Source organism: Gracilinanus agilis, chromosome 5 (assembly GCF_016433145.1).
Source record: "Gracilinanus agilis isolate LMUSP501 chromosome 5, AgileGrace, whole genome shotgun sequence".
Taxonomy (NCBI): domain Eukaryota; kingdom Metazoa; phylum Chordata; class Mammalia; order Didelphimorphia; family Didelphidae; genus Gracilinanus; species Gracilinanus agilis.
Genome location: NC_058134.1, coordinates 183001516 through 183073604, shown reverse-complemented (window position 1 = coordinate 183073604; position 72089 = coordinate 183001516). Strand labels below are relative to the sequence as shown.

Here is a 72089-nt window from a genome sequence, read left to right as displayed (position 1 = left end):
CTTCCCTTTCTGCCCCCTCCTTTGTTGTTCCCCTCTTTTTGTTTTTTTTAAAAAGACCAAATGAATTCCCTCCCCCTTCTTCTCCCCTCCCTTTTTTGGCCTCCCCACTCCCCTGCTCCTTTTGGTTTATCCCTTCTGACTTTCTCAGTAGGGTTAGATAGAGTTTTTTATCCGGATGGATAATAAAGCTACTCTTCCTTCTCCAGGTTGATTACACTGAGAGTAAGGTTTGATTATGCTCTCTTCCTCTCCTTCTTATGATATTATTCATCCCCTCCCCTTCCCATGCCCTCTTTGTGTGTAATAGCATATCTTATTTTTCTTATTTACTCGGATTTTTCTTGGTGTCCCCTACTATTCCCCCCCTCTTTCCCACCCCACATGTCTTCTTAGACCATTTAGTATCCTGTCCTCTCCCTATGAATTATTCTTCTGGTTGCTATAATAGTGAATCTTATAATAGTGTATAGAGTTCACTACAGAGAATTATACATAGCATTTCTCCACCTAGTAATACAGATAATTAGATCTTATTTATGCCCTTAAAGAGTCAAGCTTAAAAGACTATGAGTTTTCTTTCTTTTCCCTCTGTTTCTTATTTACCTTTTCATCTTTCTCTTGATATTTGTGGTTGAGTGTCAAACTTTCCATTTAGTCCTGGTCTCTTTTGTGCAAAAACTTGGGATTCTTCAATTTTGTTGAATACCCATACTTTCCCCTGAAAGTATATGGTTAGTTTCGCTGGGTAGTTGATTCGTGGCTGAAGGCCCAGCTCTCTTGCCTTTCTGAATATTGTATTCCAAGCCTTGCGGTCTTTTAGCGTTGAGGCTGCCAGATCCTGTGTGATCCTTATTGGTGCTCCTTGATATTTGAATTGTCTCTTTCTGGCTTCTTGTAAGATTTTTTCTTTAACTTGAAAGCTCTTCAATTTCGCTATTATATTTCTGGGTGTTGACTTTTCTGGGTCCAGTGTAGAGGGTGTTTTATGGATCCTTTCAATGTCTATATTGCCCTCTTGTTGTAGAACTTCAGGGCAATTTTGCTGAATAATTTCTTTAAGTATGGAGTCCAAGTTTCTATTAATTTCTGCCTTTTCTGGAATACCATTGATTCTCAAGTTGTCTCTTCTAGACTGGTTTTCTTGGTCTGTCACTCTCTCATTGAGATATTTCATGTTTCCTTCTATTTTATCAGTCTTTTGACTTTGTTTTATTTGTTCTTATTGTCTTGAGAGATCATTGGTTTCTAAATGTTCGATTCTAGCCTTTAAGGACTGGTTTTCGGCTTTAATGTTTTGGTTTTCAGCTCTAATGTTTTGGTTTTTGGCTATAATTTTTTGGTTTTCCTTTTCAATCTGATCATTTTTGGTCTTCAGTTGTCTTGTCTCACTTTCCAATTGCGAAATTCTGCCTTTTAAACTGTTATTTTCTTGCCAGATTTCTTCCATTTTCCTCAGCATTTCATTTTTAAACTCTTCCATAGCTTGTGACCAGCTTTCATTTTTTTGGGGAGGTTTGGATTTTTGTTTTCCCTCCTCTGTTGTCTGGATTTTCTCTGTGTAGAAGTTGTCGAGTGTTCCAGAGTTTCTCTTAGTCTTTTTCTTCTGGACTTCCTTATTGCTGGCCATTATTAGCCCTGCCCCTTTTCAGCTTTGTCTTTGGGCTCTGGTCTCCTTGTCCTCGGGGTCAGTCCTCCTGGTAGTTCCCGGTCTGCCCCACTGCCTGAGGTTCGTTCAGCAGTCTTTGGGGCTGCTTCCACAGCCACACTCTGGTCTGTACCGGGTCCTCACTGGAGGACCAAGCCTGGGCTGGAGATCGTTATTCAAGCCTAGGGCACTGCCTTCACCCCAGCAGAAGGTAGTGAAAGTCTGTGGGCTGGAGATCTTTATTCCCACCTGAGGCGATGCCTTCAGTGCTAGGGAAAGGCTGTGTTTTAGAGGCCTTTGTCCCGGCCTGAGGCGGTGCCTTCACCAACTTGGACGCTGGCTCGGGGAAAGTTAGTGCGAGCCCCCAGCCACCTGGGGTCCCTCTTCTTGCAGCACACAGGTACAAGCCCCGGGGCTGCCAGTGATTATCTGGTTGCCCCAGTCCTGTTTTCCCACTTGTGCGTTGCCGTTGTGCGAGGTGTGTGGTGTGGGGGTTGGGGGAGGGGCTTCCTCCTCTTGCGTTTTAGTGAGAGCTGTTTCACCCCTTTATAGCTTGGAAATGCCCTGATTCTGCGTACCTTCAATGCTGCGCCCTGTTGTGGTGTTCCTTTGTTCATCTGGACTCGTTTTTATTTCCCCTTGAGGAGTCCTGTATGCTTCGGTCAGGAGAGATCGAGCAGCTGCTCCTTACACTGCCGCCATCTTAACCGGACGCATAGTTTTTAATTTTTGAGCATGTGTTTATAATTTTCCTCAGGTATCTGAACTATGCCAATAACTAAACAGAAACTGGGAACTTCATTTACTAATTTGACTATGGACAGACATTTAGCTTTTGATGATTCTATAGAAATTTTTGTTAATGGAAGGACTGATTGTCAACAGATACTTGTCTTCTTGTCTTTCAGTTATGGGAAAGGGAAAGAAGGGGCAGAGAATAATACTGAATGCACGAATGTAAGTGGAACTAGTGAAAATTTTACATATATGTATTTTTCTGAAGCTGTTTCATTTGCAAGTTGACATATACACACAGTCACTGTCCCCCATATGCCATCATCACTTCTCTTCTCCCACCCAAGTAAAGACCAGTGCAAAGACATTGAGGGGATATATTGAGACCTTTTTGAAAGCCTTTCTCTAATTCACCTCTTTCCTACCCATCAGTGACGCAGCAATATGAGAAGCATGGAGAACAAGGAATAGGATATTAGCTGAAATTGAAGAAAGGACAGTTGAAAAATACAAAGTATAGTTTTATGAAGAAATAAAAGATTAGAGGAAGAATAGAATATCAATAGAAAGAGAAAGAGGAAATGAGAAGATTGAGAAATGAGGCATTGAAAGTTGCTATAGAATTTGAGACTGGAAAAATAAACTAAATAAAGTCTCTCTTTTAGTGCTTAGTTTATTGCTTCAGTTTTCACACACACACACACACACACACACACATACACACACACGCACCTTGAAAAAATAAAGTTTTTTAAGAGTTCCATTAGTATTGAGAAGCTGTTTTTTCTTGGCTAGAGAACTTTGAAAAAAAAAAGATAGCCATAAACAGATACTTCTTGGTAAAGAACAGAATTATTTCTTAAAATCTACAAATCATATGTGTGTAATTGTACTTTTAAATCTAAGTTTGCAAATGATTTTTTTAGAGTCCAATAACCTCTGACTGCAAGAATCCTACAAATAAGCCTAAGAGAATATAGATACCCAAGCTGTTTTTGTTTTCAAAGATGGCTGTTGACTCAGTGACCAAAATACATCACTATCCAGCACAATGAGGTCCAAGTAGATGGCACACACCTTGGTTGAGGGTCCTTGTATTCCTCATTTGGGCAATTCAAATAATCTCCTTATTGGTTTCTTTACTTTTAATGCAGTTTAAACACTGCTGCCAGAGTAATCTTTCTAAAGCATGGATCTAATTGTATTACCTTTTTTTTTTTAATCAAAAACCTTCACTCACTTGTTCCCCAGTGCATAAAGCATGAAATCAAAATTCCTTAAGCATGGTTTCAAGATGTGACTCCAACCTCTTTCCATCCTTATTTATCACTATTACCCTATACATATATATTGTAACCAGTTTAGAGCACTTAAAAAAATGGAAAAAACAAAAAAAAAATGGAATTAAACTCAGTTTTTATTTTTCCACTTCCATGACCTTCCCTATGCAGGTAAGAGAGTTTGTTGTACTGATGGCTAAATCAACTAATTTGTGGCACAGTATCTTGTTCTGTGTCATTTGTTTCCAGTTTCAGGTATGTGAAAGAGAATTTAAACACACTTTGTTTATTTTAAATTGATCAATCAAGAACCTGGAGTCCCCAGCCTTTCACATTTAATCATTAACACTTAGTTAGCAAGAAACTTTTACTAGAAAAGGAAGTTCATACCCTAAAAGACCACAAGCACTGCCCATCCCATCAGTGATAGGCAAATTGGGAGACTGTGGTTGATTCCTGAGATGTGACCAGGAGAGCTGACGGGTGGAGAAAACTGTGTAGAAGCAGAAACTTCTGGGAACCCGGGGTAGTTCTTTTTGCAGTCTTTTGCCTCATGAACTCTGGTGAGGTTCTTTTGTGGCTTCAGATTTTGGCTTCCTGATTTGGACTTTGGATTCTGGTGAAGATTCAGCTTTCTGGGTTGGAAACTTGGGCTGAAGAGGGGGGATGCTTACTCGGGTGAGACTCTTGGATCCTTGGCATAAGAGACTGCCCTCTGCAGCTTAGCCTCTTTGAGGTTGGTCTTTGGTTGTTGAAATGCCTGGCTGGAGACACTCTCATTGGCTGGTGAGATGTGCATTTGGATTCCCATTTGTGGTCTGGAGGCACTTGGACCTGGACTTAGGGTATTTTTAGCTAGATAATATTTTCTAACTCTTTCCTACATTTCCTTCTCTTACTATCACTTTTTTGCTCTAATAAAGCTAATAAAGCTACTAAAAGTCTCTTGAATTAATATTTAATTATTATAAATGGTGACCACAGGTACTGATAGCATTTCTCACCAGACCTGGGAGTTTGAGCCATGACAACCTGGGAGGCAGGATTCCAAGTGGGATGTTGCAGCCAGCCAGCCTGGCACAAAAGCCCTGAGAAGTCAGGGCACTGGGACTCAAAACCAACATGGGTTTTGGACTTGGATTTTGAGAAAAAATTCAATAGGAACTCCTAATCCCCTTTTTCTTCTTCAATATTTGAGGTCATTAGCAGCAAAGCAGAAGGGAGATGAAGACCCATATTTAAGAAGTTTGCATGTTTCTGATTATACCTTTGAAGTAATTATTTCTTTTCATTTAGCTCCATCTGAAATTCCCCTGCCTAACTCCCCAGTTAAAGAAGCCTTCCCTGATCATCCTAACCAAAAGGAAGTTCACCCTTCTTTTTATTTGACAATTTACCTCTTCTGCCACAATGATCACATTCTGCCTTATGTTAAAGTTATTATGTTCTTGTCTTCCTTATTACTAGACTGGAATATAATGAATAAAGTATGTGGAGGGAATATTATAAAATATATTTGGAAAGGAAAGGAAGTGCCAGATGATGGATGACCTTGAATGCTAAGCAAAGGTATGTGAGCTTTATTTACTAGGCAAGGAACTACTCATGTTTTTGAGCAAAGGAATATGTCCAGAGCTATGCAGAAGAAAGACTTCTTTGGCAAAAACAGGAATGAAAATCAGAGGGAGAGAGAGGATAAATGAGAAAATCTGTTAGAAGACTACTTTAACTTTTGAACAGACAGAGTAGGTCTAATATATTTGAAAGAGCACTATGTTTAGAGTTAGGAGATACTTGATTCAAAGCCTGTCTCTGATGCTTAAATTTTAATTTAATCTCAATGAGCTACAGTTTCTTCATATGCCAAACTGGGAAACTAATATCCAATGTATTTATTTCACAGAGTTGTTCTGAGAATCAAATTAGATAATTTATATAAAAAGCCTTCATAAGCTTTCAAGTATGGCACAATTGTCAGCAAAGACATAGTAGGTATTTAATAAATGCTTGATTGATTTATTGATTACTGAAGGACGCACTTGAAAGTTCTAGGAGGGGATAAGATTGTCAAAGGGTAGAATGTAAAATAACGAAATAAAAAGGATCAAGAACCAATTCTTGAGGAACACAAACATTTGGGTGCTGGGAACCAGGTGAGATATGAGATAGTTAGCAGGGTGCCTTTTTTCCTCAACAGGGATGTTTTCCCAAAAAAAGCAACAAAGCCGGTCTCCAGGACTTAATTAGCACCAACTTCCTGGTCACCTAAAGGCATAAAAAAATCCCACCTGAGTGGAGCTGGGGCCCTTTAACTTGATAAATATCTGACAATTACTTGAACCATCATTCTCTATTGATAAGATGAATTTGTTGGGGGGCATCTTAGAAATGCCACTCTGCTGTGTCTTTTTTTGCATATATTTGCTGCAAGAAGCAAACTCTTATTCATGTGGTGAGATAAACTCATTGAGTTCTGGAGAAGGCTTCCTAGGAAGAAGTGCACAGTTGTTGCCCATCTTGCAGAAGTTGAACTGCCAGCACAATAAAGCTATTGGAGGATGGATAAACAAGTTGTGGCATGTGATTATGATGGAACACAATTGTGCCATAAGAAATGATGAACAAGTTAATTTTTTAAAAACATGGAAAGACCTACATGAAGTTGTGAAACAAGCAGAACCAAGAAATTATATAGCAACAGAAATATTATTTGTTGAATGACTTGTATATAATCATTTCCAGAGAAAGAACTGATAAATAGAAACAAATGAGACAGTTTTATATATACTCATATTTTTTGCCAAATGATGCCTTCTTTAGTGGAGGAAAAGGAAGGATAGAGTTACCTGGGCATCCTAATGTAACAAATGAACAAATAAATAAATTTAGATAAAAAATAAAACTGAAAGTGAACTTTCTTAACATATTTAGTGACTAGAGAGTGAGATTTTTAGCTTATAGGACCTGTGCAGTAGAAGAGGAGAAGTTAATGGAGCTGGTTGCTATGGAAGAGAAGGAATCTTTCCTGATGGAGCAGAACTAGGAACCTATTGCATTGTCTCTGATCCAGAGTTCTAGTTTCAGAGGTTCCAGTTCCATTGTTTCTTGCTGAGATGGGAGCCACAAGACAGGAAAATGAAAGCAGAAGTGAGGAAGAGAATTGAAAATTCACAGTAGTGGTAAAAAAGTCCCAGAACTATATTTTGCTCTAGGGAGGAGATTGATTCCCATCGTCTATGGGAGTAGGGTCGAGTGGTTGGGAAAGTCTTCTCTCTCAAAAAATTGGGCAGGTTGTAGGAGAGGTTCAAACAGAAATATGATGAATCATTGAAGCAATAAGTGACTCCTGAGGGCATGGACTAATGTAGCCAAATGCTGAGCTGCTCTTTGCAGCTGAGTTCCATAGGCTTTGGGATCTCTGAGAGGTTTTGTTACTAATTCAATTAAATTGATTAAAGCCTCAATAAGGGAAGCTTTCCCCCTCTCTTCTTTTTTGGGTATAGCCTCCCATCAGAAGTGGCTTCAGACTTTAGTTCTGGGTCTACCCTACCAGACATCTATAGTGGTGTGGATTGATGAACCAGTGAAATTTGAGGGAGGAGGTTGGAATAATTGTGGTTTGGACAAATACTACTATCAGTGTGAAAAGGTGTGCTGAAAATAAGGGAGGAGTTACAAAGCCTGCTGCCCTTCTAGATGAGTAGAAGGCACAAACATCTCTCGAAGGGAACTATTGGTATGGTTCTTGAACATGTACTGATGGCCAGTCAGTTCATGGAGGTGCTAGTAGAACTACTCAGTGACAACCCCATTTTCCTAGTCCTTTCCCTTCTATGTTAGAGTTGTTACTTGGATAGAAAGTAAAGGTTTATAAAACAAATGAACAAACAAAAAACTGCTCAGGGAAATTCAGCACCAGGGTTATAAGGACCTTTCAGTTCTTCCTAGACCTAAAGCATCTTCTAAAGTTCCTGCCCCACAGGATCATTCAGGGGAGGTTACAGAGAGTAGTGAGTTCTCACTAGTCAGTACCTTCAAGGGCACCACACAATTTTTGAGAAGTAATTGCTCACCTCTTATGAGATTTTACTTATTTTAACCTTAAAAATTTTTTCACTTTGAATTGTGAACTTATTATCACCAAACAAACACCAACATTTCAATATACCAAACAAAAAGAAAGAGATTTAAGAAACCATGTTTTATAGTTTTTAAAGACATTTTACTTATAGGTATAGATATGCCTATACCTATGCAAAAATGTATATCTATTTATAGATATCTCTCTCTATTATTTTAGAGATATATCTATTTACATTTATTATGTTACCATCATAGATATATTAAAGTTATCTTCTTATAGATGCACATACATACCTTTATAATTTACCTGTATTTAACAAAACTATTTACTTTAATTTGATCTTATCCTTTTCCATCTTCTCCCTCAGAATCCACACACTCTTCTAAGAGAGCCCCTCCTTTATTCTATCCCCTTGTCCTTCTATTTCTCTGTAAGTTAAAATGACTTAAAAAAAGATATTTTACTTTACCAACTATATTGTAATAACGATTTTCCATATATATATTTTGAAATTACAAGATGCAAATTGTCTCCCTTTCTCCCTTCCTTTCCTCTTTTAGGAAATGGTAAGCAATTTGATCTGGATTACACATGTATTATAAGATGACTTTTTATTTCCCTCCTTAACCCAATTCTAATGAGTATAAGATTCTATAGCACAACTAGCCTTCTATTCCCTCCTCCTTTTTGCTGTGACAGTTCTATTCATATTTGTTTTGTATGAGATAATTGCTGTTTTACCTTTTCCTACCCAATTTTATTTTTTAGGACTATCCTACCATACTCAACTCAACCTCAAACCTTCTTTGTATGCTCTTTCAAACTACTGTAATAAGGATATAATTTTTAAGTTACAGGTAACAGTTTCCCATATAAGTAAACAATTTGACCTTATTACATCTCTTATAGTTGGTCTTTTATGTTTACAGTCTTATGTTTCTCCTGATTCTTATAGGTCAATATTTTTGGTGGGGTTTTGTTCTTTTCCTGAAGAATACCAAAAGTCTTTTGGTTCATTAAATATCCATTTTTCCCTTGCTGGATTATACTCAGCTTTCTTGGGTAGATTATTCTTGACTGCAAACCCAATTCCTTTGCTCTTCAACATATCATGTTCCATGTCCTTTGGTCTTTTAATGTAAAGGCTGCTAAATTTTGTGTTCTTTTGACTTCAGTTCCATAATATTTAAACTGTTTATTTCCAGTTATTTCTAATATTTTCTCCTTCACCTGGGAACTTTGAAACTTAGTGATAATGCTCCTGTGAGTTTTTATCTTGGAATTTCTTTCAGGTAGTGATTGATGTTTTTTTTTTTTTCAATTTTCATTTTATTCTCTAGTTCCTAAGTATCAGGGCTATTTTTCTTAATAATTTCTTAAAAGTCTAGTGTCAAGGCTCTCTTTTGTGATCATAACTTTCAGATAGTTGAACAATTCTTATATTGTCTTTTCCTCAATCTGTTTTCCAGATCAATTGTTTTTGTAATAAGATATTTCATATTCTCTTCTATTTTTTGTTTTTTATTTTGTTTTATATCTTAGTGTTATATGAAGCTATTAGTGACCCCTTGCCCAATTCTAGTTTTTAAAGTGTTCTTTTCTTTCATAAGTTTTTAGATATTTTCAAATTGCTTAAATTTCTTTTCATAATTTTCTTGCATTACTTTTATTTTTCCTAATTTTTCTTGACTTCTCTTATTAGATTTTTAAAGTCCTTTAAAGCTCTCCCCAGAATTCCATTTTGAGTTTGTGAACATTTTACACTTTTCATTGAAGCTTTAGAAATAGCTATTTTGACCTCACTGTTTTCTTTTGAGTTTGAACCCTGATTTTCTCTTTTACCACAGTACCTACCTATAGTTAGGTTCTTTCTCTTTTGCTTACTAATTTAAAATTTTTCAATTTTAACTTTTTATCAGCCTATTTCTTGGTTAACTTTATAGTAAGGTTGGACTCTGTTTCCAGGGTGTGGGAGATAATATCTCAGACTTCAGGTTTTTCATACTATTATTTTCAGAGCTCTGTCTTAGGACTTTGACTTCTTGGTTCTTCCAATTTTTAAAAAAAATTAATGGCTCCCCCAACTATATGTAAAAACAATTTCTAGCATTAAAAAAAAAGAATTCTGAGTCTTGAATTTTTTCTCTCTCTTTATTTCTTTAGATAATAAATAATCTGATATACATTTTACATGCGCAATCATATAAAACATTTCCACAGATAAATCCTTTTGTGGCATGAATCAAATAAAATTAAAAAAGTGGAAGAAGGTTTGATTTGATTGGGATTCCGATTTCATCAGTTCTTTCTCTGGAAGCAAATGGCATTAAAAAAAATCCTAAGTCCTTTGGGATTGTTTTGGATATTTAATTTGAGAATAGATGTTATTAATAATTATTCATTGTACAATATTCCTGGTCACTATTTACAATGTTTTCTTGGTTCTGCTTACTTTACTCTGCTTTAGTTTGTGTTAATCTTTCCAGGTTTTTCTGAACTCCTCCTGCTTTTTATTTCTTATAGCATGGTATTCCACAATAATCATATACTATAAGCTAGTCATTTCCCAGTTGATGGGTATCCTCTCACTTTCCAATTCTTTACTTTCATAAAAAGAGCTGTTTTAAATGTTTTTGTTCATATAGGTCCTTCCCCTTTTTATTTTTTAATCTCTTTGGAATTTAATCCTAGTAATGGTATTCTTAGGTCAAACAGTACATTGCAACATACTGTTTTATAGCCCTTTAGGCAGAAATATGTAGCTAAATAACACTTCCTGCTTTCTCTGATTTCACTATAACAGGGTATAGGTCCAATTTGTTCTCCAGAATGATTGAATCAGTTCACAACTCTCCTGCCAGTGCATTAGTGTCTCAATTTTCTCACATTCCCTCCATTTTCCTTTTCTATCATAATCGCCAATCTGATAGGTGCTGAGTGGTACCTCAGAGTTGTTTTAGTGTACATTTCTCAATTTAACAGTGAGTTAGAGCATTTTTCTTTGCATGATCATAGAGATTTTTGTCCGTGAACTGTCCGTTTATATTCTTTGACCATTTTTCAACTGGGAAATGACTTGTATTCTTATATATTTAACTCATTTCTCTATGTATTTGATAAATTATTAGAGACATGTGTAAAATTTTTTGTGCCATGATTACTATTTTCCCTCTGTTTAGTTTATGATTGTTGCCTCTTCCAATTTGCCCTCTTTTCTATCACCTCCCTTTCCCTCTCTTACTTTCATAGGGTAAAATAGATTTCTGTATCATATTTATTGTTTGTTCTTCTTTCATTGAGCCAATTCCTAGGACAGTAAGATTCATATGCTTCTCTCCCTACCTTTTCCATCTTCCCTTCCACTCTTTCATACCTCAATAATTTACCTCATTCTATTATTCCCTTCTCCCAGTGCATTCCTCTTTCTCATGCCTTAATTTTTTTTAAGATGTCATCCCATCATATTGAACTCACACACTTGCCTTCTCTTTAAGTATACTCCTTCTAACTTCCCTAATAATGATAAAGTTCTTAGGAGTTACAGGAATTATTACAAGAATCATCTCCTCAGATTCTCCCAATTTCATGTTCCCGGGACTCTCTCTAGCCACATAAAATTCCTTAGCTGTTGCCTTGCCTAAGTCCACTATCATAAGCAGCCATTCCATCAACTTGCTCATTTCCCAAGTCTAACTTTTTCACAACCACAGCTATAGAGACAGTCTATACCTTGATCTTGTTGAATTACATGTGTTCCACTTTTACTTTCATGTTCATGAATTCTGAAATCCCTTTATCAGATCATGATCTGTTGTCATCTTACCTCTCCCTCTGCCTTGGAACTCTAAACCTTATTATTTGTCCTCATGACAACTTCCAATCCTTTCACCCATCAATTATTTCCCAGGCCATGAACCCTATATTGGCCATGTTCTTTTCCATCTTCTTGATTCCTTGATAAACCAGTTCAACTCTCTACAGTCCTCTTCTCTTGTATCCATTTACCCAACTGTTTAGATCTTTGCCCTGCCAAATCTAGGATTACTCCCACTACCCAATGTCTTTGCTTTCTCCTTATATGCTACTGAATTAATCTGGAGAAAAACACAAAATAGTGCTCTGTACACCACAAATTTACATTACATAATCTCAACTGGGCCCTAACTATGGCAAGGCGGTCCTTTTATACCTCTCTAATAATTTCATTATACCACTTCATCTGCTTTTCATCCCTCCTTGAATCCCCCATGCTTTCCCCTTCCTTCTATTACCTTTTCATCTGAGAACATTTCTTGATACTTCACTGAAAAAATTAAGGTAATTTGATGGGAGTTTCTTCTCTCCTCATTCACAGCATTCAGATACCTCCCTTGCCATCATCCTCTGCCTTCACTCTTGTCTCACATAAGAATTTGTCTTTATTCTTTCCAAGACAAACCCCTCTATTCAAACAAGTGATCCCATTTCATCCTATATTTTCCAGCTGATTGTTCCCTTTATCATCTCACTGTCTCACTAATCTGTTTATATCTACTTTCTGCTTCCCTACTGCCTACAAACATGATCATATCTTCCCATCCTCAAAAGCCACCAGGATTCATTCATCCCCACTAGCTATTCATCTTATATCTCATTTTTTGAAGAATCTTATAACCCTATTAAATATAATTTTCATAGTTTCAGTCCATTGCTCCTGTCACTCTTTTATCCAAGGTTAAGAAGGTACCTTTAGCTTTATGATGCTTATAAAAATAGCTGTGTGAAATGCTTATAAAACATCTAAATGACTAATTAAAAATATTGAATTGGACAGAGTCTACAATAAACTACTATAGAGTTCCCTTCAGGCCAGTAATATAAATTTTTAATCAACACTTTTTGGATAATTATTCAATTAGCTAAAATTATAGTTACTATATTCTAGTTGACATTTTTTCTACTTTATTAGTAAGAATATCATGACTTTGCTAAATACCTTGATGAACTCCAGGTACATTATAGCTCTTCAGCTTGTAAAGTGAGGGTTAATTTGGAATAGTCACCTATAAAATTATGTTGCAGATAAAATGAAGATAGAGTTGATCTCCAAATGCTAAATGGTTAGACCAGAATGCCAAATTAGTTGATAAAGTTATAAATTGTAATTACAAAGCTACTAAAACATGTTGGAATAATCTGTCTGTTTGGGGCTGCTTTTGGCAACTGGCCATTAGGCTGCATGGCCATAGTTGTGATTCATTATAGCACTTTTTATGTTTCTACTTTGCTAAGAACAGATATGGCAAAAGAGGCAGCAGGAAATGAAAAAATGGGAAATAGTGTCTAAATATGTGAGAGGATGATGTCAACAATATCTATATAACATTTTAGCTTCTCAAAATAGTTTCATGACTTAGAATTTTAAGATAATGAAATTAAGATCTATAAAGGTCTTTGACCATCTTTAGGATAAGTGGCTAGTTTTTGGTAGAGTTGAAATGAGAACCCCTTTTTAAGTATGAGAATACTTTTAGAATGATATTCTTTTCCATATGTTCAACTTGTTGTTCAGTTGTTTCAGGCATGTATGATTATTTGTGATTTCTTGGCAAGGATACTAGAGTGGTTCCTTTTCTAGTTCATGCTACTGATGAAGAAACTGAGGCAAATAGGGTTATGTGACTTATCCAGGTTTACACAGCTACTAAGTTTCTGAAGACAGATTTGACCTTGGGAAGATGGGGTTTTCTGACTTTAGACCTGGAACTCCTCATTATTAGAAACTTTACACTGTGAAAAAACCATCATGGGAAGTTCCAGCATTAGTTGCTTTGGGGTCCTAAAGGAAGAGTCCTCAAGGAGTACAGGGTCCTTCAATGATCCAAAGTCATATACCTTGGTTCACTAAGTAATAAGTGTGGATCCAGAACATGTGCTCAAAAGATAAAAATACTTACTGAATACTTCTTGTATGTAAGGCAGGACACCTAGGTGGCACAAATGGATAGAGTCCTGGCCTAAAGTCAGGAATTCATCTTCCTAAGTTCAAATCTGGCTTGAGGCACTAACTAGCAATGTGATCCTGAGCAAGTCATTTTGCCTTAGTTTGTTTGCCTTAGTTTCCTCATCTTTGTAAAATGAGCTGGAGAAGGAAATGGAAAACTCTTTCAGGACACTTGTCAAGAATACTCCAAATGCAGTCATGAAGAATCCTATATGACTGAACAACAAAAGTATATAAAGCTCCTCATGAAAGACCTACTCTAAAGCTTCATTATATCATTGGATGTGGATTTGGGAGTAACGGTAAGCAGATGCTGCCTTTCCCTCTCCTTTTCTTGGCTAATTGGGTTTATTAAAAGAAGCTAGCAGAGAGTGACAGAATTCTAGCTTTCTGATAAAGTGCTAGGAAAAAAAACCACCTTTTTTATCATCTTAGAATCAATACTACATATTAGTTCCAAGGCAGAAGAGTGGTAAGGTTTAGGTAAAAAGGGTCAAATAATTTGTCAAGGATTACACAGCTGGGAAGTTTCTGAGACCAGATTTTATATCTAGGATCTCCCATCTCTGACTCTCAATCCACTGAGTCACCCAGCTAATCCCTGCTAGAACAATGTTAATAACAAATCTACTCCACTCTCTGTTTCTCCTTTCTGTTTTACTGCCTCATGCTTTGAGAGACAGGCTTCCTTACTAAGGGTTTTTTTCCTTTCTATTGAAAAGTTTTACTTCCTGATAATATATATTTTTTAAATGATGGTTTGCTAGGAAAAGATAAGATGATTTTAACTGAATTTTCCATGTTTGTCTTTTTTTTTTTTTGCTTATGATAGAGGAGAAGGGTAATTTGTGGATAATTGATTATATTAAATTCTACTGGCTGGGAGATCACCCTCTTAGTTTGCAATTAATAGATTGCCTGGGGACTCAGAACATTTTACTACTTATTTGCAGCTTGTTATTTAAAGTTGTTTTTTAGCTTATTTAAATCATCACAAGCTAATCTTATTATCTATAAGTAGACAGATCTTTGCTCTACCCTCTGAAGGAAATAAGAGGAAATCACTGCAGGTGAGGCGTGTGTGTGTGTGTGTGTGTGTGTGTGTGTGTGTGTGTGTGTGTAGAAGAGGCAGAAGGTAAACTGGATAAAGAGCCATTTTCAGAATGAGGAAGACTTGGGTTCAAGTATTGATATATATTTGAGGAATTGTGACATAGTAGTTAGACAACCAAATTTGGACTCAGCAGTTTTGTTCAGTTCTCAGTCAGTCAGTTCTCTGACTCATGCTAGTTGTATTTGATTCAAGTAAATCATTTAATCTTTCAGTGCCTGAGGTGGTTCTTTCAGACTATAACTTGTAAAGAAAGTACTGATATGTATTAGAAGAGAGAATATGATAATAGTTAACATTTCCTCATCAGAAGTTTCCTATGTCAAATCACAAGTTTGGTGCAAATACACGTGCATATGTTTTGTATGTATGTTGTTCAGTTGTTTCAGTGGTATCTGATTCTTTATGACCCCATTTGGAGTTTTCTTGGCAAAGATACTGGAGTGTTTAGCCGTTACCTTCTCTAGATCATTTTACATATGTGGAACTGAGGCAAACAGGGTTAAATGACTTGCCCAGGGTCCCACAGCTTTTGAGTCCAGATTTAAACTTCCGAATCTTCCTGATTCCAGACCCGGTGCTCTATCCACCACACTGCCTAGTGACCATGCATAAATGTATGTCTATATTTGCTACTGAAACCCATTAAACATCTGCTAAGGTGTGGAAGGAGTTATTTGTATTGGTAAAGGGAGAACCTATGTGGATGAAATCTTCCACTCAGTGATGAACTTAACTCTCATCTGGACAAACCCTACACATTCCAGTGATTGAGAACCCCTGAAGGTCAATATCCAAATCCTCTGTTTGGTGTCCAAAGCCCTTCACCACCTAGCTCCCTTTCCTGCCTTTCCAAGTTCTCTTACACCTGACTTTCTAACATATACTCTTCCATTCAGTGACACTTCTGGCTCTTCTATAAATAAGACACTCTATTTCTTGGCTCCAGGAATTTTCTCTAATTGCTTGGAAAACTCTTCCCTCCTTCTTCTTACCTCTTAGCTTCTTTCAAGTCCGAAATAAAATTTCACCTTTTACAGAAAGTTTTTCCCAATCCCTCTTAATTCTTGCCTTCTTTCTTTTTAATTATTTCCCATTTATCTTGTATGTAACTTTCTTATACATATTTGTTTGCTTGTTGGCTTCTCCATTAGATTATGAGCTCTTTGATGGCAGGGACTATCTCTTGCCTCTTTTTATAACCCCAGTGTCTGACACAAAGTAGGCACTTAAAAAATGCTTCCTTGATAACCAAAGCTCTAAATATGTGGTTGAAATGCCCAGCTCTTTTGATGCATAGAGCCAATTCTGAGGATGTTACATGTTTTCTCTTCTCATTCCATTCTTCCTCCTTACCCCCTAACCTCCCAGTCTTTTCCAGGACATTTGCAACCATGTGTTGCCTGTGTTTGCCAAATGGAGAAAAGCTACATCATCCTCCTCTGTCGCCCTCATTGTTAGGGAAAACTTTGAGAAAGTTGTGTATATGTGGCTGATTTTCATTTTTGCTGCATCAGTACTCCTCTGCTATCCATTAGTCTCACAACAAACTCCTTCATGCCCACTGGAAAGCCATAGGCTTCAGAAGCTATGGTACTGGGGGTGAAGCACATTTTAACTGCTGCATAGAAGAGTCCACTGCAACTCATAGTCAAAGGACCTCCAATATCAAACATTACTTTCATTTTGTTTGTTCCAAACTATTATTGTTAAAATTGTGATTTTGATAATCGTTCCCCAGTCTGTCTTGCAGCAAATATCAGCATTAAGATTTTTAGACCGTTAAATCTTCTCCTATTAGTGAAAGCAAAATGTCTCACTATTTATTAAAAAGATCAGGCAGAGCTAGTGATCATGAATGTTATCATTAATACAAAAAGGGAAAACCAAAGAAAAAACAAATACTTTTTTATTTGTATTCCCTCCAGTCCCTGTCATAGCACTAAAGAATGTTTATGAATCCTAGTGTGTACTAATGAGAGCTGAAAGATGCCTTTGTTTCAGAGAAGGATTATAACATAATCTTTAGTGAAATGGAATGGCCGAGTGAAATGTTAAACTGTTAGGACATATACACTTCAGACTAACACTCTTTGGAAAGAAATTGTTATTTATCTGACAGGAATTCCTCCTTTTCCCCTCCTTCCCCTATATCTCCCCCCCCCCCCAAAAAAAACCCCAAGTGACTTTTGTTTCAAGAAAATATCCTAGAAAACAAAAATGGCCAGACCTAAAGGCACCACCAGATGGAGGTGGAGGCTGTAAAAGATGGAGCTAAGATATTCTTAGGGGATTAGAATTTTTCAAAGTAGGGTAAATGGGACCTATTTGAGGGAAAGAAAATTTAAATTTCCCACTGTTCCCAAAGTGAAGAGGATCAACTGAAAAAATCTATGACTATTTATTTCCTAGTGAGTCCTATTAATAGCACTGGAGAGCATAAGAAATAAAGGGTTTTGGTGCTTAATGGCGAAGGAGAGTACTCAACATTCTTTTTTTTTCCATTGCTAACTTCATCATTTCCTTGCCTTGGTGTGGGTATTAAAACATACCCAAACCTTTTTTTTTTTCAAAAATTCATGTCATCTAAGAATATTTTCAGTCTATTTTGTGTCAGGAAACTGAAGTACAGGTGAATAGTAGACATAAAAATGTTTTCACAGATGGCATCCAAGGAGAGAGGGACTGGAAAGATGGCTAACTTCCTAAGGGTAGTTGTGGATAACTATTCATGAGAAATTGGGAGATGTGGGATGGATAAGCGTTGATTAGTGGTAGGGGAAGTGTAAAGGACACTTGGAAGGCATGTGAGAAAAAGAAAGGAAAGAGCTATTAGAAAAGCTACGATTCAGTAATCAAGATTGATAATCAATTTAGAATAATTAGCCTGCTAGAAATACATCAGAACCAGGAATATATGAAAATGAATCAAAAGACACAATCAAGAAAGATGATAAAACATAGATTATAATTGCCAAATAAAGAGGACCTAGACATTTCAATAGTTAAAGTCTTAGACATGGCTATGGAGTTGGGGCTTAGATGGTTTTGTTTTTTTGAACTAAAATTATGGGATGAATTTGAAGTCCAATCAGAATAAGGACCTTTTTGAATCAGAGATCAAGAGAACTGAGAAAAATAGTTTAGGCTAAGGGTAATTTAGTAAAGAAAGCCTAGTGGCCAAAATTAATTGAGTTACGTGGGGGAACCTACAGACTACTTTAAACTGGTCCCTGAACTTGTAACTTACTTATAGACATTTGTTTCTTCGGATTTTCTAGCATTGTAAGATACTTAAAAACAGCTGCCTATTAATGGCATAAGGGAATGAGCTATTTGGTGAAGATATAAAAAAAAGAATAAGCCTAGAATACCAAGGACATAGTCTTTAGAAGAAAAGAAAAAAGTATTTTGACCTTCTGAATAAGGGCAGATAATGCAAATAATGATGTGAATTCACCGGGGAAGCTGATGCTTGGTAAGCATTAGATGTTGTGATATAGTGGAAGAAATAAATAGTGGACTGATTTTTGGGAGACTGAGTTTCTAGACCTGCCTATGGCACTAATCAACTATGGGATCTTGAGAATATTGCTTAGCCTTCTTTGGGGATGGTTAGATTAGATGCTAGTTCTATGTTCAATGAAGTGGCAGTTTTTAACATCCAAGTTTTCATTTTCCAGATGCCAGAATATATTGGTATGTTCATGTTAACAACATGGAGTGATAAAAGACACCTTGGTGACTTTAACTCAAGCATTTTATAATTATATGCACATACATGTACATATATAATTTTTTTTTACTTCATGTGAGATAGGCAAGTTTCTTCATGGGCAGAATCATTATATATCTTTCTCATTGTTGAATATGTGCAACCACTGGAGCACATACTCATGTTGTCACCAAATATAGTGTGATTTACAGAGGTCTTGTAGAGTAGATATCGATTCCAAGAGGACCACATCACAATTCCCTAAGATAATAAATATCTGAGAAGGATACTTAGAGCCAAATCTCATTTTCTAAATATTTCTAGCTCACCCCAAATGTTTTTTGAGAAATAATCTTATATTTGATTGTTGAGGCAACTCTGGTGGTATAAATATTATTCTCTGTTTTACAGATGGAGAAACTGAGGCTCAGAGTTTTAAAAAAATCTTCTTTTGAAATTGAAGGAAATAATGGACAATAATTATCTGTGAGATTCTCTTGAACGCCTGTAAAAATTGTTACCTGTATAACCACTTCAACATCTTTAAAACTCATTATTATTATTATTATTATTATTATTATTATTATTATTATACAGTTATGTGTGTGAAGAAAGTTCAAATGTGTTGTAGTTCAAAGAGAGATTACCTAACTTTTCCATACAACTAGTAAGTGGCAAAATGAAGACTTGAACATAGGTCTTCTAACATCCTATCTAGCAATCTTTCCATTACCCACAAATATTCTTACAATCCTATCTGATCCAATAGAACATCTTATAACAGGTTATTCTATCCTCATGCCTACTGTAAGCTTATAGTATATTGGATGGACACTATCAACTGGTAAGCAATTGTGCTGGGCTCAGCATAGACCAGTGGTTCCCAAACTTTTTTGGCCTACTGCCCCCTTTCCAGAAAAAATATTACTTAGCCCCCTGGAAATTAATTTTTAAAAAATTTTAATAGCAATTATTAGGAAAGATATATGCACCTGTGGCCATCACCACTTCCCTAGATCTCTGCAGCACCCACCAGGGGGTGGTGGCGCCCACTTTGGGAATGAATCACTGGCATAGACTTTGGGTACAGGTGAAGGCCATTTTTGATTAGCTCTTCCCAATGCACTTAGGTTCTGAGCTTTATATTTAGTAGGGAGAAACATAAGTTGCAGAAATTGGTTGTGATCCACGCTTAAATAAAACTTTATAATAGAAGCGAGATTTTCTCATGGAAATAAAGGTACTACAATAAGATATATGTGGTATAAAAATGGACCTACAATCTCTTCTTCTACCTAAATAACTTCAGTTAAAATTCTATATTAATCCTTAAGGGTCAAAAAAGAATGTTTTACTTTCAATGTTGTACTTTCAAACTATTTCCCCAGGTTCTCTAGGTTTTGTGTCTAATGTAGCACAAGGCACCGAGGGACATAGTATAAAAGTAAAGTTTGTTCCCTACTCTCATAGTCCTTGTGAGATATTAGGAGAAACAAAATAAATGTAGATAAGGCAATAATTTTTAGGGGAAACTAATGACCTGAGGATATTATTGAGTGTCCAGTTCCACAATAGGTTTTAAAGTGATTTCTAATGATAAGTTTTCCCCTTATATATCTATATGTATATGTATATATGTATGCATATGTGTATATACACACATATATACAGAGGACTTACAATACATTGTTACTCACCCCTGAAGATGGAACTGATCTTCTGCCACTTTTGTGATTCTGGTGGACTGTGTTCATAGTTTTGTTTCTTCGGGTTCCAGTGGACAAGGAATAGGGGACTAGGGAGGAAGACAGGATGTGTAAGAATCAAGATTTTTGTAAAGTATTTATTTTCATTTCCAAACTAAAGCCTTCAGAACAGTATCACATAGTGATTTGAAACAGTCTTTAATCCCCAAAATGCTTTAATTTAAACTACATGAAAATAAACCTTTAATTATTATTAAGAAGTTTTAAATAGACTTTTTTTTTTAATCAGAAATAAAATTTCTTCACAAACTTCATACATTAATTCTAACCATAAGGATTAATTATCTGGTAGGGAAATCTCCAGGGGTCTAATGAAATAGACCACATCACAATTCCTATTGTAATTCACATCTTAACTATTGTTTCTGCTTCTGTATTCATTTTCATTTTCTTTTTCTCTCCTGGGCTTTTGGTGCTTGGTCAAACCATGTTATTGGTCTTAGAAACAAACTGAATATTATTAGTATCTGAACTTCTTTCACACATGTAACATGTATCTACCAAGTAATGTTTTTTTCAGAAATGAGTTTCAAAGGAGTCAAAGTAGTTATGTGGGTAACAATTTTTATGGGCATTTAAGGGAATCTAACACAGATAATCGTTGTCCATTGTTTGCTTCAATTAGGAAAGAAGATAAAAGAAAATTGAGGATTTCCTCAGAGAAAAAAAAGAGGAAAAAGAAAGAGAGGAAAGAAGAGAAGTTAGATTAAGTAGTAACTGATATATAAGAACTAAATTTCAATGTAAAAACAGTAATCTGTGCTTTATATTTTAAATTTTGTTCTATACTGTTATGCTTTCTTATATTTAGCAATAGAAATTGGTTGATTACTGATGTTATCATTTCAATACTTCAAGGGTCCCCATTTTAGTTTTTCTTTTGCCAAATACATAGTAGACAGTCTTTGTGAATTGGCTTGTAGTCAACTCTTTGGTGATGACCTCCTCTGTACTTAGTTTGGTCTTCATGTGACAGATACTTAGAATGTCTGGCTATTTACTTGAAAATTTTCCATTTTGTCAGTGTTAGAGAAGTCCAGTGGCCAAGTCACAGCTGAAATGTCACAAAATTTCAAAGCTGGAGGGGACCTCATTAGCCACAGCACAACCTATATCTGAAAAGGAATCCTCACACCATTTATTATTGATAGTCATCCAGTGATGGTGAACACATCATCTCTTGAATATTCTACTTTTGTAGAAGTCTAATTATTAGGAAGTTTTTCTAGACATCAATCCTAAGTTTTCACTTTTTTCTGTTTCTTCCTTCTCCTGGATCTGCTTTCTGCTGCCAGAAATGAACAAATATAAGTCCTCTTCCACATAGCAATTCTTAAACACAGCTGTCATGCATTATCTGGGTCCTCTCTTATTCAGGATAAAGATGGGCATTTCCTTGAACTGATGGTGACATGTACTCAAAGCTGTTTGACCATAGTGGTTGCTCTCTAATGTATCAATGTCCTGTCCAGATGTCTGACCATGGCAGAATACAGAGAGATTATTATCTACTTATTCCTAGAAATTATGCTTCTTTTAATGTAGCTCAAGATTACATTGGGTTTTTTTGGTTGTCATCTCACAATTGTTGATGGATATTGGGATTGCAGTCCATTAAAACTTTCAAAAATTTTTTTTCAGATCCTCCATTATATACTTATAAAGTTGTTTTACTTTTATGTCTAATAAATTTTCTTTTTTGATTTAGCTCACTGCTCTGTCCTGCCAAGATCTTTTTAGATCTTAATTGTTCAGCAGTGTTAGTTATCGCTTCTAGTTTTGTGTCAAATTCAAATTTGTTGAGTTTGTCATCTATGTCTTTATCTAAGTCACTGATAAAAATGTTAAGCAACACAGGGCTAAACACCAATCTATCAGACACTTTACTAGAGACTTATAGTCAAAACTACTTTAGGCCATTTAGCCACTTCTGACTCAATCCAATCAACATAATTTGACTTATCTAGTTCACATCTGTGGGAAGCCAATAAGAGAATAGATAAAAATCTGAGACTCCTCTTTTGTGATCCTTGTGATTTCTTCTTGAAAAGTATTATAGCCTTACTGAAAAGCTTTAAGTTCCTATCAAACCTGAATTTAAAGGGTTAACATTGTTAACACAGCAAGGAATGCTGCTGCCTGTTATAGCTAAGGCCAAGATACTCCCCAACTTGGCTTTCTGATAAGAACCTAGTAAAAATTCAGCCTTGGCCTTGGTCTATTCTGAAGCCAATATTTTGTGTTTTGATGTGACATAATTTGTAACTTCTGCGCATCTGCAAAGTTTCCGGGGGGGGTGGGGAAGGGGTTCTTTTGTGTGAAATGAGTCTTGAAATATATATAATAAACTCCATGCTCCTGGAGCCAGAGCTGGAAGCATGAAGTAAAAGACATTTCCCTTGTCCTGTCCTTATTTCCTTATCAACTAAACTGTCATCAGATTATCAGAGATGATAAAGAGATCTCCACACACATCTTACCAAGTTTTCTACAAAATTAGTATGAGATTGAATCAAATGCATTGTTAAGATCTAGGTAAGCTATATCTGCAATAGTACTTTGATCAATTATTTTAGTAACTTGCCAAAAAAGGAAATAAGGTTTATCTGGCATGACCTATTTTTTCTAAGCTGGTTCTTTGGGGTCATTGCATCTTTTTCTGTATGTTCAATGAGTTCAATCATATGTGTTCTGAAAATTTCCCAGGAATTAAGGTTAAGTTCATTGGTCTACAAATGATTGACTTTGTTTACTTTCCTTCTTTGAAAATAAAGACATTTTCCTCTTTCCAGTCCTATGAGATTTCTCCCATTCTCCATAATCTTTAAAATGTTAATGATAATAGCCTAAAAATCATCCATTCTTTAAAGCAGCATATAAAAATTTAGTTCAACTGGGCCAGGTGACTTTAATTCATCAAAGCCAACTAGGTACTCTCCTGGACTGGACTGTCCATTGGATACTGTCTATCCTTCTGAACTCTATGAAATTTGAATACCCCAATGTCAGAGTATTCCCAGCTTTTTCTCTTTCCTTATTATAGGAAGTAGTCACTTCACTCCAGTATTCCCATCATTTCTACTTCAGCAACCACAATCTTTCCCCTTTAAGTGATATGAAAGACACAAAATTTTCAATTATCATTCCTCCAGTTTTTGAAGGATGACATTCTCATTAAGGCAGTTCAGTAAGTGACAGAGCTCTAGAAAAATGAGCCTACCATCACTACAAAACACATGTTTGTGTCATATGTGTGATCTTTTTTTGGAACTACTCATCTCTTTCCTCTTTCTGTCTAAGTGATCTATTTCTTTTCAATGATGCTGAAAAATTTTTTCAATTTCTGATTTTGTTCTTCACTCAAATAATCTCCATCATGCTCACCCCCTCCTCACCCCACCAATAGTTACTGAATTTCCATGCATGAAAATACCTTGTTAGTATACAACGCTATTCCCCATTCCTTTTTACTTATTCTATTTCTTTTGCATGAGAGACTTCCAGGGCCATATTTTAGGCATGGGTTTTAAATCACTATGTATTAGTTGAGAACTAATGAGGTTAAATTTATCTCCTTGTATTAAGATACCTAATTTCTCTTGACTAAACATTGGGCACCTGTCATAGACTTGAGGTCACAGGATTTACTGTAGTGAAGACTGGTACAGAAATAAAGTTAATTTCTTCCTTATCCCATCTTAATATATATTTTTTAAAAGCTTAGGATACTTGTGAATATATTTGTAAGACCACAAGCAAATACATTTTTTTTCTTCTTTTTTTAATTTAATTTTCATTCTTTTTTTTTTTTTTTAAACATGGTTAGATGCCACAGAGTAGGTGGCAATGCCTTAACCATATGTGTGTTGTAAAGGCCACTAGGACCTCTTCCATCCTTATCAAGGGGAGTGCTAACCTTCTCTCCTTTCATACAACACAGCAAATACATTCTTATCTAACTCTGGTAGTACTGTATTTTAATCCATATTCTAGAAATCTTAATCCAGTTTGCAAACACTATCTTGTTAGATGTTCACTTGCCAAATTAATTTCCCCTTTTTCTTTTCTTTCTTTCCCTTTTCTCCTTTCTCCTTTCTCCTTTCTCCTTTCTCCTTTCTCCTTTCTCCTTTCTCCTTTCTCCTTTCTCCTTTCCCCTTTCCTTTCCTTTCCTTTCCTTTCCTTTCCTTTCCTTTCCTTTCCTTTCCTTTCCTTTCCTTTCCCTTTCCCTTTCCCTTTCTCTTTCCTTTCTTCTCTTTTCTTTCCTTCCATGGGATACACTGAGCAAACTTTAACCTGTGCCCATAATTTTTGGTTTAGATTTTATGATCTTTAACAAAACTTTTGTGATTTCTTTTGATAGTATATTTTCTGACTATGTGCATCACATTATAACAGTTCTCTGTTTTCTTAAGTATTGGGAGATACAGTTATATCTTGGATTTACATTACCAGGAAGACAGCAGCCATAACTATTATAGTTGCTTCCATATCCCCTATTTTTCTTTTCTCCATCTGGCCCTTTCATTCAATGTTTTTTTTATTTTTAAACACTTACCTTCCACTGTGTATTGGTTCTAAGACAAAAGAGCAGTAAGGCCTAGGAAGTGGGGGTTATGTGACTTTCCCAGGGGCTTAAATCCAGGGGATGTCTGAGACATGATTTGGACCTCAGACCTCTCATCTTTAGGGCTTACTCTCACTCCATTGAGCCACTTAGCTGCCCCCTCTATTATTCCTTGAAGGACAAGAAGTTACTTCTCTTTAAGAATACTGTCAATTTTTTTCTTGCTTCAAGTTTATTGCTGTCCTGATTGTCCTTCCTTTCCTGTTCTTTGACAGTCTTTCACTTTTCAACCTTCTGAAGAATGGTCAAGTTTCTCTTTGTTTACTTCAGAATGGCTCCCAACCCATTGTGGGACAATGATCATCCCATATCCCAACTTAGGTCCATTGACTATAGTAAAAATAAAAACATCACACAGTCCATGTAAAGCATAGCAAACTCTTCTCCCTGATCTCCATACTAATCAAGCACCTTAGCTTTAAAAACAAAACAAAAATACCAAATCTTATTAGTTTTTACACTTCAACTTCTTCACCTCCTACACATGCCCTCTTTAGACATTTCATCATCTCTCAATAAGTTGATTGATACTACCAACTTCCTTCCCATTTGTCACAACAACTTATAAACACAGGATGTATATGCTTCCTTTCGTCTTTGGGACTAGCCATATACATACATACATACATACATATATATATATATATATATATATATATATATACATATATATATATCCTTAACATGTCTTAGAGTTGATATTCAGGATTGGTTACAAGACAGAAGAGTGTCAAGGGTTAAGCATTTGGGGTTAAGCTTTCCTAAGGTCACACATCTAGGAAGTATCTGAGGCCAGATTTGAACCCATGACCAGCAATTTCTAGGTCTGGCCCTCTATCCACTTCCCATCTAGCTTGCCCTTGTCCTGTCTCATATATTTTACTATATGTTTTATTTACCAATTTACTTGTTTTACTTACTTTTTCTTACTTTGTCTGATCAGCTCTTTTCTCCCTTTCCTTCTGAGTGTTTTTCCTTGATCCTTTTTTTTTGAGTCTCCTTATTCCTCTTTAGTTCTGCTCCTCTTTCATCCTTTTTTCCCAGAATCCAGAAATGAAGAAGAGGATATAAACCTGGAAATTGTTCCTCAAATTTTCTTCATTTCTTCTGAATTTCCCTTCAACAAATCCAATCTTTGGCTTTCTTGTTAAGTCCAAAACTTTGTGAGTTCTCTTTAGGTTTTTACTTTATCTTCACTTTATATTCTTCTCCTTTAACTTTTTTTCTTATCAAAACTTGAAGAACTAACTTCCTGTTTCAGGAGACTATTTCTTTTCATTTTTCCTAACAAATTCAATCTTGAACCTTTTTCATGAGTCCAAATTCTTCTAAGCCACCTGCACGATCTTTTTCTTATTATTCAGCTCATTTCCCCCTCTTTTCTCCTGCAATCTTCTTCCATAGAAGCCATAAGTATTCTTAAATAGACCTCCAGAATAAGAGTCAACACCATGGCACAATGAGTCAGTAGAGCAAGAGTTTTAGTAAAGGGTATTTCTATTTTTGTAAAAAAGGGAGCTTCTCAGGATGAAGCCAACACTGCAAACTAAAGAAAGTACTCAGAATAGGATCTCTCCCTACATTCAGACAATATGAAGATAATACCTTAAATAGAAATCTGGAGTGGCAGAGCCAACAAAAGGTCAGAGCAAGACTTTATTCCAGTCCAAGACAACATAGGAAATATTGTGATAAAGAGTTAGAGGTTGGCTCACAGCCCATGTGGATGTAACACTCATGATGGATGAGAGGATGGCAAAATAGCAGCTGCAGCTTCAGGTATTCACAAACCAGAGACACAAAGGGGACCTGGCAACTTGTCAGAAAGAGATTACAGATGACTTCTTTGTTTATACTTAGATGTAGGACCAGATGCTGTATGGCAACTCCATTGCCTATTCCAACTTCTGGAACATGACCTCAAGGAGGAGAGGAGCCCTTTCAGTCAAGAGGGAGTGGGTCCTAAGGAATAATAACACTTGTAATCCCAAGGGAGCAGGTACCCAGAAGAGCAGCATTGCTTCCAATTGCAAAGGAACAGGGTCTCTGAGAAGCATTACTGCTTCTAGAAGGCTGCACATGAGCTTGTTGCATGGTGACATAATCCATGCAGACAATGTTGGAGTAAGTAAGAAGACTCTGAAACTAGACCATAGATTATCTGTGACTTTGGAAATCAGAATAGGCCCTTGATACATTTGCGAGATGACTTAAATGACTTTCTTTCTGTTGATGAGCTGGGATTGGTAATAGCTTTTCATCCCAGTAAAACCTGAAAAGATAGTTTTTCTACCCTCGTGATCACAAAAAAATACACTTTTGGTTCAGGCTCAAAATCAATCTTAAAAAATAATGATTTATATGACCATCATACCCTTGATATAGTTTTTTTCATTCATTTATTCAAATATTTTTCTTGAGTTCTTACTATTTGCAAGAAATGAATAAGCATGTGTGGCTATGAATAAAAAAAGTTAGTCCTTGCTTTCAAGGAGCTTACATCCTTCTGGAATGATATAGCATTGTTCACAGAGAAGGAATCACAGGACAAATATAAAATAACTATAAAATGATAGGTAGAATAATAATTGGGAGAATCAGGAATAATAATCTGTTGAAGGAGGTGGCACTTGAGCTCAGTATTGAAGATCTATCCCAAGAGTCTGAAATGAGGAGGGGAAGCATCCCAGGCACCAGGTATAGTTCAAGCAAAGACATTAAGGTGGGTGATATCATATCAAGTATAGGGAACAGCAAGTAGGTTTGTTTGGTTGAAGCACACAATACATAGTGGTAGTTAAATGGGATAAACTGGAAAAGCAGGGTGGGGTCAGATACCAAACAGAATTGGGATTCTATTCTAGAGGCAACGGGATCCACTGAAGTTTTTCGAACAGTGATGCGGTTAGTCAATAAACATTTATTAAGCACCTATGTGTCAGGTACTGTGTTAAATGCTGGGGATATAAATATGTGAAAGAAAGATGGCCCTTGCTGTCATGGAACTTACAATCAAAATTAAGACAATTAAACAAAATTTTAAAAAGCTAAAAATGAGGATGGGGGAAAGATGGTCCTCTGCAAAGGGGCATGATGGATAAATCCAAAGGAGAGTTGGGTAAGAAATAAGAGATGGCTGGCTTGGGCACCTTCCTTAAATGGATGTCTTGGGAGGAGCTCTCCACTCTGCCTCTAATCAGAGGGTCCTCAGGGTCAGAAAGTATTCATATCAATATTATTCGTAACAGATGTAAGACAAGGACTGATATGCTCTTGAAGCATGAAGAAATTCCTGAGGGCATTAAGAAGTCCAGAGGAGTGAAGCTGGGTAGGTAATGAGGAGATGGCTGACCTGGTGCCCTCTAAATTGGAGATTTTTGGATAGATCTATGCTTTAGTAATACCATTTTTATATTTATTTATTTATTTTAAAAATATTTTTCTTTCATCATGGTTACATGATTTGTGCTCTCTCTTCCTCTCTTTCCTCCCCACTCCTGAAGCTAACAAGCAATTCCACTGGGCTATACATATATTAACACCATTTTGAAAGCTGTGTGGATGATCGGATTGAGTGAGAAGACTAGATGTCCTCAAGTAAGGAAGCAAGGGGCTACACTAAAATAAATTAATATCAGTATGACCTGATTATGGCATATTTGAAGGCCCACAAGGTGAGAGTGGATGGTTATTCAAATCTTCCTCTTGGACATTACATATTTCAAAAGAAACTTATTTACATTGTCCTTCCTTCCCCCTTTTCATAATAACTGCTTCTTGACTCACCTAGTATTGGATCAGGTCTAGCTGATTGTGACCTCGTCTGCCTGCCCATGGTGCTCCCATCATTGCCTATAGTAGCTGGTCGTTGTGCTGAATAGTTGGGATGTATAGGGTGGTCGGGGCTATGGCACCATGGGCTGCGATTGGGGAAAAGAGATGGTGGGAGTTCTTTTTCTCTGTAAAAGAAAAGTGAAAATCAAAATTGTTTTTATAATATACACACAACTAAAGAGTTGGATAACTTGAAACTGTGCAAACTGCTTAAGATTAAGACAGCAATAACTAAAATTACATTTCAGTTCTAAGGAAAAGAACTGTCTCCAAGATCTGTTATCAGTAAGAAAGACATTTATGAATGAAATGGGAATATCTGATGTAAATGTAACATATGGACCTAAAAACAAGAACCGTGTTAAAATATGAATCCTCTATGAATCCTCTTGCAAACTCTCTACAGAAGTTTGTTCCCTCCATCTACCCATTTTAGGTATGGATTGCCTCATGCCGTCTTGCCACCCAATCCTTGGGTTGTATTTACTTAATAGCTACAAAAAAGATAATGTTAGGATAATGTTAACACTCAATAATGTGTTAAGTATGTACCTCTTAAGAAAAACTCGAACATGTTCTTCCAGAATTGATGGGCTTGGCTGATCTGTTTTTCCTTTGGATAGTGCAGATTCTGATTCCTGGATCATTTGTACTTTAGGTGATGTGATTATTACTGGGCTTCTATCATGTTTTTTCTCAGTGTCAATTCCTTCCCATGCTTGCTTCCAGTGGATAGGGGTATACCAAGCAATAGCCTAGAGAGAGCAGTCATCACTGTAATATACCATTCAAGAATATTCTTTATATTACTTAGATGATTGGAATTATATTATCTATCACTAAATCTAATTTTAAAGTTTTTATGAGGGTCAGTATTCCTCAGCAATGTAAATTTAGGATGAGAAGATGGGAAGAGAGAAACAGCAAAATACTCTAGTTTGTTACTTGGAAGTAGGAGATTTTAATTGTTACGTAGAAGTTGGAACAGGTAATAAAGAACATTGTCAGAAGTCTATCATGAAGGAGAAGTGAAAGGGAAAATACTTTATTGCTTTTCATAAGTACACGTTTTTAATTTTGGGAATATTCTGCCCTCCAAGGGTACCTAGGTATTTTATGATGCCAAGTTAAATGTATTGGAGTGCAGGACAAAGCCACCAAAGACAGTAACACAGAGGACACTGTCTTCAAATTCAGGGTTGTGAAGTTTTCAAATGCTTTGTGGATTCCCCCTAAATGCCTTATTTTTCTTTAATTCTTTAGATTATCTCTCTTTGCCTCCTGGTAACGACTAAGAGGGAAACAGGAGACAATAAAGTGTTAATAAAGCTGCAGTGGTTTTTGAGAGGATAAGAGGGAATGAAGGTTATAGAGCACACACAGACACACACACACAGACACAACTACAGTATTGGTAAGGAGTTTCTATTTCCTAAATATCCTACATATTTATTATGGCAATAAATTATGGTAAAATCTGAAAATTAGACCTTTCTTCATAGGAAGCATTAAAATATTGTTCAGTCATATGTGACTCTTTGTGATTTCATTTGGGGTTTTCTTGGCAGAGATACTGGAATGTTTTGCCATTTCCTTCTCCAATTCATTTTTCAGATGAGGAAACTGAGGCAAACAGGGTTAAGTGACTTGTTTAAGATAACATAGCTAGTAACTATCTGAGACCAAATTTGAACTCTGGATAATGAGTCTTTCTGACTCCAGGCTGGGCACTTTATCCACTGCACCACTCAGCTGCCCCACACTTAAAATCAAGAAGTGCTCAATAGGTGCTTCTGATTTATACTTTTCAATGTTTAGTTTTATAAAATGGAAGATTTGGATTTAAGCTGTAACAATGTGAAAACTGTTCCATGGCTTATAATATAGCACTTTGAGAGCTCCAAAGTGTTTTCCTCACAGTGACTCTGTAAAGTAGGCATTGGTTATATTATTATTTCCATTTTGGATCTGAGGACACAAAGGATGGCTGTATGGGAAAGAGGGCTGTTTTTTTTTCCAGTCCACCTAAATGTAGTTTTATGTTAATTCATGTCTAACTATTTGCAGGTTTCGTATTATGCGGGCTTTAGTTTTCAAATTTTCTATTAGATATTTAGATATTTATAAAGCTTGGTGGCTCAGAGCCAGGCCTAGAGATGGGAGGTCCTTGGTTCAAATCTGACCTCAGACACTTCCTAACTGTGTGACCCCAGGTAAGTCTTTTGACCACCCTCCTTTCCCCCATTAACTAGCCCTTTGCCTTGGAACCAATACACATTATTGATTCTAAGATGGAACATAATAATTATTTTTTAAGGAAGGGTATCTGGTTTCTTTAAACAGAGGAAGAAACTGAGGCACTAGGAAACAAAGAATTTGATAGAGATTCTCATGCTATTTTCATGGATGAAATAATAATAGAGTCATGTGGATTTGGAACTGAAGAATAGCCAGATCTCCCAAAGTAATCATTTATGGTTTGATGCTTGGCCTTATGCTGTTTGAACATTTTTGTACATGACTTGGATAAAGACATAGGTAGCATGCTGATCAAGTTAAAGAATCATAGAATTTTAAAGTGGAAAAGGATCTCAACAGTCATCTAGTCCATCCCATCCCTGCAAAGACATCTCTCATCATAACATCTGAGCTGACAGGTTATCATACTGCTTCTTCTTGAAGATCTCTGTCCAGTGGAACCCTCTACATACCTCTTATGCCTAGTTCATTTTTCTAATTAAGCCGAAACTTTTCCTCATTGCTTCTGATTTTGACTTGAGATCTTAAACAGAATAAATGTAATAATTGAATCCATTTTCCACTCAACAGACCTGCAAATACTTGACTACAGCAATTCCTGATCCCCTAACCAAAATCTTCTTTTTCAGGTTAAACAAATCTAGATCCCTCAAATGATTCTTATAACGACCTATAAACTCAAGGATCTTTTTATTATCTTAGTTACCCTCCAGTTTATCCATGTCCTGCTAAAATTGTGCCCAGAAATGAACACAACAGTCACATGTAATATGACTGGGGCAAAATACTATAGAACAATCATTTCCTTATTCCCAGAAGATTTGCCTCTCAGTGATGCTCATGATTACATCAGCTTTCTTTGTCTTCTTTCATATTTCACAGTTTACTTATAATTCAACTAAAAAAACCCCAGTCCACTAAAAAACCCCAGATTTGTTTTCAAATCGTGACCTAACAATGCCTCCTTCATTTTGGATTTGTGAAGTCAATGTATTGAAAACAAATGTAAAACTTTTATCCTTATTACATTTGATCTAATTTATTAAATTCAGTCCAATGTTCTAGCCTATGAGCATATTTTAAATATTGTTTTCATCATTCACTTTTTTAGCTATCCCTCCCAGTCTTGGTTCATCCTGAAAATGTGAAAAGCAAGCCATCTTTATTGTTAACTAAGTCACTGATAAAAGTGTTAAATAGTTCAAGACCAAATTCAGATCCCTTTCAAGTTGACAATGAAAAGCTTTTTCAGTCTGGTCATTCATAAAATTATGCTATCATCTTTGTAAAAGACACCATATTAGGAAGATTAGCTAACCTACTGGATGACAGAATCAAGATTCAACAAAATTTTGACAGGCTAGAATATTGGTAATATGAAATTTAATATTTTGAACTCAAAACACATGGGTTTAAAAATCAGCTTCCTAAGTAGAAAATCAGGGGTATGTAAGCTAACCAGCAGTCCATCTGAAAAAGGTCTGGGGTTTTAGTGGATTTCATGAGTCAACAGTATATTATGGGAGCCAAAAAGCTAATCTGAGCTTATAAATAATGAGGCATAATTTCTAGGAATAAGAAAATGGTAGTCTCTTGTACTCTTAGACAAATCCCAACTAGAGTTCTAGGTCCAGGTCTAGGTACTACATTTTAGGAATGCTATTAGATCCACTGTAGAACATCCAAAGGAGGGAAGTCAGGATGGTGAAGGCTCTTTACATGCTATAATCAAGCTGGTTGAAGGATGTAGGGAAGTTTAGCCTGGAGAAGACAGCATTAGGGTGTTGTCTTCATAGTTAACTTGAAATATTTGTTTCATGGAAGAAGCATTATACTTGTTCTGATTGGCTTTAGAGGACAAAAAATAGCAGCACAGGTTCATTTAGGCACATAACAGAAAAATGGTCGAACAATGATAACTATCCAAAAGTAGAATGGACTCCCTGAGAAGCAGTGAGTTCCTCATCTTCAAGCAAAGACTAAGATGACCCCTTGCTGGATATATTGTAAAAGGGATTATTATTTAGGTAAAGCTCATTCTAGATTATCTCTGATGACCTTTTCTATTCTTGGATTTTATGTATCTATGAGATCTCATGATAGAGCCAGAGTTGAAGCTCCCTACCCTTTCAATAATTTTATCTTAAACACAGTTTTTAAAAAGTATCATGAATATTTCATGAATGAAATAAAAGTTCTATTTGATTTTATTAGTTTTTATAGGCTGAATAAAGAAACTTGGGTTCTAATCAGACTCACATCATGGATTTTGGATAAACTGCTTAACCTCTCTAGTCTCCAGTTTTCTCATCTGTAAAAGTACAGGTTGAACTAGTTTCTCTGTAGTCCCTTCTAGCTCTAAATTCTATATTGGGACTGAGATGATTTCTAAACACCTCCTCTTCATTAATTCCTATCATTCTATGATTCCCTTGTGGACGCAGAAGGACCGTAACAATTCCTATTCTTTCTTCTCTGTTCTTCACTCTTCTGATTTCATCTTTAACACTTATACAAAATTCTCTATCCAAATTTGGGTATATAAGAATGCATAGGAAATAGTTGATTCCCTTTGAGTACAGGTATTAAAACCTGGCTCAAGACTATATATAAAGCACTATGTACAGAACTTATGGTTTATATAAGAAACTTCAGTGCTAGTAACTCTTCCAAGAGGAACTCTGGCCTGGACCTCTCCCCCTCTGAATAAGTAACCTCAAATCTCTGTGCCAAATCTGTTAAAGAAAAATTGAGAATCCACATTTAAAAAAACACTTAGAATCTTTAAATAAAAGGAGGTGTTTAATGTGTAATCAAGTTGCAATAAACAATGAAGAAGAGAATAGAGTTCTGATGGCCTGCTAAGAAACACAATATTCTTTAGTTGTAATTCATGCTCAGGCAATGATTTTTTTCTTGCCTTAGGAAAAAAAAATAGTTCTCTCCATGTCTCCTTTTCGCTGTGTCTGAGATTCAAATCAGATCTTATGGAGACAGTAGGAAATTTAGTTTAACTTTACAAAGAGCCCTAAAGAGAAGTGCATGAAAGCTGATGAAAGACTACCAAGGGTCACTAGTTATGGTGTCACTAGTTAAGTACCTGGTAATTTCCCTGGTGAGTACTTGGTATCCCTGATTCCTTGAATGGACCATTTTTTTTAGCCCAGATTTGTTAAGATGCTGGGTGGGAGGGGGGGACTGGGTGGCTCAGTGGATTGAGAACCAGGCTTAGAGACAAGAGGTCCTAGGTTCAAATCTGGCCTCAGACACTTCCTAGCTGTGTGACCCTGGGCAAGTCACTTGACCCCTGTTGCCTAGCCCTTACCACTCTTCTGCCTTGGAGGAAGGTAAGGGTTTAAAAAAAAAAAAGATGCTGAGAGGGATCTCTCGGATTTATACTACAAACCTTTCAGTACCACATATTGTAATGCAGTCTGAACAATAGTCTTCATAGCAGAAATCTCTCTTAAATATATAGAGACCCACCCTCATTACCTTGAACCAGGATCAATTAATTTTTTTAGTTAATAATTTCCCCCCTCAATTACAATTACATTTCCCCCATCAATTTCAATGCATATTTGTTAACTTATTTTGTTAGGAATCACATCTGGCATAACAGATGAAAATGCCAGACCTGCAGGCAAGAGGACCTTATTTCAAATCGAGTCTCCAATAATTATTAGCTCAATGTGACAATGGATAAGCCATTTAATTGTCCTGAACCTCAGGCATCTCTCTATGATTTATGCACTAAGTTATGGAAGGTTTGAACTCTGTGTGTGGAGAGAGTTCCCATACTACTGAGACAAAGACCTTTAATATATTAAAAATTAAAAATCACTATTTTCTAAATTCAGATTTTTCAGGAGAATATAATAAATAAAAGTTCCCCATATTCATTAAGTAATGAGTTCCCTGTCAGTAAAGGAACTTAAGAGAGATAACTACAAATCTATGATGCCTGAAAGAAATTCTCAAATTCTCATTTGTCTACTCTGTTAATAACAATATGATTAAGTAAAATCATTGTATGGGTGAGATAGAAAGGCAGGATTTTAACAGTGGTCATAACCCACCTCAACCATTTATTGTTGTTTATACCCTTTAGCTACTTAGTTTCTATACTAGCCACCAGGGACAAAAATAACAGAAAAGACTTAAAATTGAGTTTTGCTGCCATTCTCATATTTTCCCTCTTCTGTATTCCTCTATCCTGAATCTAAATATCACTGATAATATAGTGAGTAGATGCTTAGGCATCATTCAGAGTCCTCATTACTAACCATGGCACATTCAACATAATATTTATTCATTTATTTATTTTTCTCTTTTCTTTTTTATATTCACATAATAAAACTGCTCTTTTATACTGTTTAAGTGACTTAGGGGTTTGAAACCTGATTTCAAATTCAGGACTTTTTCTGCTCTATATGCCCTCCATCTAGTTTTAACATATTTGGTGTTGGAGAGCAAATGCAGTCAATTTGTCTGAGTCTATGATTGTATTTAGTTGTGTTTCTTGCTAAATTTTCATGCCAAAATATCCTGGGTAAGATGAAGGGATGAGAGGACAACAGAAGGTTTATGTTATTAAGTTAAAAGCAACTGTTAAGAATCTTGACACTGACTTGACCATCAGGGTTACACAGGATGGTTGTACAGTTGGGACTTGTTTTAAACTTGTCTTGTTCCTTCCAAACAAAATCTGATGGAGGCTTCTGTTTCATCTCAGAAGTTCCTGCCCAAACCTATAGGAAACAGAAAAAGAAATCAGTCTCCAACTAAATAATCAATTTCCAGGTTAATGAACTCTTTGATTCTCTTGTTAGATGTGAGTCAACTCAAGTAAGAATCAGAGTACTTTATGCACTCAATATTTGGCAGGGAATCTACATGCTATTTTCACAAAATTTCTAATAAGTCATGGATGTAACATAAACATAAAATTATTAATGTCAAAGACATTATACATCTGAGGGATAAAACTGTGGCAATATATTGCCAAAGTGAGCATTTATCCAGAGAATAGGACAGTGCAATTGAAAGGGCAAGATAAGGATTTCATTAGGATGAAGAGATTTTCTTGGCTACTAAGTTGGATCTGGAACTTCTCAGAAGGACCTTATTTTTTCATGGTAAACAGATGACATCAAGAGTGTGAGCAGCAACTGCCACTCCAAGAAGAAAATGCTTATTTTGGTGGGAAGGAACTTTTTGCTCAGGGTAAGGAAGTGACAGTTGACATCATATAGACAACCTGGAGGGCAACTGTATTTTGAGGACAGAAACATTTGAAATGTGCCAGAAAATATTGAGTACATATCCAATCTGATGAGTACCATGCCATGTATTCTTGGTGATTTGAATAAGCATGAATTCTACAATCAGAAAGAACTCTGAAATAATCCTTATGAAGAAATTGAAGAATTTTGGCATAAGGATGATATTTTCATCACTGTTGCCAAGCAGCCAGAGATTTTGGATAAGGAAGGAAGGATATAGGAAATGAAGAGCTGGCTTATTAAATGGCTTCAGAAAAATGAATTCAGCTTTCTGGACCTTGAATTAAGATGTAGGGAGACAGGGGTGTGTTATTTCCAAAGCATAAAAGTGGTAAGGGTTAGACAATGGGGGCTAAGGGACTTGCCCAGGGTCATAGAACTAGAAGTGTCTGAGGCCAGATTTGAACTCCAGAAAATGAGTCATCCAGACTCCAGACCCAGCACTCTATCCATAAGTGGATAGACTAGAGGATAACATGCTTATATAGGTTCAGAACTAGTTGAATCTAGTCAGAACTAGACGAAATCTAAAGAACGTTGGTGAATTTCAGCCTGGAGAAAGGACTCCAGTGGAATAATGAAATTAGCCACTTTTGTCTGTGATCATTTCATCATCTTCATCAATGACTTAAATGAGGCATAAATCACATCCTTATCAAATTTGTGAGCGACATAATGAAGGGAGTTAACATATAGGATAAAATTAAAATCTCATGTGTCCTGAATATTAAAGGTCATACAATAAAATAATTTTAAAAAGAACAAAATCAAGTACCTCTCTTACAGCTATGTCTTGTAGAGAATTCTTCACCAAACAAGGGGTATAGATAATCACAAAAGATCAAATATAATTTCAATAATCAATGCAATTAGGATAAGAAGGGAAGTGACCAACTGGAAGAAAAACTTTTGCTTCCAGTATCTCTGACAAAGGTCAGAAATCCAAGATATAAACTGAAATTAGAACAAGAGCAATTCTCAAATGGGTAAGTGGATAATATATATAATCAAATAGACCTGCAAATCATTGTCCTTCATTTTCAAAAAGGATCAATGACATCATAAGTTGATGTCTTGATTTGTGTGTGAATTAGATTTAAATGAGGCAGAGTCTGAAATGATTTAAGAACCATATGAAGTATTGCTTGAAATTACTACTAAGAAGAGATAGAAATTAAAGAAAAACTATTTCAGCTCACAAGCAGAAAATTAGCAAGAATGACAAACAAAGGAACTAATCAATGCTGGAGAAAAGGTTGTGGAAAGCTAGACTAATACATCATTGTGAAAGCTGTGAGTTAGTCTAAGCATTCTGACAAGTAACTTAGAATTATGTTAAGAAAATATCCCAGATATCCTGCTGCTGGTCATATATCACAAGGGAGTCAAAGTCAGATCTCATAGACTCAAATACTTTTTATAATATATTTTATATAAACAATATATTTTATAATAGATATATTTAAATATAATATTTTTATAGTAGCAAACTAGAAAAGTAAATACCCTTCAATTAGAGTATATATGAGTGTACAAATTCTGGTACATGAATGGAATGGAATATTGCTGTACCTTAAGAAACAACAAATACGAAAAATTCACAGAAGCTTGGGAAGATAAGAGCTTGAATTTAGAAAAACAAAATATATGATAGCTACAACAATGTAAACAAAACATGAACATTGTAATTATAATGACTGGGTTTGGCCTAGAAGCAAAGATATTAGAATGCACCTTTTGCTCTTCTTTTTTTTTAACTTTTTTTTTTAAACATCTATTATTGGCTCCAGTTGACTATCTTTTGTTTCCTTTTTTATTATTCATCAAAATGTATGCCTCCTGGGAATGAGGGGAGGACATATAGAGAATTCAAATTATTAGTAAAAGATATCCTTACAAAAACCCCAGAACTTTAATTTATTCTAATTTTGATGAAACATAACAGGCAGATATAACTGTAAAGTCCTATAACCATGCTAAGAAAAATCAATTGCACAATGGTGGGATTGAGTAGGAATGGCTAAAAAGCAATTAATGTAAAAAAAAAAGGATTTTAGTAAACTATCAAGATTAGTCATCAGAGCAAAGAAAAAGACAACTAATCTATATCTTAGGCTGCATTAAGGGACATAGAGGATTGACCAGAAGAGAAGTGATGGCTTCACTCTGCTCTGCCCTGGGAAGACCACATTTGGAGCATTTTGGAAGGACTGGTACCACAGGCTGGGGGACTCACAAGATGCTCTAGGATATTCTGATAAATTAGGAATAGGGGCACATGAAAAATGCCTTCATCCCTGGATGAGATCATAGAATGCTTCAGGTAATATTAAAAAGCCCCAAGAGTTTTCAAGCAGTTTCAGGTATAAAATATACAAGATAATGGCTATTTTAGTTTATCATCTAAAGGACTATCATGAGATAAAGAGTTGGCACTGGAGAACAAAGTAAGAATCAAAGAGTAATGAACACAGGGAAGCATATTTCATAGCAAATAGATCTATTTAAAAGTTGAAAGGGCCGTTTCAGGAGGTCAAATGCCCCGCCACTGAGGCCTTCAAGAAGAGCCAGATGGATCCTTGACTGTCCGTGTTAAGGACAGGTTTTTTGCTTTGGGGAAGATTGGTCTAAGAGCCTTTTGAGGAGATTTCAATTGTAATTCTATGTTTTCATAATAATTATAGTCATTAATATGAAATTAATGGATCTTCGCACACATCATTCAGTAGGTTTATATCTTATACTCACAGTTACTGTAGTATTGGCTGCCATTCTAATGTTTGGGTGGAATTTGTACAAAGAGACTGCATGGCCATTCACATTTTGTTGGAGAATATGGTCTCCAATTGCCAGTTCGTTGTTAGAACAGTTAAATAGCTTCACAAACAAACCATTGGCACTCACTTCAACTATCTTAAGGTCTCCAAGAGCACTATAAAATAACACAAGATGCTTTTAAATGGTTGTATCTTTGTGACCAAAGCAATTTAATAGCAGAATAATACAAGAATATGGATTTGCTATTTTTAAAAATTCCATGAAAAATCTATTATTATAGGGATGCTGTAGGTGACAGTGGAAAGAACATTGCATTTAGATTGTGGGTCAAAGGACTTGGGTACAAATCATGTCATCTCTCTGGGTTTCCTCAAGTATAAAATGAGGTAGCTATTGTTTGTTGTTGTTTTTCAGTTGTTTCAGTTATGTCCAACTCTTTGTGACCCTATCTGGTGTTTTCTTAGCAAAGATATTGGAGTGCTTTGCCATTTCCTTCTCCAGCTCATTTTACAGATGAGGAAACTGAGGCAAATAGAGTTAAGCGACTTACCCAGGGTCACGCAGCTAAGATACTGGAGTGGCTTGCCTTTTCCTTCTTCCAGCTCAATTTACAGATGAGGAGACTGAGGCCAATAGAGTTAAATGACTTGTCCAAGGTCATAGAGCTACTAAGCATCTGAGGCCAGATTTGAACCCAGGAAGATGGAGTCTTTTTGACTCCAAGCCTGGAGCTCTATCCATTATATACCACCTATCTGCGTATATTAAAGTCAGGTTTCATGCTTTGGGTAAAGATTGGCCTAAGTGACTTTTGAGGAGATTTTTGACTGTAATTCTCTGCATGACCTGAGGTCAGCTTGGGAGCTATGACCTTATGCAACCCTTTTTCTAGATCTAAAATTAGAATCCTTTGATTTTTCATGGATAAAACATAACATTAAGAAAAACTGGGATCTAGTTATAGCTTAGACCCTGATGTTCTATGACTTTAGGCATATCTTAAATTTTTATGATTCATTTTCTTTTTTTTCATAAAATTGTTATCTCCATTAAAGGACTTACGTGAAATATAAAAATATTTCTGGGAACATAAGATTATATTTATTTTAATTTATTATCTGTATTCATTTCTTGTTTTATAGTTCTTTTATGGATGGAAAGCCTTAAAGTGGAAGTGTTATATTCTATTGGAAAGAGCCTGTGCTTTGCCACTAAAGCATTTAATCTATGTTTATTTTCTCATCTGAAAAATTGGGATAATAATGCCTGCCCTAAGTATTTCTTAGTTGCTAAGAAAAAATGAGAAAATATACATGGAAAAAATTTTAAATTGGTGGAAAATAATGTCTCTATTTTTAAATGAAGAAATTAAGTTACAGAGAGGTGTAAACATTTGGCAGATTACTTTGTGAGGCAGTGGTGAATGATGTAGCTCTGTATTTCCAGTTATCAAAATACTCTAGGTCTTTTTATCTCTAGAAAAATTGTTCAGAGTGATTTTCTCATAAGAAGTTTAATGGGAGAAAACCAAGTTGTCTTTTTTTTTTTTCTGAATACTTCATAAGTTTATTGTATGACACTAAGATATTTATATTGTAGCACAATTGTCTATGATATAGTCATGACTCTTAAGTGGATGGAGAGCCAACCCAGAGCCAGGGTTCAAATGTAACCTTATTAAGTACTTCCTAGCTATGTGATCCTGGACAAGTCATTTAAAACCCTGTTCCCCAGCCCTTACCACTCCTCTGCCTTAGAACCAAAACCCATTATTGATTCTAAGATGGAAGATAAAGATAAAAATAAATATATATTACTAAAATTAAATGTTTTGGAATTTTCTCTTATTTTATCTTGCTCTAGGGTAGTTCCTATGGAGTAAAAAGAGGGATAAAAAGATATTGACTTTTAAGAACAAACAAAATGTCCAACGGCTATTCTAAATTCCATTCTCTCTTACTGAATTACTGTTTTAAAGACTGAAAATAACAAAATTAGCTAGTATTTCTTTTCCACCCTAATGACAGGTAGCATTAAGCAAGCTTTGATGGATTGAGTCACTTTCTGAAATTACTTTGTCAAGTTGAGGTCATTTCCTCTAGTCTAAACTGTTCAGCTGGGTTATTCAAAGGATAGTGCTAATAAAATCAACATTTTGACTTCATAGGCTGGAGAGCTCTCCAATAAAATAAAAATTTCCTGGCTATAGATTCTAGCTCCAAGGTGGCCTGGGTGGGAGCATGGATGACCTAGAAAAAAACTCCATTCCACTAATAGAAAAACATCTAAAACAAAGGATTAAAGACACATACTGTGTCTGGGAAATCATATAATCTAAAAGTTCTTAACCTTGGGGTCTGCTTCTGTGGGGAGGTTTTGAACTTGTGGGGATCCATAAACTGGCATGGAAGAATATTTTTAAAACTGCATTTCAATATAATTATTTTCCTTTATAACTATGCATTTCTCTTTATTTCAATTTGAAAATATAAAATATTATTCTGGAGAAGGATTTCTTAAACAGTTTCATAGATGACCAGAGGGGTCGTCCATGACATAAAAAAGAATTCTTGGTCGAGTCCAACCTCTTCATTTTAGAGATGTGGAAACAAAGGCTCAGAAGCCGTGACTTGTTCCAAATTCCTAACTAGTTTGATGGCAGTGCCAGTGTTAGAAATTAAAACTCATAGTTATTTCCTATCATCTTCAATATGACTCTCTTTAGCAAAATCTGATGTGGTCTCTATAGAAGAAACTCAAGTTCATTTTTACAGGCACAAGTAGATCTATATTCTTGATCTGAGGTACATTTATAGTTTTTGTTGTTGTTTACTTTTTGTCAGTGCTATATACTAGCATGTATAATGCATATATATATACACACACACACACATATATAGCAATCTATCTTAGAATTTGGGGTACTTGGGGAATAATTAATTTCTTACCAACCAAATGCCTGCTTTTCTTTCCTTGAAAGAGAACATTCACTATCATTATACTCCACTCTAGAAATGAAATGAAACATTCTATTTTATTTTACAAATGTTATTGTTTTGTGATAAAAAAACAAACAGAAGCTTCTTTTGTGTCTTTTTGGATAAGATACTAAGCATTCGTTTATAAATTGTGTATTTAAATAGACAAACAAGCCATTGCAATATCTTGAGTCTTTAAAGAAATTACACATACATGTAATTAATTGGTATACATGCTTTCTCTTAAACCTTCATTATTCAAAAGTGATATTAATTAATCTTAAAGATGCATTTACCTTTAAGTTTAATATATTTTGCTTTACTAAAAGACTCTTCTCTATAAAATATCAGAATTAAAATTCCTTCTTTTTCAACGAATAAAGTCTCAAATCTATGGTACATACTTCTACACATGGCACATACAAATACTTCAAATACATGAAGATAGGACATATCTTTTGTCAGATAGCTTTTTTAATCCTTTTTCTTTTTTTCATTTAAACTCACGTACTAGGGTAAGAAAAATGGACTAGAGAACCTGTTCATTCTCCTTTCCTCACCTCTTAGTCTTCCCAAACTAAGTCATAGTATGTGCTATTGAGAACATTAAATAGTTGGTTGAGCATGATGGCATTATCTCTCCAATGTCTTTTCTTTTCTCCTTATAAACATGCCATCCTGTACTAAGAGCCTTACGACTAAATTAGCATTCTTCCTCTTAATGAAAAAAAATTAACTGCTTACACTGCTTCATGTACCATGCTATTTTGTAAAATGGCCACTATTGAATTACTTGCACTGACTTTAGGTAGGTTCTCTTGGACAGTTCCATGCTAGTAATCTTATTTTAATTTGCTCTTAAATGCTTCCTATTACTTGTAGGTAATAGTAAACAAGTTAACTTATTACCTAGAACTGCCTCTAAGCTGTAGTTCATACCTGCCTAAAACTTGTAGTCAATTGGCTGGAGGGAGAAACTATCAAGATTTCCTCATAAATCCAACTTCGATTTGGTAGAGGATCTATTTAGCCTGATGGTTGATGGGGTTAGGGACATTATATCTGTCCTAAAAGTTCCATAATAAAGACCTATCTTGTCTCAAATGTCTAAAGAACTAGGATGGGTAAATTCTGTATTCTACTTCCTGGTATTTTTAGTCATAGGCAAAGAAGAAGTCTTCTGCTTTCTTCCCCATCTCAACATACCCAGTACCCATTGAAATGCTGGCGGAAATGAGGAAGATACCCTCTCTTTTGGAAATCTCAGAACTCATCTATTCTAGAGCAAGTGCTTTGGGGAATCTTCTCCTTTAACCTCCCTGCCAATTTCCTTTTCCCTTTATAACTGGATACTTACCACCTTCCTCCATCTTTACTTCATGGAGGAGGGAACTTAGAATCTTCCCTCAGAAAATATTCTCTCCTATACTCTGTCTTATACTAAAACAGAACCAATATTCTAAGGCAATTCCTAAAATTAACCTAGGGTACTCAAGTCAAGAATGATATAGCCAAACCTGATGGAATCAATTTAGTTAAGAGTAATTCTTTTCTAGATATGATGGTCATTATTTGTTCACAGAAACATTGCTTTTTTAGGGTCTCACCTGAATTAAATTTATCAAACCTGTTATTTCCATTCTTTGGGTGTTTACATAGGGTGGAGTTTGGATAAACATCAGTAATACTGTTCTAAAGATTCATAAATCTTTGACAGAATAACCTTTAAGTGAATTCAGCCATTGGTCCTCTGATCTTCCTTCTCTAGCCTTTCCTTTAGAAAATTCATCCAAATTCACTGGTTCAAACTATCTCTATGCTAATAAATCCCAAATTGCTGTCTTCACTCCCGTGTTCTCATATGAAATCTCTAACCATTTTAAAGTTAAAATGTCCTAAAACTGAATTAACCAGTGTTTGCTCTGAATTCAGAATTCACAATTTCTATTATGCTAACATTCAACCCAGTTACTCAGACTTGAAAAAGATAGTTATCTTTGACTAATTCCTAAATATTGTCCATTTTCCCTCTGCAATACCTCTTCACATTGTTCACATCTCTTCTCATTACTACCTCTCCCTTCTTCCCATATTCTTACCTCCTTGTGCCTGGATTAAGAGAACAGCTTCCCTGACTCATCTTTCTTCTCCTCTAATCCATTCTGCACAACACTGACAGATTGAATCATCCTTTAACATCGGTTTAATCATTTCATGCTTTAAAACTGTCAATGGTATACTATTTTTTACCACATCGGATCTGAATCAATATAAATCTAAATTTAAGGTTCTTCATTATCTGGCCTTATTTGATGTAACCAATGTTCTTTTCCACCATTTCCACCTCTATCCTTTCTGATAGATTTTTTTTTTACCAGAGCTCTAATAATCATGAGACTACATTGGTTTGAGAAAAGGCAAATTTTCTCTATTCCTGCTTTGGGTCATTTTAAAAGAACCAAGAAGTTGGAGAAAGGCCAAAAGAATAAGGAACTGCAAAATAAGGGAAAAATGATCTTAAATAAACCATCAACTAGATAACTGACCCTTGAACAACTGAATTATTTTCAGTTCTTTTTTTAATGCTTTGGCAATCTGGCATATTTTATCTGGAGTTAAGACTTACCATTTATTTGCTGTTTGCTGCTTTAAAAAAGGGAGGGTATGGAATATGACTTACTCAGAGTTATAGAATAAATCAGTGACAATGAAAAATGAGAACTTCTTGTTCAAGACAATTTCCTGCCAGTCCCTGCCCTTTAAACCCCAATCACATGAACCTCTCCATTAAATATTAACTGGTTTATACAAGACCATGTACCTGGATCTAGATGTGTGGTCTTCATCTGGAGGCAAAATTTTATTTCTATCAAGGAATTCAGAATGTGTGAAGCGTCTCTTTGAGTCGAAGAACAAAGAATTAAAGTAATCCTCCCCTTCTCCTAAGACACTGGACTGTGGTGTAAGTACTGCAAAATGTGGTTTCGGGAGCACAGGGACAGAGGTGCTGCTACTACCTTTCCAAAGGAAATAGGGACCAAGAGTCAGATAAATAAAAAGATTTAAAAAAGAAGCAGTAATTTACTTTGTCTTTTCCCAATCATCATGAAATATTATATGATTTGCATTATTTTATTATTAATATAAAACTATCACCTCAATGAGAATCTTTAAAATCTTAATCCTGAAGCTATGAAATGACACCTACTAAGTGAATATTTTTGTGACATGTCAATTAAATGATGTTACTAGAGGAAAAATCAACCTGAGATTTTGGTGCTGCTAGCAAAAACATTATTGGTTAGAAGTAGATAGCACATCTGAGTCTTTCTCTTCCAAATTAAAATCTATTAGAATGTCTAAAAATATAGCTTTGTTTAGGATCTGAACTAAAAGAAGATGACTAGTCTGCCTCAACTTGTCTTCACAAACCAAAATTTTAAATTATCTCTGTTTCCTTTCCTTTCTTTTTTAAAAATTAAAATTTTTACAAGTAAACATATATCTTTTGAAAAATATTTTCATGATTCATTTTCTTTCCCTCCCCTCTTCCCTCCCCACTCTTGGATCCAATAAGCACTTCCACTGGGTTATAAAATGTTATCACTTATACCTATTTTCCATATTATTCATTTTTATAATAGAGCAATCTTTTAAAACCAAAACCCCCAATCATACATCCATATAAACAAATAAGACTTGTTTTTCTTCTATGTTTCTACTCCCACAGTTCTTTTTCTTGATGTAGATCATATTCTTATAAGTCCCTTGGGATTATCTTGTAGTAGCAAAGTCCATTACATTGTATTGTTCCACAATGTTTCACTTTCTGTGTATAATGTTCTCTTGGTTCTGCTCATTTCACTTTGCATCAGTTCCTGGAGATTCTTGCAGTTCATATAGAAATCCTCCAGTTTATCAGTCCTTATAGCACAGTGGTATTCCATCACCATCATATACCACAATTTATTCATCCATTCCTCAATCCAGGGACACCCCTCCCCTTCATTTTTCAATTTTTTGCCACCACAAAGAGTGCGACTACAAACATTTTTCATTACTATCTTTTTAGGGTACAAACCTAGTAGTGGTATGTCAAGGCAGTCATTCTTTTAATTCCAAATTGTTTTCCAGAATGGTTGGATCAATTCACACTCAACCAGAAATGAAATTAGTGCTTTTTCTAGTTAGATACAAAGGGCAACCCTTCTACAGCCTCACATGGGCTGACAAACTTATAAAAGAATTGAAGTTGAAGGTGGTTTAGGGCAGAATCTGATTCCCATATCTGCCCAGTTCTCTCAAACTCCTGGCAATGGGATTTCTACCTGTAGACAATCTCTGTAGATTTTCTGTCAACTGGTAAGAAAAAATTTGTGCCAGAGAAGTTTAACAATGGAGTTGTAAGAGAAGAATTTCCCCACTGAAACACTACTTTTGTGGTTTATTATAGGGTTTAGACATTAGTACAGGCTCCACAGATCTTACCTGACCTTGAAAGTTTTAGAGTATAGTTCTAATAATGGATATAGGTCTGTCCTTTTAGTACCAGCTTAGCTAAATTTTGAAAGGTTCAGCATTCACAATAGGTTAGCTTCCAAGTGCTAAGGTAGTTTTACTTAAGAAAACTCATGAAGATAACTTAATGGTATAGGAATGGTCAATAGTGGCAGGCTATGATAATACAAAAACAATGCCTATTTTCTAATTAGGTACACTCAAGAAATGGCCATTTTTGTCTACCACACCTACATAGAATTTCTTTGAAAACGGCTTCATTTTTTTTTCAATGTTATGCTTACTTGTGTTGTCAGTTTTGAAAAAATTCGTTGAAGATGATCTAGAAGATTTTGGTACATTAGAAACAGTCAGTCCTGTACTTGGAGAGGTGCTTATTGTAGCAGCACATTTAAGGGATATCTCACGATATGCTGACTCTGACAGGAATCCTGAAGAAATGTGAACTGGGGACTGTTCACGCAGATTTGACTTGTGTAAAAGTTTTTCTTCACTTCTGTGTTTAAAAATAATATAAAACTTAAATTTAGTCATCAAAGAAATTAATATTATGTAGACGAGGAAGACAAAAACAGGATATATATCAGTGACATTTAGTTTTCTTTTAATCATGAACTTAATCATGTACTTCATAGTTTATGACATCTTGGAAATCTAAATGAAACTCTTTGTTATTGTTTTATTACATTCTCTTCTAATTTTATCCTTGTAGTCTAACTAATATTTATGTGTTAATAAGAATTATCCATAGTTTATTTCTATTTTTAGAAATTATTTTGATTTATACATTCTACATGCAAGTAAACACTTTCAAGGAATACCTTTTGTGGATAGAACTGGGAGAAGGGTGGGAAGATGATAATTATTGTTCTAAATCACAATAATAATTATCGTTTCTATAGCCCTTTTAGATTTGCAAAGCACTTTACATATATCTCAATTAATATAAATGTAGAAAGGAGATCTTTTAAGTATTTTTTAAATTTAATTTAAACATTTTAAGTATTTTTGTTTTAGTGAATTTTACGATGAACATGGGTGAAAAAGTCTGTAGTATTTATTAAATCAATTAATTAAACCCTTATTTTCTACCTTAGAATCATTACTATGCATTGGCTCCAAGGTAGAAAAGCAGTAAGGGCTAGGCAATGGGGGTTAAGTGACTTCCCCAGGGTCACACAGCTAGGAAATGTCTGAGGCCAGATTTGAACCTAGGACCTCCCATCTCTATTACTGGCTCTCACTATCCACTGAGCAACCCAACTGCTCCCACTATTTTACTAATGCATGATGGTCTATAAAATGAAGGAAGCACAACTAGATGACTTTCTAAGGTCCTTTCCAGCTCTAAATCTACATACTCTTGTGAGTTTTAAAAGGAGTTTTATCAGTGGAAAGCATCACATTCATTTATATGTTATCTGTTGTAAATTCCATTTTTTAAGGGTAGTCATGAAGACACAAAGATTTTTCCTTAGGTCCTCAGAGCAACTGCTTTCTAACAGACTCCCTAAGTATTCCCTTACATCGATCTGGATTATTTTATTGAACTTAAAGCTTCTAAAAAAATCCAGAGATGCAAAGTCCTCCATCCCTCCACAAAGACATAACTGTATTCTCACCGTATTGGCCCTCTGCTCAGATGTTCTTAATGAGCTACAGGTCAAACTATTTTAGCTTCCTGTAATCATGCAATCGATGGAACCCATGTATAGTGCATTTTTTTGCTATTTTAAATTAGATCTAACTTCACTAGAAGTCCTGTGAAGAAGAGTATATGAAATTAATATACTCTTAACAGCACAATCCTATTTTAACACTACAACAATCCTATCAGAGAGATGGCATGAATGTTATTTTAAATACAAGAAATCCGACAGGCTTAGAGACGTCATGGTCACAAAGTCTTAAGACACAAAGTTCAGACCCAAGTCTCCTCTGAATTCAAGTACGGTACTTTATTCAATTCAGTTGGGAAAGACCCATCTCCTGTCCAACTTAAGATACTTCCTAGCCAGTCCCTTACTCTATCTGAGCCTCAGTTTCTCCGTGTGTAAAACAGAGACAATAATAATAGCGTCTGCCTTACAGGAGTGTTGGGAGGATCCAATGTCCACAAGCCCCTTTGAAAAACTGAGAGCACTCAGTTCATATTATTAGTACTATTCCAATTATAAGAAGGCATAGACCATTAATTGTTCCACAGTACTGCTGTGATCAAAGTATAAAAATGTTTTCTAAACTTTAAGCTCTCCCTCTCTCTCCTCTCTCTCCTCCACATACCCCACACAAATAAATGTATATATGTGTCTATCTCTATAAATGTATATAATACACATTAAGCATAGAGTTATGGATTAAACCGTCTTTGACTTAAGTGAATATACAACTCCCAGGTGAAGAAACTTCCTTTACCAATACTGGTTGGAACATTCTTTGCAAATTAAATGAATTTAATTTAATTTAGTTAAATTAATTAAGTTTTTTTATTTAGAGAATTGCCTAGAGCCTTGGGAGGTACAGTGGGTGGTTCAGAGTTGCATAGCCAATATGTATTAGAGGTAAGACTTTAACCCAAGTCTTCCTGGCTTCAAAGCCAGGTCTCCATCTGCTATGACACAGCATCATTGTTGACTTTAAACCGGCTTGCCCTCAACTTCTTTCTCAAATATCCCACCACACTTCCTGTAAATCCTATTCTAAGGCTTCTTTTAAATCCCCAAACTGAAGGACTCTCTCTCTCTCTCTCTCTCTCTCTCTCTCTCTCTCTCTCTCTCTCTCTCTCTCTCTCTCTCTCTCTCTCTCACTCTGACATTTAATATCCAACAACCTAAGCAGCCATATCTAGAAGCAAGACTTGGAGTTTCAAAAAGGGTCTTTTCAAATGGCAAAATTTTTTGAAAATTAAGGAGAGGTTGGGGCAGGGTGTGAGAATATTTCAGCTCCAGCCAAATAGAATGACACAGGACAATGTAAAAGATGTTTTTGTTTTTTGTTTTTAAACTCAGAGAAAGCAGGAAACAGGTTTTCCTTCTTCCAAACTCCTCATCTCTGGGTCTCATTTCAGATAAACTGGTCCCGTCTTTTCACAGGCTTTATTTTATAAACCCTACCTTTTCTCCCCCCTCCCCAGTCAAATATAAAACATTTTCAAACTGAATTCATTTATTATAAAACAGAGAATCCTTCTGCAAGTCTCCATGAATATGGGGCTTCTGAGTTTTTCACTCCTTAAGTAGTTTATGACATTTCTAATGGACTCAAATAGCATTTAAGGGGTGTAACTGCTTCAGCAATGGGCTCGTACAATGCAGTCCATTATTCAAATCTTTTACTGATATCAGCACTGAATTCCTAGGGCCGAGATGAAAATACTCCTCAGGTTTCAGAAACATTTCTTTTAGGATATAGAAATTTATTGGCTCTTATTAGTTTTGACTTTGCCAAAATAATTACTTAAAAGCTAATGCAGAGAATTTTGTTTTTCTAATTACTAGAAGGCAGCTGGGGAGCACCTGATAAAGCATCAGGCAGGGAGTCAGGAGGACCTGGGTTCAAATCTGCATAAGACACTTCCTAGCTATGTGATTGCAGGCATGTCATTCAACACGAATTTCCTAGCCCTTGCCTCTCTTCTGTCTTAGAACTGATACTAATGCAGATGGTAAGGGTTATAAAAAAATGACTAACCTGCATTTCAATGTTATTATAATCAGAGAAGTACTGCATAAGTAATACTAACAGCTTTGATCTTTTAGGTGACCTCAGAGGTCTTTGAATGCCAGAAGATGGAATTAAATTAAACATTAATTAGAAGACATCCAGGTCTGAAAATAGTAGTATTAGCAACTGAATCAATATCATGTTGGAAGTTATATTTTTGTTGTAGAAACTTGCTGAAATCAATGTCAATGATTAAAATCCAGAGTACATTATTGGTAATAGTCATGCTGACTTAGTAGTTATTATTTATATTTTTGATAAAAAGTAGTTTTTAAAAGGCAAACTAGGTCCTCAGAAAGCCCCTGGAAATTTTTGGACTGCTATTGGATTTGGATAAGTTGTTGCAAAGAGATGTACAAATTTCCATCATGTCAGTCTGCATTTGCTCATCATATTAAAGCATCCATTTATTCATTCATTCGCTCATTCAACAACCATTTAAGTGTAGAATACAGAATGACCCTTGAGTAACGGATGGGCTATATTTACTTGTGTATAAACCAGGGCTCAAACTTTATTAAAATGTCAGTTTGTAATTCTGTTGTTCCAATCTGGTTTTTCAGAGTAGTATTTTCCAAACTAACAAAGCAATGGAACACTTCTTTAGCCTTTCTGTGTCATGATGGATCCATAAATACCAGTCCAAGATATTCCCTAAGAATAAAAGGAGATGGGGGGCTGCTAGATGGCTCAGTAGTTACAGAGCCAGGCTTGGAGTTAGGAGAACCTCATTTCAAATCTGGCCTCAGACACTTCCTAGCTGAATGACTTTGTGCCCAAAGTCACTTAACCCCAATTGCTTAGTTTTTACTACTCTTTTGCCTTGGAACCAATACTTGGTTATTGATTCTAAGACAGAAAGTAAGGGTTAAAAAAATAAAAATAAAGGGAGATGGGAAAATTTTAGGAGTATTGTAAGCTAGTTTTTAGAACATAAAGTTTTTATACTTGAATAATTTTACATTTGCTATCATAGAGAGGAAGCTATCGCCAGCACTGAAGTTGTCTCACATGCACCATATTCATATTTCATGGAATACTAGTATTCTACAAACAAAATTTGCTTTTTTAGAGAATTCACAAGTTCAAGTGTATTTCAAATTAATTCACTTGCTTCTTAAATACACACACAGACACACACACACACTAGTTTAGTACAAGTTCTTGGTCCTAACTTCTCAAAACTTAGTCAATATTTCTCACATGACTTCTAGTTGTGATGCTCTTACTGATATTCCTTTGGCTGGGCTCCATGATCATGGACTTCATGTAGAATGCTAGCATTTTCCTGAGGTGTTTTCTCCTTTTTCATGTTGACTAGAACAGCTTGTTTCCTGACAAATTAAATCATAATGTTAGATAATGAATCCACTCATAGTTCAGGTTTTGTAAGTGGTCTAAATTTAATCAACTGAGCCAATTAAATGAAAGTAAACTAAAGGCACCTGCCAGGTTTAATGATTTCACTTCCCTGAAATGTCAGAACCAAGATTTTATGCGATTAAGTGCTACTTATATACTACACAGCAAATATACTTCATGAAAGTTCTATGGACACTGTACACTCTTTGTCCCTTATTTTCTCTATCTGTATATAATGCTTACCCATTTCTTTGTCATGCTAATGCTGTGAGGGTAAAATTCAAATTTTAGATATGAAAGCCTTTAGGTAGATCTGTACAATAACAATCTAGAATAGTATTATTGGTAGATTCTTTCTTTGTGAGATTTTTGAGTTATTGCCTACTAAAATGGCTCTTGCTGGCGCTCAAAGAAATTGCTGAAAAAAAGAAAAAAACAAGGTGGAACCAAGTTGCATTCTATAGCTAAGAAGCTAAGATTCAGGCTTCAGCATCTAGGAGTCAGTAAACTGTGGACTACAGACCAAATCTAGCCAAACTTTTGTGCAGTCAGTGTACTAAGAATGATTTTTTACATTTTAAGATAAAATATTTTATATTTTTAGACACTTTTGAAAAAGTGTCTAAAAATACAAATGTTTTATTTTAAGGCCAGTGTTGGCTCGCAGGCCGTATACAAGCAGATGGGCTGGATCTGGCCCATGGTTCATAGTTTGCCAACCTCTGAACTAGACAATACTTGTCTCTTTGAAAACCATGAGGTCATGTCTCAGTACATACAAGAATCCAGTTTGGGGACAACTTAATATATTAATGTTGCACTTGATCTAGAGAATTTTGAAGCGAAGTAATGAAATCTTTGTACAAGAATGTCATTTTCCTATATGTAGTTTGCTTTCAGCCAAAATGTTCAAGGAAAATCAAAGTGCCTCATTTTGGAATCTTTACTGAGGGCATGAGAACAGTGCCCAAGGAGTGGTGGTACAAATCCCAATTAGGAAATCTTAATAAGAATGGCCTTCCTTGTACAAATGGAAAGATGGATAGTGAAGATAAGGAATCCAGGGAACCTAAATAACTATCCTGGCTCTGCCTATAATGAACTCACTGCTTTTGAACAATTTAGATTATCTCTTTGTACCTCATATGCCTTCCTAACTTTTGTGGGAATAAAATGGGAGTAACAGATGTGAAAAGTTGGGGCAGATTAGCATAATAACAATACTGATTATTATTGAAAATAATTATTGGATGAGATTTAAATTTAATTAATTTAATTAAAACATGCTGTTTTGCATAGTGAACACTTAAATGTGCTTTATTCATTCACTCATTTACAAATTACTCATAGGGTAAATGATGCTATTTAAATTCAAAAAGTCAATATATAACAACTGCTTATACTTTAATATTTCAGACTTAAAAGAAAATGAGCATATTATGTAAATGGCAACTTAGCTTTATAAAATAAAACACGTGACTATCTTTATCCATTGTGCTGATAAAATGAAATCTTTTGATGGTGTCATTATGGACCAATTATGGAAATTTAATATCAAAAGTTTTGTAGGCTTATACTTAATTTGGAGAAATTAAAATAGATTTATCATTGCATATCTTCCAATTTCCCTAATTCTCTATTGGCAAAGTTTTCCACTTAAAAGTTTATTCATGAGTTATATAGTAAAAGAAACTAATTAGAGATGCACATAAAACAACATTGCATAGCTTATTGTTCATTTTTATCAAAGCAGCTTAAATAAACAAAATGTCAATTGAGAAGAGCTTTGGGAGGTAATGGATTTGAGTGTGTTTCCATTTTCCATTTCCCTGATGAGTTTATTTTCCCATGCTTTTCCTTCCTTTCTGGATGATGACATGTCTGCAACTTAAACAAATTTCTATTCTTATGCTACTCCAGCTTGAGGACAGTTTCTCCCCAGAGACAGAAGAAGAAGCATTTGAAACAACCTTGGAGCTCAAGGTTTAGCAAAGCTTTCACAATAGGCCAAGTAGCTTATTTATTATATTTTTGTGCTTGAAAAGAATTGTAAGACAACTGTTTAACAAACATTTATGGTACTCTGTTCGGAATAGACATACAGGGCTAAGAAGATGGTCTCAAGAATAATGAGAGTAGGGGTTGGTAAAACATAGGATATAGCCAAGAAAAGAAGCCAACAAAAGAAAATTGTATCTGTATTCTGAGCTCTAGTATTTACTCTGGTTCTTGTGCCAGAGGGCTCAGAATCCTCAGAATCTCCCAGTAAACATTTTGTTTCATGAAGAGAAGTTCTGCTTTCTTATACCTGCAGTGAGTTGACCTACCAGCTTCCTATGAATGACAGTTGTAGTCTCCTTCCTATTATTGGGGTGAGCCAGAGCAATTATCTGGGAAATGATACAAGCATCACTCATGGGGCATGTGTGAAGGCTGGCAGGCATTTGGGAATGGGAGCAAGCAAGAGTGTTTTAATATCTAAATTGTTTTTTTTATTCTATTTAAATAAATACCTTTCTTTGCCTAGAATTCATGATGAATTGTGGCTTGTTTTGGTAAAAGAAATATTAATGAGACATGGTGAGCTATGGATTTAAGTGGATTATTATTTTAACAGTACATGGGAGAAAAATAGTACCCCCCCACTCAGAAAAAGGCAATAAGAAGACCCCAGAGGCTGTGGGAGCTCATCTAAGATCTAAGATTTAGGTGTTTTGTATTTTCTGGCATTCAGAGATCCACTGAAGAGTTTTTATAATTTTCCTTTCTTTGCTATGATTGGATAGCAGAATTTGGGGGTATTACTTTTCTAGGCTAGAGCAGTTGATTTAAAAATAACTTATACTATTGTTTCAAAGTGCTGTTCAAGTTATTGTTATTATTCACTGGTGTCATAATAATCAAACTATTATTGTATCTTATGAATTAAAAATATTGGACGTAATTGTCACCATGGCTATTCAGTTAGAATATTGTTACATAAGAGTTGGACTGGGTATTTATTGAGGACCATTGGATTGGAAAGAGGTGTGATGGTAAAGATATTCCAAAGACTCACATAAGGTTAGTAACATTTTGTGTGATATCAGTTACTGTGTCTAAGGTATTACAGGGATGGAGAAGTGGTAGTTGTATTATGTAAGCTGTCTGAAATAATGGCATATATTCCAGCATTTGCAAATAAAAACAGCTTGGCTTGGTTTGGACTAAGTAATTAGATTCCTTACTGCTGGCCAGAAGTTATTGGGAAAGTTTAAATAATTAAATACATTTTTTTTATGAGAGAAGGGAGGCAATGTGGTGTTGTGGAAAGAGCACTAAAGTTATAGCCTTCAAGTTCAAAGCCTGGCTCTGTCATTAACTCTCTGGGTAACTCATGGCAAGTCACTTAAGATATCTTCTTCCAGTTTCCTAAACTGTAAAATGAAGGGATTGGATTAGATGATCTGAATGTCTCTCTTCCAGCTCTAGAGAGATAATCCCATGAGTATTCATGTGATAGGCAGTCTAGGGGAAATTCTTCTGCCCGGGCTCATGATTAGGAGGCATTCCCCTCCTCACTGATGACTTGGCACTCATCCCTTCCTTAGAAATTGATGATTTTAGAGTAACAAATACTCATAAAGGTCAGACCCTTATTGAAATAACACTACTGATTCAATTCAACTCACCATTGGATAATAAGTGATTTCTCAGTACAGAGAGCCATGCTGAGAATATAAGGCAAAAATGAAAGTCTCTGTTCTCAAGGAGCTTACATTCTACTAGGGAAATACTTTATGTTCATGGATAAATATAAAGTAATATCAAGAGGGAACAGGCAGTGACAGCAGTTGGGGTGGGGATGAGGAAAAGTCCTCATGTAGGAGGTGATAAATGAACTGTGCTCTGAAGGAAATTAAGGATTCAATGAGGTGGAAGTAAAGATGGAATGCACTGTAGAAATGGTGTAAAAGTGCAGAGGTAGGAGATGGAATATCTTATATTTGAAACAGTGAGTTCTAGTTGAATGGAAGAGGCTCTTTATGGGAAGTTGTACTCTTTTTAGGAAGGTACTTTCAGTATCAAGCTGCCCTTTCACAGCTTGATACTGAGACAGAATCATAGTGGAAACTATGGTATCTTGGATGTTCATGGACCATGTCAGACTGAATCAAATGCTCATAAGGTAGTAGATACAAATCAGAGGGAGACAAAGAAAATAGAAGACATTGTTCATTAATTTTATATAATCTTCCTTTTAGATTGTTTTGCAAAAAAGGAAAGAAAAAACAACTGCACTTATTATAGAACTCCTTATAGTAGCTGAGGAAGGGCATTGAAGTCACTCTTAAAATTCCAACCCAAAATTGACTTAGTGAAATAACCTGCTAAATCATTCTTCAGCACCTGTGGCAACTTCATCCTGGCTTTTGTCTCTTTATACTCCAAGCTTAATTTCTCCCTGCCTTTCATAGAATCACGGAAATTTAGAAATAGAAAGGATCTCAGTATCCACTCAGTTCAAGCCATTACCAAAAGAAATCCCTTGCTCCAATATCTTTGATGATTCAACTTCTGTTTGAAGAGTTCTAGTCAGAGGGGACTTCCAGAGTTCATTACACCTTTAGAGAGTACCTCTAGACAGTTCTAATTATTAAGAAGTTTTCCCCAATATCAATTCTAAATTTAACCTCTTGCTATTCCTATGCTCTCATAGGAGCAATTCTACCATTTGCTCTTGGTTTTGTTCTCTAGGCCCAAACAGAGCAAGTTAATCTATATGACCATTCCTCAGACACTTAACACAGTTATCATGTTCCCAATGAGTATTCTCTTCTCCAGGCTAAATATTCCTAGTTTCTTAAACCAATATTTAATATGACATGGATTCAAGGGCCTCCATCATCCAGGTTACTCTCTTAACAATCTCCAGATTCTCAATATCCTTTTAAATTTTTTAATATTTTATTTACTCCCAAATACATGTAAAACAATTTTTAATATTAAAAACATTTAAGTCTAAAATTCTTTTCCTGAGACAGTAAGCAATCTGATATAGATTTTACATGTGAAATCATATAAAACACTTCCACTTATTAAAAAAAAAAGAGAGAAAAGAAAGTGAAATATAGTATGCTTTGGTCTGGATGCAGACTCCATCAGTTCTATCTCCAGAAGGAGATGGCATTTTTCATCTTGAGTCCTTTGGGATCATCTTAGATAATTGTATTACTGAAGATAACTAAGTTATTTATAGTTGTTCATCATATAATATTGCTATTATTGTGTACAATGTTCTCCTGCTTCTGTCACTTCACTTTACTTCAGTTCACATAGGTCTTTCTAAATTTCATTTACGTATAAGGAAACTGAGACCCAGGGAGGTTAAATTTTTTCTTGAGATCAGACAGGTAAAGGCAGCTTAATTTCAACTCGGGTCCTAGGATGCAGAGCCTTTTCTTTTACTCCAGGCTATCTCCAATTCATCTCTCTTTTTTTTAAAAAACCATGATAGGGGAATAATATGATGTGGAATAGAGAAATAAGTTGCTAAGATAAATTTTAAAAAATCAAAATATTCAGCTCATCTGGGACAAAGAATTCAGACATTTTTTGAATGGACAATAGATAGAATGCAAATAAGCAATATAGAAATAATTGGCTTTGAACATTATGTGATTCTGGGAACAACGTGGAGATAATTTGCAGAGTTGAAATCTTATTACTTACCTATACAAAATGTTAACAGTAAATGGATGTTGTCTTTAAGGACATTGTCTTCCTCTCCTTGCTCTGTTGCCAAATTACACCATAAGAATTTTTGAACAAAGCGAAATAGATTTGGGGATTACAATTTAAAGACATTGGAAAGATTCCGAACTTATTATATAGGAGATGAATTGTAATTTTTTACCTATGTACAGTACATGGAATTCTTAGTATCATGTTATGTCCTTTATGTACATCTCTCTCATAACACAGTTTTATAGAAGTTGTTACTTTTCCCTTCATGACATGTCATAATGGAACCCTACTGTAATACAACATGATATTAATGTATTCATATCTTTCTAGAGATATTGTCAGATTCTGGTTTGTAATATTCATATGTATCACAACAATGGTTCAATCCAATTCAGCACACATTTATTACAATATTCAAGGCATTTAACTTTGCAATAATGTCTCTTTTACTGCAAGCAAACCTTATATACTAAAAGGTCCAACACCATAGCCTTTTCTGGTTTTTAACAATGTGAATGGAGGCAAGGAAAACATGCTGTCTTTTTTCAAGGGATAGAGAAAACAATAACAAAGAACAAAATTTAGCCAATATCTTAATTTTCAAGAAAAAATTAATTGATCTTACAAAAATACAGTGTGGATGAAATGTAAGAAGGAGAGGACATGCCAATAGTCTTTCAACCTCATTTCCCTTAGCTTCCCAAGTTAACTTTATATTTGGAATTATAGGACAGCTGTCACCATTCTGTCTAGCTGGTCTGGCTATTTAAACATCCTTCCTTCCTTTTCTCTCTAACAGAAACACTATTTCCCATTCCTTTCAAGTCTAAATTCAACTTTATCTGGCCCTTCAAATATGTTCTATAGAACCCCTATTCTACAGTTATTAAATTTCCCTTTATCTTAGACCACTTTCTCTTGTGCTACTTCTATCTTCTAGAATCCACCAAAAGTACCTTCCAGATGATTCTGAATCCCTAGTTGCCCTCTCCAGTGATGCATCTTCTCTCGTAGCCTCTGGCACATTGGCCTAGGAGGAATATTCCTTTACTCCCCCATCCCTTCTAGAATTCTTCTCTAACTCTAACCTTTACTCTCAAAACTCCTGACATCTTTATTTTCTCTTATTTTCTAATAAAGAGATGGTCCTTCTCTTTATTTAGACCAAACTCTCTCCTTTACCATGAGCCTTATTCCCTCTTGGAACTTGATCCCATCCCTCCTCCCACTATTTTTCTCCCTATTTTGCCTCTTTTCTTGACCATGACATTCCTTAAGATGTGGTCCTATCTTTTCCCTTTGTTTCATAGCCAAAATATTACACAAAATTGTCTACACTTGTTGCCTCTACTCCCCTTGCACTTATAGCTTCTACTTCCTTCCTCTTGCTTGCCTTTCCCAACCTTCCCCCCAATTCACTCTCCTCCCCCCATACTACTAGTGCCTTCTCTTGGAAATTACCCTCCATCTACTCTGCATATATTGTGTGTATCTATACAATTATTTACATTAAACTGTAAGATTCTTGTGAGCAGAGATAGTGTTTTTTTTAATTTATTTTTTCTTTTTTTTGCATTCCTGGTCCTGGCATGGTCATTGACATTAGTAAGCTCTTAGTAAATTCTAGCAGACTGACATCCGACTAACTAAGCAACTTTCTCCAAAGTTGTCAATGACACATCAACTGTGAAATCCAAGGTTATTTTCTGAGTTTGGAAGCATTTGACATTGTTGACCACCCTTTCTTTCTAGATGTTCCCTCATCTCGGAATATTCATGAACCTCTAAATATTCTGGACCCTCTTCCCTTCTCTTTCTGTATCCCAGCTTTCAGAGACCACATCAATTCCCAGGATATAAATAATCATTTTTATGAAAATGAATTTCAGTTACATATATCTTGGCCCTGGCTCTCTCCTAAACTCCATTCCCACATCATCAATTGGCTATTGTACATTTCTTAAAGGATTTCTAATAAACATCTTGAATTCAACATGTTCCAAACAGAACTCATCTTTTCCTCCCCATCGCCTTACTTCTTAACTTCTCTATTTTTGTTGAGGTTACCAGAATCCTTCCAGTTACTCAGATTCACAACTTTAGAATCATTCTCAATTTTACTTACCTTCATGAACCTTTATATAAAATCAGTTGCTAAATTTTATCAGTTTTATTTCTATAATGTCTTTAAAAATCCTTCCCCTTCTCTCCAACCACAAAATCATGCCTCTAGTTCATAGCCTCATACCTTTTGCCTGGACTGTTAGCTTCCCAATTAGCCTTCCCATTTCAAATCTCTCCCCTGACATGATTCTTCCAAAAGCTCAGGTCTGACCATGCCACTCAAAAGGCTCTAATGGTTCCCAATTGTCTTTAAGATAAAATAGAAGCTCCTCTGTTTGACTTTTAAGGCTTTTTACACGCTGAGCCCAGTCTTACCTTTCCAGGCTTATTACACCATCATTATTGCATAACCTTTGGGTCTGTTTTCCATGCCTAATGCACACCATTTTAGCTTTCATTTCTATGCTTTTTTCAGTAGCTTACCTCAATGCCAAGAATGCCTTCTCTCCTCACCTCTACTTCTTGGAATCTCTGGCTTCCTTCAAAGTTCAGCATAGATACCAGCTCCTATGAAAGGCCTCTTTTGATTTTCTTACTTGTTACTAAGTTCCTTCCCCTGAAATATAATCTATGCTTTCCTTAATAGAATAGTATCTCCTGGAGGGCAAGGAATATTTTGTTTTTGTATCCTCAGTCATAATAAATAATTAATGCTTGATAATTAATTGAATGAGTTTATTAGGAAATGTAAGTAGAAACAAAAGGATATAAAAGGAAAATTTTATCTGAGTTCTTAGTTTGCTTTGATTCCTGATTATTCCTTAATCCAATTCTTAAAAAACAAAACAAAACAAAAAAACCTTACCTTTCATCTTAGAATCAAAATTGTGTATTGGTTCCAACACAGGAAAGTGGTAAGAACTGGCAATGGAGATTAAGTAACTTGCTCAAGGTCACACAGTCAGGAAGTGCCTGAGGTCAGATTTGAACCCAGGCCCTCCTGTCTCTAGGCCTGACTCTCAATGCACTGAGATACTTAATTGCTCCCACATGTTTTGTTTTTTAATAAGGGTCTGTCTGTTCCTTCCAGTTTGAGATCTATGAACCTATTAAAATAAAATATAGATATTGGCCACAGATTATACTGATACTTAATGAAGACAATAATATCTCATCAATAACGAATTCTTTTTGATTGCCTAAGTGGAATTTCTAATGATGACACCTTTTTGCATCATTATCAAAAATATTTCAATATTTATACAAGCAAAGCACTGTGAAGAATATGAAAAAATGCAAATGCCAAACTAGCATAAAACCTAAATGTTAGGTACTGCCCTAATATCTATGGCCTTATGTAATTTGTCTTCAACCTTGACTATACTATTTGTAGTTAACTCATATTTTGGCATGTATTTTAACTTGGCCAAACCAGATTATGTACCGTCTTCTGAATGTGTCCTGTACTTTCCTGTTTGTTTCCATCTAGTGTATCTTTGTTCACCTCACCCAATCTCTCTCTCTTGAGAAGTTTTAAGGGTTAGTTCATAGTAAACTTTCTCTGTCTCTCTAGGTCAAAAGTGATATATCATCCTTCTAAGAATTATTGTAGAATTTTGTTTGTGCTTATTTTATTATTATTATTATTTTTAATTAGTTATATATTATATATCTTATATTTATATATTTGTAATATATAGATAAGTATATTAAGTTTTGAGGATAGAGACTATGTCTTATGGATCTTTGCACTTACCTTAAGGGAGGTAACATGTATATACACTTTAGATGATGAGGAGACAAAGTTACCTGGAGTAGAATCTGATTAGGGTAGTAGTGAGAGTGAAACCTGGACCAGATTGTGAAGTTCCTAGTCCATAGTGACAAATAAATGGCCACAATGTGGTCCACAACACTCAAGAGTGCAGTTAGAACCAGATTAAAGTATAATTGTGAAATATTTAACAAAATAAAAATGTACGGAATATAGATAGTGTGGGAAGGGAATTCTCTATTATGTCACTTTTTTTTGATGTTATCAACCAGGGACCTAAAGATCCTTTACCACTGAGATGTGCAAGTATAGAGAAACTCTCAGAGAAAGGAAGTTGAAACCAATGAGATGGGAAACTGATCCTACAGGCACTGCCCTCTTGGGTGGTGCCAGGTAAATTAAGGAACTATGATTGGTTTCTGAGATGTGCCATGGGAGAGCTAGTGGGTGGAAGATGAGGCCAAAGCACTCTCTCTCTCTCTCTCTCTCTCTCTCTCTCTCTCTCTCTCTCTCTCTCTCTCTCTCTCTCTCTCTCTCTCTCTCTTTCTCTCTCCCCTACATTTCCCTCTCTTTACTATCACTACTTACTTTGATGTAATAGAGCTACTAAAGCTACTAGCAGCCTCATGATTTAATTTTAACTATTACAGTAGTTATGTGTTTTTCTAAGTCAATAAAGATCCCACAGAAATCCTTATGTATGATTTAGTGGCCCAATTTTATTTGGTTTATTGGCCTAGACCAGTGATGGTGAACCTTATAGAGACTGAGTGCCCAAATTGCAACCCTCATGTTGCATGTGAGCCCATAGGGAGGAAGGATGCACTCCCATTGGGCTGCGGGGCACATGAGAAATGTCCTCAGGTATGTGCAGAGACAGGGAGGGGATAAGCCTTCTCTGGCACATGTGCCATAAGTTCACCAACATGGGCCTAGACTGACAAACTATGTACATAAAGATAATATCTCTCTGTGTTATATACTATTGGGTCCATGAACATCAATAGATTATTTACTCAGAAAGCATCTTCTTGTTGTTGTTATGTAACTAAACTGAGACAAAACTATTTATATTTCTAAAATTGCTTTTTAAAACTTCTTCATACATGTAATTCTCCTGTGTTTATTCCATGATGGTATCAGCTAATGAAAGAAAAATGTCCTTTGGTGTTCCAGTTAGAGAGGAGGTGTTTCCTATAGATTACAGTACAAATGAAATATATTGATCCAAATTGGTTTTTGTAGAGTAAATTTTTTCAACTACTTTTTACAATTTATCTTCTTATAAATTCACAGCCATTAATCTTATAAGACCATTGTGAATTGCCTTCTAGAACTTTAATATTAAGGTAATTCATTATGCTTAATCAAATAGGTTAATTCAAATGTGTTAATGTTGTTAATTAGTACAAGTTATACTTTTGGTTCTATCCTTTTCAACTCAAATTTTGACTTGATAGCAAGTCTACTGATTGCTCTATTTTTCTGTGTGTTTTTTCTCCATATTGTGGTTCCTTCATATATGCACCAAGCAAGATATAACAGAATAGCCACAGAGAAGGGGGGGGGGAGGAAATCAGTAAACAGTTAAGAAAGGATTTAGTAATAAAATAAATTGTATCAGATGTCTACATACAAATAAATGAAGTACAGAGAATAAGAAATGTGAGCCAGAAATACTAAACTCTGAAGAAAAACTTGGCCTCATTGATATTATTGAGATATAGAAGGATAAGATTGGAATTTGGCTCTAGAAAACATATACCTTATTTTTCAAAGAAACAGTAGAGATAAAAAGGAAGGATCAAGAAGCATTGTATATTAAGAGGATATACATGATAAAATTCAGGAATCAGTGTGGGGATGCATAGTGGAAAATATTTAGATAACAATTAAGAGAGGGAGAAATCGAAACAATGTTGTCCCTGGAATATGTCACAGATGAAAAAGAGAAGAAACAAAAAATAGAATGCAAGAAACAGAAAATGAGCCTGTTATAGGGATGTAAAATAGAATGAAGAACTTTAATTATCCAAACATCTGTTAGAGCTTTCACACTAACAAAAGAACAACAACCAATAGCTGATTTGCTTTGATGATAATCTCATTCTTTAAATAGTGGATAAAGCAATGAAAGGGAATTTTGTTCTACATTTGATTCTCACCAACAAGGGAATTGGTTGCTGAGGTGGAAATGAAAGAAATTGTGGAGGGAAATGATTGTGTCATCTTAGAATTTGTAATGAGGAAAGCTCAACATGTTCTCACATGTACCCTTGATTTTGGAAAGGCATATTTCCAAGTCTTCAGATAAAGATAGATATGATCTTGTGATCTAGTATTCTACAAGAGAAGTCATGAAGGGATGAGAAGCACTCAAGAGTGAAATTCTAAAGGCATAAAGAGTGTTAAGTGTGATGGGGAAAAAGAGGGGGAGCTATTGGAAGAGCATGATATGAACTACAGGGAATTCATTAATCAGCATATGTATTTAAAAAGACATGTAGAAACTATAAGTGGGGACAGGTAATGAAGGATGGATACAAAAGCATGGCATGGATATTATAAGAATTTTAAAAGTAGTGCCAAAGCTTAGAATAAGCTGAGGTTGGCAAAGACAAGCAAAAGAGTTCCATGTGTATTTTTTTTTTTGGTATTATTTTAAGCTCTATTTAGGGGAAAAGAGGAGGACCTGTGAAGTAGAGGACCACAGCTTAGGGTGAATGAGACAGCAAGGGTAGTTTGTGGAGAAAAAGGAGATCTTCTCAATTATAATTCTTGTTAAGTTCTTGGTAGGTTCAAATCAACTGAACAGGGTGGGCTACATGGTATCAGATGTCTACATACAAATAAACGAAGCACAGAGAATAAGAAATGTAAACCATTATATACATTCTTTCTTTTGACTACTTCCTTTTCTAGATTTTCATTTTTTCTTAATAATCTAGAATTTTGCTTGTAATTAAAGCCAAGCGTATTGGTCTTTCATTCTCTTCCCTTTTGTGAAAATAAATTCTCTATGTACCTCTCCACCCCTTCTCTAATCCTGAGGTATCACTGCAGTTCTTTAGTCTTTCAAAGATTACTGACAGTGATTAGTTCAGCAACCAAATTCACCAGTTCTGTCATTTAAAAATATGGTCCCCAGGACTAAAGAGGAAATTTTATAGAATCATAGATTATTTAAGTGTGAAAGGACCTCAGAGATAATTTAGTCCAACCATATCATCATTTTATATTTTAAGAAAACAGGCTCCGAGAAATGAAAAGTCTTGAACAGTATCACTCACAAAGCTAATGGAAGTGCTAGAAGCAGAATCCAGGTCTCTTACCATACACTTCAGGTATCTTTCCACCATGGTACACCATTGAAGATCATCTGAGTAGCGCAAACTCTCTACTTGGTTGTATTAACTCTGTGGGCATCTAGCTCACATTGTTGATTTTTTAAAAATTTTCAGGCAGCTAAAAGTCAAAAATGTGACATGTGAAGGGGGCATCTGGGTAGCTCAGTGGGATTGAGAACCAGGCCTAGAAATGGGAGATCCTAGGTTCAAATCTGGCCTCAGACATTTCCTAGTTGTGTGACCCTGGGCAAGTCATTTGACCCCCATTGCCTACTGTTGTGAGGAAGATTAGTTAATTGATTAAGAATTAAGGTTGAGCCTAGCAGGAAGGCTGGAGCATTCCATGATGGAATGAAGGAAGAGGAAGTAGATGCCTGTGCCCTGAGAGAGTGACTCCATTAGGGGTTGGCAAATAAAACTGTGGTGAGCCCTGGGAGATCTCAGAGTAAAGGACACCCTGCATCCTGATTTCCCTGGGATCCTGAGTGGTGATGGCATCTAGCAAGTGGATAAGACCTACAGAGAAGTACCAAGAGAGGAGAAGTTTAGGATCTGGTGGACAGCATCTCAAGCACACTCGCTCTTCTTGGATATCTTGGACCACCTAGGCTTTTGGCATCCTGATCATCCTTGGATAACTGTGAGCCCCAAAGCCACCCTCAGCCCATTTGCTGTGCTGGCCAAATCTGGCAGGAACCAGGTTGAAGGCTTCACAGTTACTCCTGTATTGCTCCTTTGGCCCAGTCTGCTTAGATCATTAAGATTAGTGTAGTGAAATCCTCCCCTTGCTCCTGTGGTTTTACCCTTTAGGTTTTAAGTATAGAAATCCCTATCCCACCTCTATTTTAGTTAAANTTTTACCCTTTAGGTTTTAAGTATAGAAATCCCTATCCCACCTCTATAAAACCTGTTAAAACCTTTACCTTGCCTGTTGGGTTCAAAGCCTCTGGCCTAGGGAGAGCCAGGTCTTAACTGTCATTCCTGTGATAACCCAGTGAACTCAGGTCTCCCTATCCTGGTCTAGTCTTTCCTACAACCCAGTGTGTAAACCCACAATCATTTAGTTTTATTGAAACATCCCTGTTACCTTTATTATCTTTTCCACACTACCCTTACCTCTCTTCTGCCTTGGAACCTATACACAGTATTGACTCCAAGACAGAAGGTAAAGATTTAAAAAAAAAATCATGTGAACTTTTATGTTAGGTCTCCACCATTCTGTACTTGAGTGGTTAACTCTTTTAAGTGCAGGAATTTACATTTATGCTTAATTTAATCTTGTACTAATGAGCCTAGCCCCCATTAACTTCATATTGTTTATAAATTTGATAAACATCCTTACATATCTTTAATGCAAGTCACTCAAATATGCTTAAGAATAAAAATACTTAACAATTTCTGTTTTCACTCTGAGTTACGTGAAAACATCGTCATTTGAAATTATGTAAATGAAGACATAAATATGGAAAATTGAGGATTAGGGACCACAAAAAATTAATAAACTTATTTCACACAAAATGATACTTAAACATAAAATATAATAATAGTACTATCATTAAATGTAATTAAAATCATTAGCCATAAATCATACTTGATGAAATGGCAAATAAATCCTTTTATGCCTACTAGTGGCATAATAAAGCCTTCATTTGATCTTTAGTCCTTCCCAAGCAGGGGTAAAAGTCTTTGAAAAGGTAGCATAGTCTTGAATGAGATGGTCCAAAACAGACTCCTGGATCTCCAAAATTCTGTCAGCTGGAGCAGCTGGGTCTTCCCAGTTCTTTGGCAGGGAGACAGAAATAGTGCTGAAGTATTAAATTTAGAATTGGAAGACTTAGGATAAAGTATGACTTTTATGATGTACAAGTTATGTGACCTATCATTTCATCTCTCTTGACCCAAGTCTCTGCATCTATAAAATGAGGAGGTTCCCTAAGGTCTCTTTCAGCTCCAATAGTCTGTGATTCTTAGCTATCCATGCTACAGAATAACCTCTTCTTTTCTTCAAGACAGTTGGGGAATAGTAAATAAAAGGAAATGAAGCACTGAGAACAACATGCCTAGCTCCCTAATTTTGCCCTGGTCCAACTTCATACACAATAAACAACAGAGGAAGGATTTGAACTTAAGTCCAGAATTCCAAATCTCAGATTCTGTTCATTGCACTAACACTAATTCTTCAGTGCTGGGGAGGCTGGTGACCAAAGAGGTAGGTTGCTTTCCTGGGGTCACAAAAGTAGTAAATGGCTGAGTCAGAATTAAAACCCAAGTCCTTTGATTCCCAATTCAATGTGTAACACAAACTCCTGTACCTGGTGGTCCAGTTATGTAATAATGTGCTATTTCTTTGTATTAAAAAATTGATGTTGATTTTATACTTTGAGTTGCTCCATCAGCATGATAGAGATGGATTTGTTACTATCTGTCCATATAGTTGAGCCAGAACCCTCTCAGGATCAATGCAGGCATTTGCCAACCAGTTGGCCAGGGGAAAGTGTTCAGTCTGTGGTCATATAACAGTGTGGTAATTAATTCCTACAAGACACATAGCAACACTTTAAGACATGACTCAGGAGGGATGATCTGATACAAATTAATTGGCCTAGAAAGAGAATAAACTGGAATAGTACAACATAATGTGCATAAATAGAAGAAACAGTAATGTTCTCTTATTCAGAATCAGTAAAATCACCAAGCAAGTCCATAGAGTTCCCCAAGGATTGGTTCTTAATGTGAGAGCAATTCCCCAATTGCCTATTTAACTAAAGCAATTTTGGACACACTTTTTCCTTCTTTGAGCTCCTGAGCAACCTATTCCATGATTTAGGAATGTACTATTAAGCAACAGGAAAGGACAAAGAAGATAAAAGATAATAGAAAAAATCAATTAATCTTTTCATAAAATGCTTTGCAACTAGTGTTTTTCATATCTGTCACATCCTACAAATCATATTAATGTAAATGAAAATATTTAATAGTAGCTATAAAATGTAAGCTATTTATAACAAAGAGGTTGATATTTCACAAATATCCAGGATTACTTGTAATTATCCTTTAAACCAAAGCTCTTGTGATTTCTGGGTAAATTATATGATTTCAAGCTAAAAGGTCCTTCATAGGTCAGGTTAGTTTGTTCTTCCAATTTTAGAGATGATAATGCTAAAGACAATTGTGTGATTTGCTCAAAGTCTCGTGGGTTGCAAATACTTATTAGTCAATACTCCTGGCATTTTTCTCCCTTACTGTCACATACCACATTTCTACTCTTTTTGTTTTCTATGAAATTTTTTTGTAAGTTTAAAGCCCAAGTGGATTGGTTAGGGGAGAAGTGGAAAATAAGTGATTTGAGTCTAGATTTGAAGATAACATTTGGCATATAATAAGGTCAAAGTGTTAGAAGATGTCTTTACCTCAACTCATGGAATAGTTTAGAACAAACAATTAGGCCAGAGAAAGTGAAGTATTGCTACTGTTGAGATTTTCTAGGAGGTGCTTCTTATCTCAGTTTTGTCTTTGACAAAGTCCAAAGAGTGATACAATCTTGAATAGGCTTTGGAATAGAGTATACAGAAGAAAAAAATAACTCAGAAGCTTTAGTTTTCCTTCATGAGCTTGGGGCCATGGCCTTATCAATAGCAAACCATTCCAGGTTTAGGGAATGAGATGGTGAGCTTGCCTAAGAAGGGAAGACAAATTTGAGGAGAACCTAGGAAGACAAAGCGACCTCTGGAAGAGAGAATCTGCTACTGCTTCTGCAGCTACTTTCCTATAATGAGACCATGATATTAAAGCTACATGCAGAGGAAGAATGCAGCTCATGAACATATTGGTGAATAAAACAGTGGGAATGCTACAAAGCCAAAATTTCAGGACAGTCATTGCCATATCTGTTTAGTGCATATATATTTACTTCAGGCAAATCAGACTTCCTAGACTAGAATTAGGAAGTTTTGCAGGTAAGGGAGTATGCTGCAAGTTGACAGATAAAGAAAGTTCTTTCTTTTCCAATGATGGGGTTCCCTTTTTTTAAAGTCCATAGTCAACAAGCTTGGGGGTGCTAATGCTCAAGAAAAGGACAGAATGATAAGGATCAGAATAGGGTGGTACCCTGCCAAAAGCAATGCATGATAGGGATGGCTTCTACATCCCGAGCTATGTTGGGAAAGCAAATTCTAAAAAGGGTAAGACATTGTTGGCCAAAACTAAATCTAGGTCATTGTTGCCTACCATCCAACCAAGATTAGGCCATCTGGGTTCAATGACAGCATCTGGAAGAAGTTCAGTCATCTATTTGAGACCAGAATAAACTTTAAGACATGTAAAATCTTAAATAAACTCTTTCCATTTAACATTTAAGCTCACTGTAGTTGTCCCTATAGTATAGCTCAGTACTAAGTTTCTTAAAATAATAAAATTCTTAAAAGCTCCAGATAGCTTCAGAAAACAGAACCTCAAAAAAGGGAAGAGTCTGCATCCAAGGGTGGTTCAGCATCTTGGCTTGAAGGAGAGATTATGATAGTCAACCCCAATATGGAGTGCTAGCAAGCCAACTTGGGTGTTGCTAGAAACAGGACGGAGTGTTAAGAGAGTGTAGTTGACCATGGCAGCATATTAAGCCATTTTGTGAAGGATAGAAAGAGGATATCTGCCAAAGCAGCAGTATTATAGAACTGATGATGAAATGGACTCTTCTTGCTGTATATATTCACATTCTCCTCTACCCTGTTTCTCTCCATCCTTCACCCTCCTCTTCCCCTCTCTTCCTTTTCACTATCTTCCCTTCTTTCTTTCTCTAAGATCAGGGAATAGAATATATTTTGCTTTTTAAAGACATTTTTCTCCTCCAAGAGGCAAATTCATTGTCAACCTCAGTTTATTCTAGATCTTAGCATTTTTTGATGCATTTTATTTTATTTTTATTTTATTTTTTTAAACCCTTACCTTCTGTATTGGCTCCAAGGCAGAAGAGTGGTAAGGGCTAGGCAATGGGGGTTAAGTGACTTGCCCAGGGTCACACAGCTGGGAAGTGTCTGAGGCCAGATTTGAACCTAGGACCTCCTGTCTTTAGGCCTGGCTCTCAATCCACTGAGATACCCAGCTGCCCCCTTGATGTTTTTTATATGTGTACATATGCAATTTTTTATTCATCCACCATTATCTGTCTAACTTTTTATGTGTCTGAGTAAGAACTATGAGAAAAGCACAATCTCTCAGTTCCCCAAGCTATTCTCTAAAAAGAAGTTGAGCTGTTAGAAAAGTTTACCCATAGGAAATTCTCTAATACTAAGGAAATCAGTCTGGACCTTCCTCCTTCTGCCACCTCCCAAAAATAAGACAGGAAAAAACAATGTATTCTTCTAAGGCATGTGGTTCTTTATACAATATTTCCTACAATTTTTTGTAAAATTTCCTTGGCATTAAATATAGGCACTTTCACTGAATAAGATTCTTTTATCCTTGACTGACTTTAGTAATAATAAGAACTCATTTTTATATGGTTATAAAATGTTTTCTTCACAATAATCCTGTGAAGAACTGAAAATATTATTATGCCTATTTACAATGGAAAAAACCTGGGCAAAAATTAAAAGTGACTGTGGTACCAGTATTACTATTACCATTTTACAGATGAAGAAACCAAAGTCAAAAATGACATCAGTTGCCCAAGTTCAAATAACTAGTGATTAAGAGAACCCTGAACTGAACCCAGGCCTTCTGATTCTAAATTCAAAGGTCTTTTGACTATAACTCAAAATCTTCTTTAGAACTTAAGACTCATTTGTAGGCAGTCTGTGGTGTTCTTTAGCTGTGATATGTCTATCTTTTTGCCTCATCAATTGGATAAATTATTAATCAGGTAAAAAGTCTGGCTTTGTTCTTTCTAGTAATAACAATTGCAAAGGCTTTTCATGAACAGTATTAGTTTGAAAAAAGAGATTGCTTCAGGTATGTAAGTTCAGTATTATTTTCTAGCTTCATCCTTTTACATTGCAGGAAGAACAATGAAAAGTATACAAAAGCATAACATGTTAAGGATAAATGTAGTAAATGAACATTTCCAGTTTATAAAATTATGGCTTCATCATTTTTATGTAAAATGAACAAATAATTAATAATGAAGTGAACAACTAAGCTAGTAAACAAGTACATCATCTACACTTCCTAGCTGTGTGGCCCTGGGAAAGTCACTTACTGCTGATTGTCTAGCTCTTGTGTCTTAGAATTGGTTCTAAGACAGATGATAGGTATTTAAAAAAATGTAAAAATATATCAACTAAAGATCTGATGTTAAGAATCTATAAGGAACTGATACAGATTTCTTTTTGGGGTATTTTAACTTCATTTTTAAATAATATTTTACGTTTTCTCAATTTTAAAATTACAAGCAATCTGATATAAATTATACGTTCAATCATGTAAAACATAATCTATTAATCATTTTGTGGAAAAAATCTTGAACAAAAAATATAGAAAGTAAAAAACAGTATGTTTCAGCATGCATTGAGATGCCATCAGTTCTTTTTCTAGAGGCAGACTGCACTTTTCATCATGAATCCTTGGGGATTGTCTTTGATCGTTGTTTTGCTGAGAACAGTGATGTCATTCATATTTTTGTCATACAATACTTGCTATTACTACATATGTTATTCTCACTCACTTTAATATGCCTCAGTTCATATAAGATTATTCTGAAACCATCCTGTTCATCATTTCATATAACACAGTAGCATTCCATTGCAATCATATATAACAACTTATTCAGTCATTCCCCAATTGTTGGGCATCTCCTCATTTTCCAGTTCTTTGCCACCATGAAAAGAGCTGTTATAAATATTTTTATGCAAATAGATCCCCTATTCCCCTTTTAAAAGGCTCTTTGGAATATAGACCTAGTAGTGGTATTCCTGGATTAAATGGCATGCACAGTTTTAGAGAACTTTGGGTACACTTCCAAATTGCTCTCCAGAATGGTTGGATCAAGGAACTGATAAATATTTCTCTAACTAATAATACTGGTTTCCCAAATGAGCAATCATCAAAGGACATGAAGTGAAACTATCTTAAAGAAAATAATACAAACTTCTAGTCACCAAAGTATTCTTATGATGATAGTCTCAATGAAGCACATTGATATAGATACCATCTTACAATCACTAGAATGACTAAAAATAGCAAAAAAAAACCCACCAAGAATTATTTATAGGATTGAAAGAAATAGAAACTCTTAATATATGGTGAGCTGACAAAGTACTACAAGCAATAAAGGTCATAAAATTTTCTCCAAATGCCATTAAAAGGAAAAAAGATTAATATATAAAAAAGAGTTAATATAGTTGTTAAAAAGGAAACCATCGGGCAAATCAATACACTGACAAATATTTATTATACTTTTATTTTGTGCCAGTTATTTGCTAAGTGCTAATATACGAAGAATAAACAAAAATAGCCTTTGTCCACAAGAAGCTTATATTTTAATTGGAGGAGATAATGTACATA

The 72089-nt window shown here is 35.5% G+C and overlaps 1 protein-coding gene and 1 non-coding gene across 2 annotated transcripts; both read right to left on the bottom strand.

Moving 5' to 3' along the window:
- Positions 1-18740: 18740 nt before the first annotated feature.
- Positions 18741-51630, bottom strand: LMNTD1 (lamin tail domain containing 1). Its single transcript, XM_044678559.1, has 10 exons — positions 51548-51630; positions 46880-47091; positions 44899-45094; positions 42048-42107; positions 39070-39253; positions 35668-35787; positions 29330-29532; positions 28730-28902; positions 20247-20348; positions 18741-18769 (listed from the first exon to the last, which is right to left on the bottom strand). Exons 1-10 carry the CDS (start codon positions 51628-51630, stop codon positions 18741-18743), a joined length of 1362 nt encoding a protein of 453 aa, XP_044534494.1.
- On the bottom strand, positions 24132-24257 carry LOC123250817. The gene has a single exon (XR_006506452.1). It is a non-coding gene; the product is annotated as a U6atac minor spliceosomal RNA (small nuclear RNA).
- Positions 51631-72089: the final 20459 nt, after the last annotated feature.

Excerpts from the sequence above, each read along its gene's own strand:
- LMNTD1 (XM_044678559.1), bottom strand. The coding sequence starts at position 51,630 with ATGAAAAAGGAGAAAACACCTCAGGAAAATGCTAGCATTCTACATGAA. Across the intron at positions 45,095-46,879 it reads TTTCAAAACTGACAACACAA|GTAGTAGCAGCACCTCTGTC; the intron begins GTAAGCATAACA and ends TCCTTTGGAAAG. Across the intron at positions 42,108-44,898 it reads GACCACACATCTAGATCCAG|AGTGGAGTATAATGATAGTG; the intron begins GTACATGGTCTT and ends TTTCATTTCTAG.